The sequence below is a fragment of the Lissotriton vulgaris genome, chromosome 6 (genome assembly GCF_964263255.1).
Source record: "Lissotriton vulgaris chromosome 6, aLisVul1.2, whole genome shotgun sequence".
NCBI lineage: Eukaryota > Metazoa > Chordata > Amphibia > Caudata > Salamandridae > Lissotriton > Lissotriton vulgaris.
The window spans coordinates 840,143,855-840,215,943 of NC_141694.1; positions in this window are offsets into that span (position 1 = coordinate 840,143,855).

Below are 72,089 nucleotides of genomic sequence, written 5' to 3' on the forward strand. Positions count from 1 at the left end.
TCCGGGCAACTTTCCAGCTTTCTCCTTCTTGCTATAACTGTCCAGAGCAGCATCCAGGGAGGCTTGTGTTCTTTCTGGCACTACAGTAGCATAATTTCCTACTAGCCATCCTATTTGTTCATACTTCATAGGTGTGAGAGCTATTATTCTGATCTATAGGTTTTCTAAGCCTTGCAGGTGTTTACCAGCAACACACGCTCCCAGAAGTCAGTGGACATTATGCATCGCAAGCTACGATTTTTGCTTTGTCCGCCTATGTTCGAAGTTTGTGTGGTTGCTGGACACTATACACCCTCTGAGCTAGCTTGTATGATGATCAGAACACCTATGCTTTACATACAGGCAATCCACGAAGCTTTGAGGAAGTAAAATGTCAACCGGAGAGGGAGGGTGACCACTTTATATGCAAAACTATGGAAAATAAATTATGGGGATGGAGGAATAGGAAGGGGCCATGTGAAATGTTCCACCTGTCAGAGCTGATATCTGTTGTGCGAGCCTGTAAAGGAGCTGGGGACATATTATCAAGAACTGCGATGACATTATCGCTGCTTTAGCGGCAGGAAACTGCAGCTAAAACAGTGATAATGGGCTTGATAATATGTCCTTGTGAATTCCCATAGCAGCCCAGGTTAACATCAGAACCTGCATTTAAGACTCCTTAGCACACGTTTTGTATTTTTAGTTTAAGCAGCATACATGTGTTTCCACCATACATCAATCATTCATTCATAAATAATTCAGATCCTTTTAGTCAGGATTGTCGTTGATGTTGTTTAATTTCCGGAGACTTCACAGCCAACACTTGTTTCGTCGTTAAGGGAATGTAACCCACGACTTTCTCAAGGCTGTTAGGTAAAGAAAAAGGACTATGTAACGTACTATTTTTGATCATTACATGGTGTTTTGTACAATAAAATACATTTAGTGTATCAATTATGCTGACGTGAATTGGTGGTGTTTATAATTATACAGTCTTAGCATAGGTACATTGGTTATTGCATATATATGTGCATAGTTTGCTGATATTCCATTGTTAGGTATACATAGTATACTTCTGATAATACAGAAGGTTTATGGACCCGTTAAGAGGATATGGAGAAACCAGTGGTTCCTTTTATCACCGTGCATCATGGCTATTTGTGTGCAGAGTGGTCTTTTAAAACAGATAGTGCCATTGTGATTTGCCTATTCCCGTGATAGCATGCATAACGTAAGAAATGTTTAGGATACCTATTCACCAAATTGTCGCTCTTTATGTGTGGAAGAAAACGGAGGGAAATTTTTATCAAGACCTGACCTGAATATGCTACAGGCGTCTTAACATTTTAAATTCTCTTGTCTGTGTTGGCGTAGGGCATACTTACATTTGTTGAGGAGATAATTCCAACCCTCAAAGGGGTTCTGTTTAGGGACTTTGTTCGCTGCGTATATTTCCTTTAGTTGTAACCAGTGTGTTAGTTTTCAGTTGGTCAGCTGTAATTTAATGTGTAATATTATTATTTGTCTGCTACTATTGGGTTATAAACGCTTTTACACTGCGGTTCTAGCGCTTTAATTAAGAGTCTGAGAGTTCTTGATATGCGTGAGAAAACTTGGAGTATATATTTACTTTGTTATTTGTATATAAATAAAAGAATGCCAGTTAAGTTTTATTGTGAGTGTGGTAACAATGCTTGCCGCTTTTATAGCTTTAATTATTGCCCGTTCCAACATCAGCAATACTGTTTTCTGTTTACCTGGTCTCAAAAACGGGTATTTTGTTTTTTACAAGACAAAAATTGCAGTGATACGCTAAACGTATATGTTCAGCGTTAGTCAATAAATATTTCCAAGTAGTATGACCTCGGTTTATTTGGTAACCGTTGTCATAGTTAGCTAGCTATCAAGGAAATGTATATCTCGATGTTTAATTTTAGCGCTTAGCCCACCATGGCCCTACGATCTGAGTTAAAAGGATTCTAATTAGCGGTGGCGCGTTTAACTACGGGCGACTCGCGCAGAACCTGGGCTGCTATGGGAATTCACAAGGACATATTATCAAGCCCATTATCACGTTTTAGCGGCAGTTTCCTGCCACTAAAGCAGTGATAATTTTATCGCAGTTCTTGATAATATGCCCCTCGCTAACTGAACTCTGCTACTCTAGCGATGGTCCTTGAAAACAACAATATGGCATCCTCACACCACTGCAAAGGGTCCACCTGCATAAGATACCAGCATGACATCTGTACAGTAACGCTCAGGACTATAACCTGCCCCTACAATACTTCTGTCTATGCAGTGCTGCTTAAGAACAAAACCTTGAACTTTGCTCATGCTCATTGCTAAAAAAGGAAACAGCCCTGAATATGCCTACTGTATCTTCACAGTAGTGCTTAGGACATGAACATAGTATCTAGACTTCATGCCTTGCAAACTGCTGTCCTTGCACTAACCTGAAAGGGAGCACATGCAAAGAGAACCTTAACAGTGTGTAAGCTTCCCAATACCGATCTGAGAAAATCTGAGAGCACTCATTTCAAATAATCGTAGATGAAGAAGAGTTTACAATTAAATGGAAATTAAATGTGTAGAGTGCGCTACTACCCACAGGTGTCAAGGTGCTATTACTCTGGAGATAGAACTCACTGCAGCGGACATCTTTATGGTAGCTCTGCAATACATGCTCTAACTTTTGAAAAGCCATGTTTTAAGAGCATTCCGGACGAGAATAATTCTGTTTTTTCTTTGAGATGAAGGGGCATTGAGTTCCAAAGCTTAGTGGTACAAGTGATGAAGCTACGACCACCCCAGTTAGAACTTTTAAACTTAGGTACCAATAAGTTGTGAGCTGACGATGATCTAAGTGACCTACTGGAAGTATACCATTGCAAGCGATGTTTCAGACATTTAGGCCCCAAATTCTGCAGTGCCTTAAAGACAGTGCAGAGGGCCTTAAAGTCAATACGTTTTTTTATGGGCAGTCACTGTAACTGCACAAGACGCTGGGAGGCGGATTGAAATGTAGGAATTCCCAGGGGAAGTCGAGTGGCAGAGTTCTGTATAATTTGCATTTTTTGTAGACATCTTTTCTTGCTATTGATGAACAATGCTTTGCAGTAATTTATTCTTGAGATGATGAGAGTGGAGACTACGCTTTTCCGCCGCTCGTACGAAATAGGCAGAATTACTTTCCTTAGTGTCTTAAGCATATAAAAAGACAAGGAATTGATAGTGTTAATGTGCCCCTCAAAGAAAAGATTACTGTCAAAGACAACAGCTACGTTTTTAGCCTTGGAGACAGGAATGGGAGGTGTTCCAAAATCCTGTGGACACCATCTGGGAGACCAAAAAGATGTAATCCTAATGAACAGAAAGAAATACCTCGGTTTTTCCTGTGCTTAGTGTAAGGTAATTTTGAGTCATCCATTACCCAGTCTGCAGCATGCAGTCATGGAATCTTGAGGCAGTGCCATTTGGGTTACTGACCACAGACGCCATGATATAGGGGGCATATTTACAAGCCCCATTCCCTACCAAAACATCACTTTCAGAGACGTTGTGATGGCGATAGGGGCCTCGCCTTATTTACAAGGCAGTGTTAAGCCGCTCAATGTGGCTTAACACTGCCTTGTAAATAAGGCATCCTTTCATACTGTATTGGTGTGAAAGGGGAGGGCACTGGGTGTTGCGGTGTGCGTTCCACTGCAAAACCCATAGATTTTGACGCTGCCTCTTATTTACAAGAACAGCGTAAATAGGTGGCAGCCCCAAAATTAAGACCTGGGAAAACCTGGTCTTAAACAGGCGAAACAAGAACAAATGCCTTTTTGCTGTGTCCATTTGTCTGCTTTGTGCACAACACATAGAAACAGCAAATTGCCTATGATTGTTTATTTGCAGGAAGGTCCCCCTTCCAGCACATAAACAATCATTTAAAAAAAATGCAGTTTTGCAACTTCTATGTGTGCAGCATTAAGCAGTACACATTGAAGTTACAAAACGTCATTTAAAGATTGTTTATGTGCTGGAAGGGTGACTCTTCCCCTCAACACAAGCACCCTTGCACTATGGTGCAAGGCTGCCTGCATTGGCGCTAGGCAGCTAAAGCTGGCGCCAGCATAGGGGGAAATGCAGGGCTGCACCATATTCTAGTAAATATGGTGCAGCCCTGCATTTCTAAAGTGACGATGCGCGTCGTCAGCCTTCTTGGCTTAATGACACGCTTCGTAACTTTATTGTAAATAGGCCCGTGGGTGTCATCAGCATAGGACACTCATCCATCACCCACCAATATGATCATGCTGATGGCTCCACTTCGTCCCCTGTGTCCACATCAGCCCAAGAGAAAGGAGAGCCACAATACATTCCTGCTGCCAGCACTAGTATTGCCAGCCTGCCTGCACTTTATAACATGCTACTGGAAAGGTATGTGTACCACACTCCTGCTCGGCCCTACAGTTCCAGTGTATTTTAACTTCTCTCTGAGCCTGTCTCATCCCACTCTTGGCACTACTTTGTTTAGCCTTCCCTGCATCTATCCCTCTTCGCTCTACTCCCTGTCTCTATCCCATTCTCATCTTGAGAAACAAGGAAAAAAGTAAAGTGCATCTGAATCTTACTGCATAGCATTGGCATGCAATCATGCAAAGGACCCTAGTGCAAGCTAGGAAAACGGAGACACCTACTTTCATTCAAATAATACAAGACAGTCATAATTGGGGTTCAATGGTGCTTCAAACTCCTGGGCCTTGGTACCACTGCGTCTTATCCACTATTGTTGCACCCAGAAACATGCATATATAATGTATCCTGTGCAGTGACAGCCATATTTATAATACTTTTTCCCAATCTTCTCTCGCTACTTTGTCTCCCACCTTTGATCCCTGATGGTGTGAGAGGCGAGGATGGTTTTTGCACCATCATAACATGGCGCAAGCTTGAATATCCTTTATTTACATAGAGATGGTTCTTTATCTGGAACCGAGGCTAAAATCATATATTCAGCAATATATTTATGACAGTGAAGCAGAATTCCCCCATAGAAATGTCAAAGAAGGGTAACTCTGTAAACCATGAAGGTTTATTAACAAATTAGTAAGGTTGCAATACAAATGGAATCAATGAAACATAAATGAATATTCACCTGAATACAGCATGTATGACTATAATCCAGGCAATTCAAATCGGCAACTGCAAGTACACATTATTAAAGACTGGATTGTAAAGTAAGAAAAACTCCCTTCCCATGAAGGCAAACTCCCTAATGCTAAGCTAGGTTTGCGGGTTAGTCGAAAGAGTGTAAGTTTTAAATACATCAAACTCAAGGTTCCAATAAAGAAAAGGAGAAATATACTTGCTCTGGAAAGTTAGTGGCCCATTATGATGTCGGGCGGATTGCCCCCGCCAGGCTGGCGGTAGCCACCGCCAGGCTGGCGGGGACAATCCGCCCGACATCTGCACTCATTTTCCCCCCGCCATATTAGTATGGTGGGGGGGACCTTGGCAGATGGAAATACCGTCTGCCGCTTTTCCGCCCCGGTCGCCATGCAGCCGGGACGGAAAAGGAATAATATGGTGGCGGTGTCTATCAGACACCACCAGCCATATTATGATGGGCGTCTGTAAGTGCCTTTCCGCGGCGGCGATGCCGCCACGGAAAGGCATGTGGTCTTCACTCTGGGGGCCCCCTGCAGGCCCCCAGAGTGAAGGAGAGGTGGGGGTGCACACTGAGCATGGGCGAAATTTGCGAATTCGCGTTCCGTGAATTAGCGGATTTACCAGAGAAATCGCCAAAAAAATCTGCGAATTCGTGAATTTTCCTGCGAATCCAGTAAGTGCTCCCTCATTGGGTAAATGTATAGTGCTTTTACTACACTGCAGCTGCGTAAAGGGCCAGAAGATGTGTCTCCAGTGACCATGTGTGCCTGTAACACAGGCACAGGCACACATGGTCACACATGGTCACATCTTCTGGCCCTTTACGCAGCTACAGTGTAGTAAAAGCACTATGGGGCAGATTTACAAGCCGATTGCGCCTCTTTTGCGCCGCAGTTGCATCACTTTTGTGACGCAGCGGCAGCACAAAAGATGCGCCATGGTGCTGGGTATTAACAACATGACGCATCTGAGAGATGCGACACGTTGTAAAGCCCTGCGCCATCAGGATCCGTTCCGGCACAGGGGAGGGCGTTCCTGCGCAGGAACGCCTCCTAAAACTGGCTGAGTGAAATCTACAAGATTTCACTCAGTCACTTTTAGGCCAACGCTGCGTCAAAACCCTGCGCCTGCTTGAAGCAGGTGCAAGGCTTGACGCAGCATTGGGGAGATAGGGCCCCCCAGAGCATTGCTGGAGCTGTGTCGCGCTTGCGACGCAGCTCCAGCAATGCGCTGCTTTTACAGCACAGATGCGTGACGCATCTGTGCTGTTTTTGCCACATGGTGCACCACATTGTAAATGCGGCGCACCATGGGTGGTGGAGCTGCAGCGCACAATAACTGGCGCATCCCTGGGGATGTGCCAGTTAATGTAAATCTGCCCCTATACATATAGCCAACGAGGGAGCACTTACTGATTAGACAGTAGAAAGTACTCCAGTTGCGTAGATTTATTGCACAAAAAGGTGGCATCTTCGTGGACAAACACGCAGGGCGGGATTCATTCTGCCCCCTGTTAGACTCGTTTTTTTGTGCCCTTCTGCCCTCTGTTAGACTCGTTTTTTGTGCCCTTCTGCCCTCTGTTAGACTCGTTTTTCCCTTGTTTTTCTGCCCTCTGTTAGACTCGTTTTTCCCTTGTTTTTCTGCCCTTCTGCCCCCTGTTAGACTCGTTTTTTGTGCCTTCTACCCTCTGTCAGACTCATTTTTCCCTTGTTTTTCTGCCCTTCTGCCCCCTGTTAGACTCGTTTTTTGTGCCCTTCTGCCCTCTTTTATTCCCTTGTTTTTGTGCCCTTCTGCCCTCTGTTAGACTAGTTTTTGTGCCCTTCTGCCCTCTGTTAGACTCGTTTTTGTGCCTTTCTGCCCCCTGTTAGACTCTTTTTTTGTGCCATTCTGCCCTCTGTTAGCCTCATTTTTCCCTTGTTTTTCTTCTCTTCTGTCCTCTGTTAGACTGTTTTTTTGTGCCCTTCTGCCCTCTGTTAGACTTGTTTTTCCCTTGTTTTTCTGCCCTTTGTTAGACTGCTTTTTGTGCCTTTCTGCCCTCTGCATCACCACATCATCACTAAGGGCTACCCCAGCATCACTCAGCACCACCACATTATCACTCAGCACCATCACATTATCACTCAGCACCATCACAGCACCACTCAGCACCACCACAGCATCACTCAGCACCACCACAGCATCACTCAGCACCACCACATTATCACTCAGCACCACCACAGCACCACTCAGCACCACCACAGCATCACTCAGCACCACCACAGCATCACTCAGCACCACCACATTATCACTCAGCACCACCACAGCACCACTCAGCACCACCACAGCATCACTCAGCACCACCACAGCATCACTCAGCACCACCACAGCACCACTCAGCACCACCAAAGCATCATTCAGCACCACCACAGCACCACTCAGCACCACCACAGCACCACTCAGCGCCACAACAGCATCACTCAGCGCCACCACAGCATCACTCAGCATCACCACATTATCACTCAGCACCACCACAGCACCACTCGGTACCACCACAGCATCACTCAGCACCACCACAGCATCACTCAGCACCACCACAGCACCAATCAGCCCCACCACAGCACCACTCAGCACCACCACAGCATCAATCAGCACAACCACATTATCACTCAGCACCACCACAGCACCACTCAGCACCACCACAGCATCACTCAACACCACCACAGCATCACTCAACACCACCAAAGCTCCACTCAGCACCACCCCAGCATCACTCAGCACCATCCCAGTATCACTCAGAACCACCACAGCACCACTCAGCACCACCACAGCACCACTCAGCGCCACCCCAGCATCAATCTGCGCAAACATTCAACAACAACTGGTTCAAATATGTTCTCTCAATGTTTCAAGCTTTATTACAAATGTCACAAAAAGATGCTAATATTTCACTTCTATTCTTGGATTTTCGTCACAATAAAATACACTGAACATAATCTTCACAAAAGTTATTTACAAAAGTTTAAGCTATTGCTATTATAAATTAAAATCTCTTTTATTTAAGTATTAATTATTTAAAAAAATTAAAAGCCATTGTAATTTGTAATATCAATACATCTAAGTCACGTAAATACAAAACATGTTGCATTACAAATGCTATAGGTTTCACATTTGCGAAAGTTATAACTATTGGCATTGTAAATGACAAAGCCATTAATTTAGCTATTTTCAAAACCAACACATAAATAAATAAAATTGTCATTTACAAGACCAATAGCTCAAACTTTCCTAATGCGAGACCTATTGCATTGCATATGCTTGTTTTTATATCTGTCAGTGCTTTCAGTTGAGGTTTAATTTTCGTGACAGGCGCCTCATTGCCTACTTGTCACTATTCTCTGACCCTGCTTCAAGAGTCAGAGCAGGGTCAGAGAATAGTTGCAAGTAGGCAACAGGCGCCTGGAAGCACTTACAGGCTTACAGCAGCAGGTGCCCAAGTTGAAGTTAATTTCTTTGTAACCCTTTTGTAAAAGGTTACAAAAAATTAGTTTCAACTTAAGTGCTTGGCTGAAAGTTCGTCCCCGCTGATTCACGGATTTTACCGCGATTTCGCGAGATTCGCGGATCGCGAAATCGCAGAAAATCCGCAAATTCCGCGAGCGGAACAAATTTTCAGCCCATGCTTAGTGGTGAAGAAATGAAGTACCCCCTTCATTTGCATAAACAAAGTGACAGGCACTGTGCGGTGCCTGCCGCTTTGTTTATGGAAATGCATCAATGCAAAAATGCAGGATGTGCCTGCCACTGTGGCGGGCACATCCTAACACGTCCCACGGGACCCCCACCCTTATGGCGGGCGGTCCTGAATTCCGACAGGATGGCGGGCAAACAAAGTCCACCCGTCATCCTAATGAGCCCTTAAGTCTATGAGCAGAGATTTAAAGAGCATTGGGTTTCGCCAGAAAGGGAGCGAATGGCCGCCTGCAAAGTTAGACTGGGCAAGTCTTCTAACTAGCTAACTCAGCTTCACACTGCTAAAACATGAGTAGGAACTAATCAAACATCAGTGTTCTTGATGTTCTTGATGTACTTGGTGTCGGCCTCCTTCTCATTTATAACACAATGCCATATTTTTACATCCTCACAGGCTTCAAAATATTTCAGAAAGGAGTATTCACCTCATCTACCTCCTATCTCATGCAGGACTGAAATCATCACCCAACCAATTAATTGCAACAAACATGGCCTTCAAACAGAAAGCTATTGGAAAATAATACATTTTGGAAGGGGTGGGAGCACACTGCTGACCTCCCAGCACAGTTCACCCCTTAGCATTATGGTAAATGCAGTTTGTAGTGCATGCTTACTTGGTATTTTGCTGGAGTGTTCCACCAAAGTTGGTGCAGGTTAGTGCTGTACATCTCTAGACACATGTGTTTCTGGATTATATCCTTCATCAGTAAAGATAAACAAAAAAATGATTTTCATCTGGGGTGGCTAAGCAGGCTGCCACAATTCATACAGGTCTCAGTACCTCTCAAAGCGCACAGGTGCATCTCCACAAGCTCGTCAGCTCAATGGCTAAAGGGAGCCTTTTCAAATAGGAAGGGGTGGGAGCACACTGCTGACCTCCCAGCACAGTTCGCCCCTTAGCATTATGGTAAATGCAGTTTGTTGTGCATGCTTACTTGGTATTTTGCTGGAGTGTTTCACTAAATTTGGTGCAGGTTAGTGCTGTACATCTCTAGACACATGTGTTTCTGGATTATATCCTTCATCAGTAGAGATAAACAAAAAAACGATTTTCATCTGGGGTGGCTCTCAAAGTGCACAGGTGACGTCGGGAAAGAAACAGGGAGTGGGTAAAAAAAACTACAACTCCCAGAGTCCTCTTCTTCAGAAGAAGTGGCAACAGCAGAGCCCTCTACTTCTGTTACCTCAGACTCAGTGAATGCTAGGCTCAATCAGAAATCTTTATCCAAGGGGAAAAAAAGTAAAAAAAATAGCAAAGGAGGCCCTCAAATGGGGTCTAAAATCCTAAATTTGACTAACAGCACTGGGAGGATTACCCCCTCTCTGCGCTCATATTTCAAAGTTTTGCCTCAGGTATTGGATTTGATACCAGCTAACAAGCCAGACAAGGGTGATAGTATAATTACACCTTCTCGTCTCTTGTCCACAACCACAAATTCGGATAATCACAACAGTAACAGTGAGCTTAAGACTCCTATCCTAGTATCAGATATGGCGGAGTTTCCACCTCTTCCACTACCAAGTGTAGTAGAAAATATCTTAGAAAACGAAGGATGTGCGCAAGTCGCAATACCCCAAGAAAACATACACAATTCAGTGGTGGGAGATGAGGAAGAAGGAGATAAAAGTGAGAGGCCCTCCCACACTGAGAGCGCATTGGAAGCCCTGGCAGCTTCAATGGCTTCAATGAGAGAAGAGATTCGAAATGATTTTCAGATTTCTTAGGCAAATCAGAATGATATCCGGACGTTCTGTGAGGCATTGGAGAGGAAGGTGGATGGGCTGGGTGAAAGATCCGAATTATTGGAGTGCTCTGTTGGGGTGATGAAAGCAAATCTGGAAGCAGCCGAGTCAAAAATCAAAAACTTACGGAAGGAAAGGGATGCTATGAAAGAAAGAGTGGAATCTCTAGAGAATTATTCGCGACGAAACAACCTGCGACTCCTGAAGATACCTGCGGGAAAGGAAGGCGGAGACCTTAAGACTTACATAATTAAACTGTTGAAGGATTCCCCAAATTTCGAGGAGTCAGCAGAGGAGCTCGATAAAGATATACAGAGAATCCATTGTGATCCCTTCCGGCTGAATCCCGGTAGATCTAAGCCTAGGAAAATCTTGATTAATTTCCTGACGGATTCCTTGAAAGTAAAAATTCTTAATCTTGCACTTAAACTAAAATCAATAAAAGGCCCTGATTTTCCCTTTGAAATACGCTCTGATCTCTCTAAACCCACGCTAGATAGGCAATGGGAATTGGGTCAGAGGATGGACAAATTTAGAGCTGCCGGCGCAACTGTCCAGATGAGGTTCCCTGCATTTTTGCGGATTATGTACAATAATAAAATGCATAACGTCAGATCTCCTTTTGAGGCCAATGAATTATTGGAATCCATCTGTAATCATTCCCAGGGTAAAGTTTAACCTTAAACTCATTAGAACATTGAGTTCTTGTTCATATACCATACCGCTCACCTATACCCTCTGATACACATTGTGGATAGAGGTTAGTATCATCGAAACCTTCTTAAACTCTGTTAGGTTAGAATTAGATTCTGACTAAGTTTAATGACAAGAAGGAGATATAAAAGGAAAATAAAAAAAAATAAAAAATACACAAGGGTTCAAAGGATTTATAGGATGGAAAAAAAAATGTAAAAATACAGAAGAAAAAGTAAGGTCCCTAAAATGTAAAAAAAAAAATGAGAAGAATGGGTAAAATTTTCACATGCGTCTATGTCTCTCAGGGGAGGTAGGGGTGGCACTTTGCGGTGTGGGAGGAGAAGGCATTGCACGACGCGAATCCGGCCTCACATCAAGTCGGAGTAAGTATGGGAGGGTTCTCCAAGGGTGGGGTGGAGGGTGGGGGGGGAGGGTGGGGAAGCATAAAAAGTCAAAGAAATCCTCAGGAGTCAGGTCTTCCAAAACAAGCTCTTAGTCCAAGTAGAGAAAACTGTCATCTTCGGGATAATAAAATAATCACGAGATGCAGGGGAGTGCAAATGGAGATGAATGTTGGAAGATGACCTCTGTCCAGTTCTTATCTTGGAATATCAATGGTCTGCGCATGCGTGGTAGAAGAGAATGTATTCTACAATATTTACGAGACTCCCCAGCGCAGATCATAGTCATCCAAGAACCACATCTTTTAAAAAGTGAGGCCAACATAATATTAAAAAAGCAGAGATGGATAGACAAATTTATCAGTACTGATCATAATGCCAACATAAGAGGAATTCTCCTATTATGTAAAAAGTCTGCAAAGGTTCAGATCCTTCATTATAACGAAGATCAAAGTGGTAGATGGCTCTTGGTGAACATGTCTATTAATGGTTGGGTGTGTAATCTAGTTGGGTATTATGGTCCTCATACAGATGACTTGTCCTATTTAGAAATAATAAGGAACCATTTGACGACCTCTTTGGATCCAATAATATGGACAGGGGACTTTAATGTTGTATTAAATCCAAAATCGAACAAATCAACCCACCATAGAGGTCATAGAGGTCATTTTCCTTCTAAATCCAGACAGTCCCTTAAGGGGATAATGGAACAATTAGGCCTGGCAGATTTATGGAGAGAAAAAGTGGGTAATAAACAAGGGATATCCTATAGAAACTTAAAATACAAACACACGTCACAAATCGATTTTGCGTTATTCAGTTATTGCCTCCAAAATTCCCTAACCAGTATTAACTATATCCCCTCTCATTCATCGGACCACTCAGCTCTCTTATTTTTTTTTAAACTCCCAGCTCAAACCAAACATCCTTCCTGGTCATTCGACCGCACTATCCTGTTAGATCAAGAGGAAGTGACATATTTGATGAATGAAACAAGTTAATTCTTGGACATAAATTTGAGCTCAGCTTCCCTTGACACAGTTTGGGAGACTCTAAAAGCATTTTTGAGAGGTTGTATAACAAACAGATCCTCCCACCGGCACAAAATATATCGATTGAAGCTTAAAAACCTTGAACAAGAACTAGGAAAGATTGAGCAGAGGCTCGGAGCGTCAATCGGTTCACCTCAAGATCAAAAAAATATATGTGACCTGAAAAATCAACTACAAAACATACTACAAGAGAGAGTGACGAAGAGATGGGAGGCGAGTAAAATCTCTCATTTTGAATTTGGAGAAGCAGCGGGTAAGATTTTGGCTTGGAAGGTCAAGGCTGATCAAGCCAAAAATTATATTAGAGAAATCAATGTTGACGGTGAGAGCGCCGCTAGGACCTCTAATCAAGAGATAAGTACTGCCTTTAGGGAGTTCTTCGAGGAAATATACAGGGAAGATACCCCAGACGAACAGCAGACAAGGAACCTATGGTTAAACCAGATCTCTCTACCGTGCCTTTCGTCCTTACAGAGCGAAGGGATCGAGATGGAAATCTCCGAGACGGAAGTGAGAAATGTCATTAGGTTACTCAAGCATGGTAAGGCAGCAGGTCCTGACGGACTTCCAGGTGAATTATATTGTGCCCTGGCAGATGCTATTGCCCCTATTCTAACGGCCCTCTTCAATGAAATCTTGAGGGAGGGACAAGACCCCCCTAAATCTTGGGGTGAGGCCACTATAGTATTGATCCCTAAACCAGGTAAAGACCCAACTTTATGTGGGTCTTACCGCCCGATATCATTACTAAACAGCGATTATAAGATCTTTGCATCCATCATGTCATCTAGATTGGGTTCAGTAGTGGGGGAAATCATACACCAGGATCAGAAGGGATTCATCAAAGGTCGCCAGCTATCCGATCTGACGTATGATCTGGTGGGGGCAATCAATATTGCCTCATCTTTTCCCCTCCGTTGGCAACACTCACTTTAGATGCGACTAAAGCCTTTGATAGGGTCAATTGGCCCTATCTTGGTGCTGTCCTGAAGAAGTTTAACTTCGGTGAGAAGTTCTGTCGTACTGTATTACTTACGTACAATGCACCATCTGCACGGCTATTAATTAATGGCACACTGTCTGACTCTTTTAAAATCTTGAGAGGTACAAGACAGGGCTTCCCGCTCTCCCCTCTCCTCTTCAATATGTACATTGAACCATTTGCAGAAGTTTTAAGGGGAGATGTTAATATTCCACCATTCAGATTTGGGGAGTGGGAAAGAGGGGTAGCTCTTTATGCAGCCGACATTTTAATTCTGACCTCCGATCCGGAGACTTCATTATCAGAGGTTATCAAGAGAGCCGAGGAGTTTGGCCGTATCTCGGGGTATGAGATAAATGCCAGTAAAACTGACATCATGGCATGGAATATCCCCAACTTACAGCTGGATGTAACCAACTCAATGCGATATCTGGGTATCTGAGTGGTACAAGATGTCTGTAAAATTGCTCAAGTCAATCTAGAGAAAGTGTTTAATGAGTGTAGGAAATTGTTAAAATCATGATCCAATCTTCCATTGACTATTCTAGGCAGAGTACGTCTGATAAAGATGACTATCCTCCCTAAATTTACTTTTATTTTTAATACCATCCCCCTGGCATTCGATAACAAAATCTTGGAGAAGTATCAGAGAGAGCTAAATTCCTTTGTCTGAAATTATAGATCGGCAAGAGTGGCATGGAAAAAACTGAGGAGGAGGAGGGAAAAGGGGGGACTGTCCTTGCCTGACTTGCAGTATTATGCATGGGTATTTCAGTTGTCCCATTCCAGAATGCTTTTAAAAATACCATCTAATACATCTACTGGCGTAATGTTTAAAGCCATGTTGGTTGGAGCTGCAATACCAACTAACGGTTTCATGTTTAAATTCGGGAATCAAAAATATTTCAAAAAAGTAAAGTCAAAAATTCTTATGTCCCAGGCGAAGGTCTGGTCACAAATAAGGAAAAAACTAGGTTTGCCGTATTTCTCAAATTATGCACCTATCTGGGAATCTCCCGGGTTACCGCTGTGTTTGAAAGATAGACTGGCAATCCCGGTGAGAGATGGAGGAATAACAACATGGGGAGATCTGCTTGTTGGAGAGTCACTGAGGTCCTGGGAGGAGCTACGGGAACAACTGGGTCCAGAGTTTTCGAGATTCAAGTTTATACAACTAGCTAGTTGGATGAAAGCACTGGCTAAGTCAGGGGTAACACTTGGGAATAACAGCACCATAGAACATAAGTTGGTAGAACGACAAGGGGGGGGGTAAAGAAGTTTCGCAGTGGTACTGGAACCTGCTGGAGGAAATAGATGGTGAATTCACCCTCCCGGAGGAATTATGGGGAACAGAGCTCGGGGCCCAAAGTATAGACATCTGGCAGAAATCTGGCACCTTGCTATATAAGTGTTAAACCTGCATGGCTGAGGCGTAATCATTTTTTTACGATACATCAAGCCTATTTCTCCCCCCTAAAACTGTCTAAACTCATTCCAGGAAAGAAATGTAATAAGTGCAACTACATAGCGGCCTCGGACATCCATATGTTCAAAGACTGTCCCTGTATAGCTCAGTTTTGGAATGAAGTGAAAGAGACCCTGGACTCCATTCTTAATATCTCGGTGTCCATCACATTACCACTTATTATATTTGGATGGGACAATAGTATAAAGGGTCATGCAAGGACATTCTTGTTCTATGCAGTATTACTTGCTAGAAGACAGATATGTAAAGTTTGGATAGAAAATACGGCACCAACACACACAAACTGGTTGTCATCCCTGTATGAAACATCCAAGACAGACATGTTGAGATCTTGTAGCACACGTAATCTGGCTTTTTGGGATTTCTTGGTTCAATGGAAACAGTAGCCGGGTTTTTTTTTTGTTTTTTCCCCGGCCCAATGAATATGCCATAATACTCCAAGAACTAGGCCCCCCCTTTCGGACTCATGGCTGGTTCTACAGGTTTTAACACCAAGTCTGGAGTCATCCCCTGTACCTCTTTGTGTCACCTCCTGCCGACTCTCTCAGAAATCGTGTTCTCGGGTGCAGTAAAATCTATGCACTTTGACTTAAGACGCGTATGGCAGTTGGAGGCTAATCAAGAGGAGGGCAAGGCAAATGAGGATTAAAAAAAAAAAAGCATAACTTCCCTTCCTTTTTATAACCAGACTCAATCTAGGATGCATTCCTGTATCTTTTAATTCCTGTTCTTCCCTTTACCAACTAGTAGCCATACCATATGTTGAATCCTTTGCAATCTGTTCCCTTTTTTTCTCCAATTGCTTCATAAAATCCTTTTCCTCCCAATTCATCTTAGAAGTAAGATTTCCTTTGTAATAGGACAGAGGTGCATCATCGCCCAGACATACCCTATTTCCTTTACTGCTGTAACTGTAGAGTAAGGATTTAGCTCTTTAAACATAGGTACCCTATGTATGGGTCTGTCAACATTCGAAAAATGATACCCTAAACGATGGTGGCTATAAAACAAACTAGCGATAATGCTACAAGTTAGGATATACGTTCATGGAATGTGGTGATAGTTCATACCACCAGCAACAGACTTTGGTAAATAAGTACAAACATAAAACACTTTAGTATCTATTAGTTGTGAATAACCATGCAACAGTTTGAAGAAAACGTTATTTGAAAAATTACCCTCAGACCCTCTCCCATGCAGAATCTCTTAATTAAACCTTTACTGCTTCTAGATTGTTTAAATAATGCTCTAGTATATATTTAAAAAAATAATCTTTTTATTGCATAAAAACCAGCTCCAAAACATAGCACATCAGTGAGCAGCAGAAATTCATTAACCATTATTGATAATTGCAAGTACAGTCACAGTAAGGTAATCAACCTACCCGCCCTGGCCCACCCTCCCTCCTGACCTTGACCCTGCCACTAAACTACCCCAATGAACCCCTCAAGGCATATCTGCAAGTACCGGGCCCCCCCTCCCCACAGCCCACTCCCAACCTGCAGGTGACGCCCTGGCCTCTAGGGCTTCCAAAGCCCACGGGGAAGCCAGAGCAGGGCTGGAGCCGCCAGTCCACAGAGTTATCAAGTCACATCCCTCAGCTAAAAGGCTCCACCCCATGCCCCTCTCACATCGGTTCCGCAGTCGGCTGCGAGTCCAGCCACTCCCCTCTATAGCGCCTCCAGGCCGCCCACACACTTTCCCATTTCTTAGGGCAACCTCGACTTTTGTAAATGACCTTCTCCGCCCGCTGGCACCAATCCAGATCTCTTTCCAATTCTTCCACCGCTGGCGTTAGATCACTGCCCCACAACCGGGCGATATTTCTTTTAGCTACCATGCTCACCAGGGCTAACCATACCTTGTCCCACTTTGGCCAGGTGATATCACTGGTAACTCCCAACACATGCCATCTAGCCTCCAGCGGCACCTCTGCTCCCACCACTTTGGCCATGATGCCCGTCACACTCGACCAGCATGCCTTGATCTTTGCGCAATCCCACAGGGTATGGAAGAAGGTCCCTTCCTCCCCGCACCCCCTGAGACAGAAGCGGGAGTCCACATAGCCTATTCGGTACTGTGTTGTGCGTGGAGTGTACGATCTGTGCAGGATACGAAGTTGAACCAGCCGGAACCTCGCGCGAATCGCTACCTCTCAGGGGCACTGCAGAGCCTCCCCCCAGTCATCGTCCTCCAGCAGCCCCAGGTCTGACTCCCACCGTTCCTGCAGGGGCCGCAGCATGTCCGGACGTTGTTACTGAGTTTTTTATATCGATCATGGGCTCCAATAACAATCTGTCCTCCAGTGGTGCATGTTCCGGCAGCTTCTCCCCTGGGGTCAGATGCCTGTGCAGAGTGAACTTGAGCTGCTGGTAGCGAAGGAATTCTCCACTCTCCATCTGATATTCTGCCTGAAGATCGGTAAATTTCACCATCTCTCCCCATTTTCAAACGTCCCCCAGCACGTCTATACCTATTAGGCCCCATCTACGCAAGTCTCTCAGTTTCACCACTGCCGACAGGAAGGATCCAGCTCACAAAGGAGTCTGCTCCGTGAGCCGTTCCCTCCACCCGAGCACTTTTGCTACTCGTTTTCAGACAGCGACCACCGCTGCCGTCTGGGGGGGAAGAATACGGCCCGCCCACCTCTAGTATATAGCGCTGCTAGGTAAATGTCGCTGCCAAAAGCCAGTCTGTCCACCATGTGGGCTGGTTCGTCCAGAGGGGAGAACACCCATCCATTCACAATGATTAGCTGTGTCACCCAATAATAGAGGCGGATATCTGGTACAGCCAGCCTTCCCTCATATGGGCCCCTTTGCAGTTTCTTGAGGGCTATCCGAGGACGTCCGCTACTCCATAGCAAGGAAAGCTGTTCAGATTCAATCGCCCTAAAAATCTGGTCTGGGACCAGGAAAGAAGCGCATTGTAAAGCATAAAGCAAGTGAGGGAGGGCCCTCATTTTAAATAGGACGGCTCGCCCCATCAGCAAAAGCGGGAGAGACCTCCAATGCTCCACGTCTCCGCGCAGCCGATCCAGCTGTGCCAAAACATTCAGACGCAGGAATTCCGAATCAGAGCGCGTGATCCAAATCCCCAAGTATTTGAAAACATCCTTCCAGGCGACCACTCCACAATCCGCCGGTAGCTGGGGTTGGGGCCCCTTCATCACATGCCCCAGGGACTTACTCCAATTTATGCGGTATCCAGAGTACATACCGAACTCTCCTAATATGTCCATCAGCCTCTGAATGAAAGCCGCCGGCCTCTGCACATACAGGAGGATGTCGTCAGCGTATAAAGAAATACACTCCTCCCAGCCCCCTCCCAGGTCAATGCCCCACAACAGCGGATCCGTTCGGATCCAGTGCTCCAGTGGTTCCAGCGCCAGTGCGAACAGGGTGGATGAGAGGGGGCAGCCCTGACGCGTGCCCCGACCAAGGCGGAATTCTCGCGACAGCACTCCATTCGCCCGGACTCTTGCCAGCGGCGCACTGTACAACAACTGCACCCATGCTCGGAAGTATTCGCAAAAGCCCAATTTCTCCAAAACTGCGTAGAGATACTGCCACTCTATACTATCAAACGCCATATGAGCGTCGAGAGACAGCAGGGCTGCCGGCACCTCTGGTCTCACAGAGACCTCCTGTAAGACCCCAAACAAATGCCGGAGATTGAGATGAGTGCTTCTGTGAGGCATAAAGCCCGACTGGTCCGGGTGTATCAGGGGCTGTATAACCGCCCCCAGTCTCGTGGCCAGAATCTTACAGAGGACCTTGGTCTTGAAGTTCAGCAATGAGATGGGCCTGTAGGAGCTACACAGCTCTTGCGGTTTACCTGCCTTATGTATCACATTGATCGTTGCCGACCGTAAGTATTTGGGAAGTACCCCCACCTGCTTGGCTTCATTGAACATACTCAGCATGTGAGGTGCCAAGTGGCTGGACACGCAACAAAACGCTTCTGCCGGGAACCCATTGGGCCCCGGCGCCTTCCCCACCTGCAAGTCTCCCATGGCGTTCTCCACCTCCTGGACCGTTATGGGAGAATCTAGGATATCTCTATCAGCTTGTTTCAAGGTAGGCAGCTGCAAGGGAGCCAGGAAGTCGTGGTAATCTTGTTCCTGTCGAACAGCATGAGACCGGTAAACCGCCTCGTAGTATTGTGCGAATTCCGCCGCTATCTCCTGCCCTGCTACTCGCACGGACCCATCCGGTCTTTGAAATTCTGGGATCCAGTTACGGTCTTGGTCCCGTCTCTCCAGCCGGGCTATTATTATGTTAGCCTTGTCTCCCAGGTCGTACACTCGTCTCTGGATTGCCAGGGCATGAGATCTCGACTGGTCTGTGAGAACATCTCTAATCTCCTTTGCGAGGAGTCGCTGCCTATGCATCCTATCTTGCACCTGCTCCGGGGACTCATCCGATGCAGTCTCCAGGGCCTGGAGATCCCGCTCTAGCGTATCATTTTGTGCAGATTTCTCCTTACGGCGTTTCCCCACCTCCGCCTGTACAAAGTCCCTAGCCACCGTTTTGTACGCCTCCCACACTACCCCAGAAGAGCTAACAGAGGCCACATTTTCTGCAAAATAGAGGTCTACCCTCTCCCTAAAGGCTTCCTAAAACTCCTGGTCTTTAAATAGAAAGGAGTCCAGACGGGGGGGACCAGTGCGGTCCCTGTCCGGGCCGCGCAGACAGACTTCCACCGGTGAGTGGTCAGATATCCCTCTCGCTCTGTGGCACCCATTCTGGCAAGAGCCATGCTTCCAACCTGCGTGAAAATGTGGTCAATCCTGGACCCAGAGCCATGAGCAGCCGAAATGTGGGTGTATTGTTGAATCGTGGGGCTATGCGCCCGCCAGAGATTGACCAGTCCCATGGCTCGCACAAAGTCCCGGAAGTAGTTAGTCCCACCCCTAGCAGGGAGTGTTCGCGACCTGTCCAGATCCCTCTCCATGACCGCATTCATGTCCCCCCCAGGACCAGTATCCCAGGGGGCATGTCTAACAGCAACTTCCCAATGTTGGGGAGGGTGGTACCGTGTAGCCCAGGCGGGATATACAAGGAGCAGATACTAATTGCCCTACCCTCCCATTGAGCAGTGAGCGCTGTATACCTCCCTAGGGGGTCCAGCCATTGTTGTCCGATCACCAGAGGTAAGGTATTCCTGATGAGGATTCCCGCCCCCCTCGAGTCACTGGTGAAGCCAGCATGTGCCGGCATCGTAGAGCCAAATCTATTGAGGGCCTTGCAGTGGTTCCCCAGCAGGTGCGTCTCCTGAAGCAGGACTATATCTGGAGCATGTCTATGTAAATACTGGAGTACCATGGTGCGCTTAATCTTGTTTTGTAGGCCATTAATATTCCAGGAGAGTATACTAATGTGACTGGTATGTGGTGAATGCATTGTTGGTAATTACCACTAACAGCCGGGGAGGCAAGCGCCTACCCTCCCCACCCCCCTCTTCCTGCCCGCTCGCCATTAGTGCCAAAGGAGCCAAGTCAAAAACAGTAAAAACACAGCAAAACAAAATGAACATTCCCATACCCGACATCCCCCAACCCTTAGAACAATCCCCCCTCCCTGATTCCCTGCCACGCCCGCCAACCTGATCAGGCATCCCCCAACAAGCAGAGCGCCTGTAGCCCTTGTAAACCAAAACTACGGGGTGAGAGCTGCTACCTAAACCTGCAACCTGAGGATTACCCCCGACCCCTCTTCGTAACCTGTAACCTGCCTCGTCCTGCCCAGTTGAGTCCTGAGTACCATAGATGTGGGCAAGTCAGTCCCGGGCCTGACTTCTCACCCCAAACCGCCACCCTTACCAAGCAACCCAGAATTAGGCGAATATATATAAAAAAAACCCCGGCTCACCAGGTCCTCCTCCTCCAACAGGCCCCTTCATTCAGTTATTCATCGTTCATTAAGCAAACCCCTGGGCATTTTCCAGGACCCCCTCCGATGTCAGGGCAAAACAGAAAAACAGGAAATGTCAGTATACATCACCTGCACCCCAGCAGTCCTTCGTAGTGCAACTTAGTCCTGGCCCCTTCAACCCATGTCCGGCGATGCCGACAGGCTCCGGGCCCCATTCTCACGATGGAGCAAAGATGTCCGCCGGCGCCGACTTCCACCGCTCGGAGAGCCAGCCGATGATGCAGGCGACCGAGGCGCCGTGTTCCTCCAGTTGCCCCCCCTGCCCAGAGCTCGCCTCGCCCACACGCGCTTCCAACCAGGAATGAACATCTTCCGGAGAGGTGAAGAACCAGGATTTACCATCTACCAGGAGCTTGAGTTTTTCCGGGAAGAACATCATGTACTTGATGCCCTTTTCTCGAAGCACTTTTTTGACCCCGTCGAATGACCGGCGCTCCTATTGCACCAACAGCGTAAAGTCGGGGAAGAACCTAATGACTGCATCGCCAGATGAAGATCCCCATGTTGGCGGGCTGCCTGCAGAATGGCGTCACGGTCTCTGTAATTGAGGATCCTTGTGATTATCATTTGCGGCGGGGCCCCTGGGCGCGGCGGGGGGACCGGAGCCCTATGAGATCGCTCGACGGCGAAAAACTTCGAGAGGCGTCAGGGCTGCAGATGCTTGAGGATGAGGTCCACAGTCGGCCCCTCCATCTTCTCCGGCAACCCCACCACGCGTATATTATTGCAGCTGGCCTTTCCTTCCTGGTCCTCCAGTCGGGCCACCCCCACCTTCTGCTGGTGCGAGAGCCGTTGAACCTGTTGCTGCAGTTGTTTCGTGGTGTTCTGGAGTTCCGCAAGGTCCGCCGCATTTTGGGTGGCCTTCTCAGACATTTTATTTAAGTCCGCCCTCAGCAGTGTCATTTCTATGGAGACCTTGTCTATCTTTGACTCCAGCGTGGTAGCCAGCGATTGTATGTCCTGCAGTATCGATTGCAACGACGGTTCTTGCGTACCTGTCAGGGAGCCGGCCTGCGCCTCGGTTCCACCGCCTGTCGTGGCAGTGTAGTGGTCCATGGTATTAGTCTGAGTCGTCGTGGATTTTTTGGGTCTCATGGCAGCGTTCACCGGCACCGGATCCACCCGCTGACACAGGGGAGAGGGTGCCCTTAAATCCACAGCGTCGTCCAGCCGTCCAGTTCCACCCGATGGGGGGTAGTATTACCCGCACCAGCTGCTCCCCTGGCCCGCGCTCCCTGAGGGTACCTCACCCTCGAGTCAGTGGCTCCGAAGTCGCGCTTTTCAACCCACTGGAAGGGGGCACCGCCCCCACACACCCCTATCCGAGGAGCTGCGCCACACCAATTTTCACCTTGCAAAGTCCACGGGGTCTCTTGGTCCCCTGTGTGGTCTGCACTCCGGCCCGGCACCTGCAGCCCCACTGACCAGCTGCGTGCCACTTGCACAGCACCCCCCCTGCCACCGGACAGCCACCGCACCCACAGTCTCACCAAGGTCCAGGACCAGGACGCCTGCCGGGCGGTCTCTGAAGGGGTCTGCTTTCTCACAAGCGCAGAGGGACAACCCTGTGTTCCTGGTGCTTTATCTGCCAAGGGCCCTGGGTCCCGGGTTTTGCCGGCTCCTCCGATTTTCCCCGCTTCACCCGTCTCAGCCTGCGGGAGGGTGGGGGGGGGACACGTCCCCGCCTGTGGTGGTCGCGCTGCACCAGGCGCCCAAGAAGTAGCGCAGGACCCGGCTCCTGACCGGCGATCCACGCCGGCACCACGCCCCCTAGTCCGGCGTGCAGAAGTACTCAAGGCCGCGGCTTGTGCCCGTGATATAGGCCGTGGACAGGCCCAAAGCTGTCGCCACAAGCGGTACAAAAAGGGGTGGTGATGGACGGAGCATCTGAATCAATCAAACACTCACACCCAGTCAAAAGATCTGGGTTTAATCCATCACCGTTCTTTAGCCCACTCTGCCACCCCAGTTCAGACATGGCTATATGCAAATCAGTCTGACCCTGTGCCACATGGGAACAGTCCAGCCCGAACTGCCAAGCTATGTCTTCCCTGGACCAGAAACAAGCTTCCGAGGACCAGTTTCTGCCATTCCAGCCGTCTTCAGGGTATGCTCAGACGTGAGTCCCTTGCTCACTTTGCCACTGGATTCAAGCAAGCCGGGCTGAAGATGGCTGGAATGCCAGAAACCGGTCCTCGGAAGCTTGTTTCCGGTCCAGGCGAGACATGGCTTGGCAGTTCGGGCTGGACTGTTCCCATGAGGCACAGGGTCAGACTGATTTGCATATAGCCATGTCTGAACTGGGGTGGCAGAGTGGGCTAAAGAACAGTGATGGATTAAACCCAGATCTTTTGACTGGGTGTGAGTGTTTGATTGATTCAGATGCTCTGTCCATCACCACCCCCTTTTGTACCGCTTTTGGCCGCCATAAGTGTGGCAGGGTGTGCTCAGACGTGAGTCCCTTGCTCACTTTGACACTGGATTCAAGCAAGCCGGGCTGAAGACGGCTGGAGTGCCAGAAACCGGTCCTCGGAAGCTTGTTTCCGGTCCAGGCGAGACATGGCTTGGCAGTTCGGGCTGGACTGTTCCCATGAGGCACAGGGTCAGACTGATTTGCATATAGCCATGTCTGAACTGGGGTGGCAGAGTGGGCTAAAGAACAGTGATGGATTAAACCCAGATCTTTTGACTGGGTGTGAGTGTTTGATTGATTCAGATGCTCCGTCCATCACCACCCCCTTTTGTACCGCTTTTGGCCGCCATAAGTGTGACAGGGTAGGCTCAGACGTGATTCCCTTGCTCACTTTGCCACTGGATTCAAGCAAGCCGGGCTGAAGATGGCTGGAATGCCAGAAACCGGTCCTCGGAAGCTTGTTTCCGGTCCAGTGAAGACATGGCTTGGCAGTTGTGGCTGGACTGTTCCCATGAGGCACAGGGTCAGACTGATTTGCATATAGCCATGTCTGAACTGGGGTGGCAGAGTGGGCTAAAGAACGGTGATGGATTAAACCCAGATCTTTTGACTGGGTGTGAGTGTTTGATTGATTCAGATGCTCCTTCCATCACCACCCCCTTTTGTACTGCTTTTGGCCGCCATAAGTGTGGCAGGGTATGCTGAGGTGTGAGTCCCTTGCTCACTTTGCCACTGGATTCAAGCAAGCCGGGCTAAAGACGGCTGGAATGCCAGAAACCGGTCCTCAGAAGCTTGTTTCCGGTCCAGGGAAGACATGGCTTGGCAGTTCGGGCTGGACTGTTCCCATGAGGCACAGGGTCAGACTGATTTGCATATAGCCATGTCTGAACTGGGGTGGCAGAGTGGGCTAAAGAACGGTGATGGATTAAACCCAGATCTTTTGACTGGGTGTGAGTGTTTGATTGATTCAGATGCTCTGTCCATCACCACCCCCTTTTGTACCGCTTTTGGCTGCCATAAGTGTGGCAGGGTATGCTCAGACGTGAGTCCCTTGCTCACATTGCCACTTGATTCAAGCAAGCCGGGCTGAAGGCGGCTGGAGTGCCAGAAACTGGTCCTCGGAAGCTTGTTTCCGGTCCAGGGAAGACATGGCTTGGCAGTTTGGGCTGGACTGTTACCATGAGGCACAGGGTCAGACTGATTTGCATATAGCCATGTCTGAACTGGGGTGGCAGAGTGGGCCAAAGAACGGTGATGGATTAAACCCAGATCTTTTGACTGGGTGTGAGTGTTTGATTGATTCAGATGCTCCGTCCATCACCACCCCCTTTTGTACCACAAAGCAGTCACCAGGCAGCGCGGGGCACCCGCGCCGAGCAGAGAGCCCGTGAAACCACCCCAGAGCACCAGAGCTCTCGGTGCCTCCAAATCTGAACCCCAGGGCAGTGAGTCTGCAGGATTACGGCCGGATTTTGGGGACCTCAGGCAGTTCCCTTCAGGAGCCGCGTTAGAGTGCGGCCATCTTCGGTGCTGCTCGGCCACGCCCCCCATAATGTTCTAGTATTAAGTTTACTTTAGAACTATTTCTATGTAAAATCAACAAATCAAAACTATAGAGCTCTACTATAGAGGGCAAGGGTAGACTTAGTTTCAGGAATAACTGGTTCTGTGGATGACTCAAATTAAAATAATAAGCAAACCATCAAAATTATAGAGATTATTGATAGTATGGCCACTATTCCTCAACATAGGTTTTGTGAAATGGTTACTATGATTTCTCGTCAATCAGCCATGAAAAGGCAGTACTCAAAAGATAGCATAAGATGAACACTTCTTCATGTCTCTGCTTGTGTAAATGTGCAAACTATTGAGTAATCCTTGATAAATATCAAGTTTAGCTGCTTCAAAGTCAATCTATATCCCTACGTCAATCTTTTAGTAAAATGATGTCCCTACTCGTTCACTGTGACCTTGACCCTAAAAGTAATCACAAAGTTCAATATAAAAATGAAATCATTCAGAAGTGTCAGTTGACTTTATTTCAATCAAAATTCAAAATGCAGTCAAAGTTAAAATGTGGTCGCTTTGATCATGGAGATTTCACAAAAACAGTATTGATAATCAATCTCATGATTTCTTAAATCTGCTTCACTTTCAGCAAAGCATGTCCATTCAAGAGCTGAGTGAGTACCTTTGATTAGGCACTAGCCAATAGACCTTCTGAACACTGACTGTTCGCTGTAACTGTTACTTTGGAGTGGTCGTTTTTTCCTCATTTATGACTTCTGGAATTCTCTGTCTTTTTCCACTCTTTGGCAACCTTTTGTTTTCTGGCCCCCCTCTGGTAACAATTCTTGTCCATGGCTTAAAGTCGGTCTAAACAAAAGGAGAGGCAGGGAGAGTCGAATGACACTCTTATTCCCCGGTAATAGTCAATAAACAAGAAAAGAGTGTCCTATGGTTGTATTCGACCACAGTAAGGAGCAAGTAAACGGCTTCACTTAGGATGTTAAAGAAAGCCCTCACTCACCACCTAGTGATGACATGCTTCATCATCGGGCCCCACCAAAGGGACCGAGTGTCTCTTTGGTGTGCTACAACGCCAGATTTTACTGCGGAGCGGGTTGGTGAGTTCAGGCGGTGTTGTGCAAAGAAAATAAACTAGTGAATGGTGGATGGTTAAAAAACAGTCCGTAGTGTATCAAGATTAACTTTATTCTAATGATCACTAAGGAATGGTTGATAAAAACGTATGTGTTGGAAATTCGTCCACAATTAGTTGAGTGGTAGTTTCCGAAATATCAGTTGACATGTTTCAGCCATGAAACGGTATGATTTTACCTGGCATTCATCAGGACTCTGCGTGTGCTAAACCCTGGTAGTATGGACTCGCTAAGGCCCACCCTTACCTAGGGACGTGGAAGTGAAAATTAACAAAAAAGTGTAAAGTGCAAAAAAATTAGGAAGAAAAGATTGTCTTCCTAATTACTCCTGGTTTAGGAGGCTTCCAGCTTTAAGGTTTCTGCACTTTTGTGGTGTTAAGGATTCACACCATGGGTCACAGGAGGGGGTGGGACCGTAATTGACACACCGCCCTCGATGCTCGGCACCCACTGTGCACCTGCATCTACCCTCGACCGGACCCCGAAGAAAGGCTCAGAGTCTGCACTCACAGCTTTATCAGTTTGGGTCACTATGGCTTCTGGATCACTCACCACATGCCCTACACTTTGTCATGTGCTTCTTCACCAAGACCCAGTCTCCAAGTCTGAAGTGCTGACAGTGTTCTTACCTTGGGAGGGGAGTAGCCAATTAAACCTGGTGAGAGACAGAATGCACCACATTAGCCAGGCCTTGCACTATTCAAGAACCATATCATCTTCATATATTCACAAGATTAGTTTCAGGCAAAGCAGAAAGTGTCATAGCTTTGCCCATGAGAATTGAATGTGGGGACAGGTCTGTAATGCTTCTCAGACTCATCAGTATTAATGAAGGGGTATCAGGCCATTTCAGAGACGTGGATGAACACAACTTAGTAAGGCGAGACTTTAGTGTCCCATTAATCTGCTCCATGATGCCTGAAGCCTCAGGTTTGTACCTACAGTGGAACCTCTGAACTTCCTGCAATGCTTCACACGAAAGTTTCATCGCCTGATTCTTGAAGTGACTGCCACAATATGATTCTAGAGAAACTGGGATCCCAAAGATCAACTCCCTTAAAAATTGTTTGGCAACAGTAAAACTGTAATTTCTCCTAATGTGGATCGCCTCCACCTATCAGGAGAAGAGACAAACCATCCCCAATATGTAACAGAGCCCATTACAAATGCACGTCTCAATAAAGTGAAGCAGAATGTGATTAAAGGGATCACCTAAACTCCCAATATAAATGGTAAGAAGTGGAGTTCTTCTGCATGCATTTAGCTTTTGGCAAATGGCACACCTGTGACTTAATTCCACTGCAACCTCTCTGAACCTAGCATTGAACTAATATTTACAAAATGGAGGAACCATAGCATCTTGGTCTATGTGATTATGCACAAGGTTATCAACGTGCCATGCAAGGGAGCATTGAGTCTGGCAGCACAGGACAACCATCTAGAAAAACCCAAACCTCATCTTCATTGTTGGTTCTCCCTGCTTTGACCCACCTCTCCTTCTTATGTTCTGTCGCCTCTTCCTGAAACCTCTTCACCTTTTCCCACATATCAGCAACGGTCATCAAAAGGATCAGAGACATGTCATACTCAGGTTATTTTGAAAAATCTCTATTGAATGTGCAAGACCGAAGAGTCCAATATCTGTCTATCTCATCCATGCAGCGATTGATGGCAGTAACAACATCATTTCCGCTCTAGTGCTACACACTTTACAATGGCATCTGCAATAAATAAAGAAGTTCCATAACATAGTGCTCATTTGTGATAGGGGAGCCATACGAGGTCATGAAACCCTGCTGGGACTACAAGTGTCTGAAATTGTGGACCATGCCAAGCCCATACTGGCTATTATTATAGATGGTGAATATTAAATTGTCAGAGACACAGATCGCTCTAGTAAAAGTGACCAGTTCAGCCTCCTGTGCAGAGGTTACATTACACAAACAAAGTCCCTCATATATCTTTTAAACAAGAGTTGTTCACTAACAACATATAATCAGGCTGTTCCATAGGGATATCTCGAAAATTATTTCTTGGTACACATTTGGTCAAATCGAGGCAGTCATGGTCTACCCCATCGTTATCTTTATCAAGAACAGGCAATAGTGTGAATGGATTGAGGCAAGAACACATCCGCAAAGTGATGTTCTCCTCTGCAAGTATAACCTGCTCATACTTTGTAAGTTGGCTATTGATCATATGTTGAGTTTGAGTAATGGTCAGTAGGATCTCAACTGAATGGGGTAAAATGACTATGAGAGGGTACCCCCTAATGATCCCCTCACATTGATGAATGCGGATACCAACTGCAGCCACTGCCTTTAGGCAATCCAGTAATCGGGTGGGTACTACGTCAAGAGTGACTTAAAACATAAGCATCAGGGCATTTGGGGTTTCTATGGGTATGAGTTAGCAATGATAGGGAGCACCCTTCCCTCTCAAATCAACCAGAATGAAAGGCTTCTCATATTCTGGCATTCCTAGAGCTGGGGCATGGCAGAGACTTTTTATCAGATCAAGGAAGGCTTTCTCATAATCGTTGTCCCATGATAGCAGATCTTGACACATCTTTGTGTTTTAACGTTTGGTTTATAGTTGGGTGCAATGAAGAAAACGTTTGTTTCCTTGCAAACAAGCCACTAGGCGTGTTTGTGTGACACATACAGCTTTTGAAGGGGTAGCCACAAAATTTGGGATTGAACTTTCCAAAAGTGCGACCCTAAGACATTTTTTAGGATGTTCATAACTGAAGATGCACTTAGGAACAAGCGACCCCCTTGGTTAAAACTGCAAGTAAGTGAACTAATCAGTATCATTCAATCTTGGAGCAAGACCGTAAGTTTAGCGAAATATGGGCTCATAAAAAGAAAAGTTACAAAAAGGGATTCTATAGGTGGCACAATCACAAGTAGTTGCTCCTGTTCAGGGTCTTGTTCCCATCTCTGCAAAGGTATCTAGTCCAGAAACAATAGTGGTTGAGGTAACTGTAGGTGTGGCAGGTGTTGCAACAGATATACCATTATTTGTGACCACTGTTAATGGGGCTTGCATAGGAATCAGTGGCATTAACTGTGTAACTGGAAGTGGGATCAACTAGTATTGCAGATTTGGGAGTAGAAGAGGTGTACATTTTCTAGGTGGTAGGGTACCATGCACTCCCCCATTGAGGAGGCTCTGATTGACAGATGCACTAGTACCTGCATCTGTACTAGTATCTGCAGGTGGTAGAAGTCCCATAGATGGCTGATTTTCCACAGCTTGTTAAACTATATTGTATAGGGGAGGTTGAGAAGTAAATAAATCTTCTAAAAAGCCATCACTTGAGTCATTATCACTCCCTTCATCATTCTTTACTTCTGTCTCAGCCACCCTTGTGTTTTCATTCTCCTAGTTTTTCTGCTAGTTAAGACAGGATACATCCTAACTCCTCAATCAAATTTAACCTGCATGCTTGCTATTCTGCATCCCACTTCACTCCCATCCAACTCTTAACTGCCCACTTCACTCCCATCCAACTCTTAACTGCACTTTAGGTCTTATTCTGATACTTGTCCTTCTCTTTCGCCTGTGGTGCACCCTCCAATATATTCAGATCTTCATTTTGGGCTGCTCTAGGTGAGAGCTTCATTTCATACAACATCCGGCTCAAATTTTCAATTATTCTCAGGTTGAAATTACCATGTTGAGGAAACTGCAAGGAACTTTTTGCATGGTGATCTTATTCAGTTGTTTAAGCCAAATATGCATGTGTAACTGTGTTATTGTTTGTTAATGAGCAAATGTACCCTCAAGACGAGTCTTCTCACCTTTACAGGCAGGTATTCTCACATCATCACTAAATAATCCCTTACTTTCTTTAGAAATATCTTCTTTTCTCTGTCAAAAACATAGTATAAAATATATGAATGTGAATCATAATATGTGTGAGTTCTCAGCAAATGACAAATCTGCACGCAACAACGCAGACTTCATAACTCAGCACAACAACACAAAACAGTCCATACACAGTGCACATTCTCTGATGTAACGACCAATACCAGCACGGCATACACACTGACCGAACAATACCAGCGATACAAAGTATAACACACCTTGCAGCAGTTCTCACTCAACACCAGTCAGCTTCTCAATAGCATATTATTCAAAAACAAAATAAAACCAAAAACTCTTGCCTGTTGCTCTAAAAGAAAGTTCAAAGTACACAATCACTCTAGGGAATCCGCAAATAATACCTTCCAAGTGCTATCACACACAAATAGTGAAATCACAACCAGTGGGAAAACACCCTCACTGTTCCTCAGCGCAAAGTACTAAGCAAAAAACTATCTAAATTAATACACCCTCATCATAGATGTTAATAAGGATGTGTGGCCGGCAGCGCCTCATGGTCCAACACGACAAACCTTAACAGACAAGCTGCAAACTAATATACTCAGGGCCAGATGTAGGTTAATATGATTTACCGATTCTAAAATACCGATTTTTACCGATTCAGTATTTTAGAATCGGCAAATGGTATGTAGCAAAAAATTCGGTAAGTATTTATCGAATCGGTATTTACCGATTCGGTAATTCCTATTCATTCCTATGGGCCTGGAGGCCCATAGGAATGAATGTGAATTACTGAATCGGTAAATACAGATTCGGTAAAATAGGGAAACATTCAAGGGTGGCAGGGTGTCACATTGACACCCTGTTGCACCCCTGAATAGTGCTTGTGTGCACATGTGGCACACATACATGCCCTAAGGGCATTTATGTCTGCTACATGGCACTCTTGAAAATGCACAGATTTGCATTTTCAAAGGTATTCGGTATTAACCACCAACTAATAGTTGGTGGTAAATAACGAATCCTTACAGCACATAGCACTCTTAAAAGTGCTTCCTACATGCCATTTACCGATTCGGTAAATAATGATTCGGTAAATACCGATTCGGTATTTACCGAATCATCCCCTACATCAGAAATGGCTCAATACCGGGCGGTAAGCCTGAAATGTACCGAATTTCGGGTTTACCGACCGGTAATGGGCCACCTACATCAAGCCCTCAGTGTTTATCCCAGGATCTTAGAGTTTGACGGGTCTGATAACCAAAACTTCAACACTTGCAGCAAGTGCTTTTCCCTTCATAAGCACCAGTAAAATACATAAGCAGCATTGCAAATTGCTCTACAACACAGAGCCCTTCTGGACTCAAAATAGACACCACACTATGCAACACACTAACTAATCAAAATCCACAAACAACTCACTGCTTGACAACACAATCAAAGACACATAATCTTACTAGGGTCACATTCCTGGGGCACTGCAACCAATCATGAATGGCAGAACACTGATATTCTCCAAACTGGACAGTAGGACTTTCGGCAACGTGGACAGATCAGGGACAGATTCGGATGTACTTTGTGGTAATTTCTAATTATCTATACCACAATGAAAACCATCCTGTACTACCATCTGATGGCGTGAGAAATTTGGATGGTGTTTGTACTTTATCGTGCATTATAGGTGTCATCATTGCACCATAATACACTGAGAACCAAGACACCAGGAATTCTTTGAAATAGTTCACAGTTGTGTCTTTAGCCATGTCAGTAAAATAATGGCTTTTAGATCAGTTTGCTAAATAAGTTGTGCCGGAAAAATGTACCATTTGTACCCTATGTTTTTTAAGATGTATTGGAATCTAAAGATTTTCTTTTTGGTACTTCTCAACCACTGCAAGCATACTCCAGCATCATCTGCCTATGACTCATTTGCAAGGACATCCAGGCAAGCAATACAACCGATGAGGCACTCCATCTTCAGCAAACTTTCGTCACAAGAGGATATTACAGAGTATACATCATTCCACTTCTTGCTTCTGTTTCAGTTCCAGTATCAGTCTTTTTTCTTGTGCTCCTTCTCCCAGTAAACTAACAAAGCCCTCTGCTAGCCCTAATTCAAATACCAAGTTTTATTGTTGGTCTGAACCCCCTAAAAATATGAGACTCAGTCTTCTACATTCCTTTATTTATTTGAGAAATTTTGAACCTTTTCCCACTTCAAGCAGATGTATTTCTGACCCAGTTTGCCTTATGTTTTCCCACATGTCAGCACTGTTTTTTTCATGAAGCAGGACCCCCAAAAGGAGAGGGGTTTTCTTTTGAAAAAAATAATGTGTTTGATGCACTGGAAGTCTTTTTTTTTGCAACCTTTATTTATAGCACTGGAAGTATTTCTGCTACAATTTTGCAATTCTGTTTTTTTCCAGCTGAGGGCAGCCATGTTGAACTTGCAACTGCTTTCTTGTAATCTCTATGGATTTTAACTACCTCTCCTGTATGATTCACGACTTTTTGATCTATAAAGAAAATAACCCAGATTTGGCACTTAGCAACATTTAACATTTTGTCATAAATGCTGATCCTTTACCAGGGATTATTCCTCTCAGCTCCTTTTCTCTAAAGGATTTCATGGTTCTATGCCATTTCATCTGCCAGTAGCCTCAGGTGCTCTTTAGTGTACTGTTTTCATGAGACTTCACTGACAATACCTCCAAATGGGACTCCACCACCCACAGTTATATGTTTCTTACTGGCCCTACATTAACTACACTGTTATGTGGACAGGGGCCACGGCTGGCAGCACATCATGGCCCCTGCCCATTTACTGCAGCACCACAGGGGAATCAGACTCTGCTCACACCAGACAGGTTAAATCCTTCCCTAACCCCCCTGAACTGCATCCCACTCAATCAGCTGTCCCACCATGGATGCACTGTATTTACAATACAAGTCTCCATGGCGCAGAATAACAGATGCATCAGAAATTCTGACATATCTGTTGGTGCAAAAGTGACGCATTGCTGGAGTTGGGCGTAAAACTGATGCAACTCCAGAAATGTGTCAGAACACCTGGGTGAGTCCCATTGTAAAAGCTCTGCATCATTCATTATGCCTGGTCTGAACAGGCATAAGGATTTTGATGCGTGAAGTCATAGAGTGACGCAGTGAAATGTAAAATGTCACTGCCCTAATTCTACGTGGCTTTTCTTGCGTGGGATTCCCTACCCTGCATACAATATACCTGGTGCCTGTATAATGTGACACAGGGCTCTACAAACTGATGCATTGGAACCAATGCATCAGTTTGTAGATATGGGGCAGTGTGGCGCACTGATTGCACTGCCTCTGCTTCAAACAAAAGTGATGCAGCGGCAGCGCAAGGGGCTTGTAAACGAGGCCCCAAGCTGTTAAGGATGGTGCAAAATCTTGTAACAGTCAACCCCACGTGCACAGGTTGCGGTCCCTCTGGCTGCATCTCAAATGGATTCCCTGGTCAGGATCCAGGCAGTGCAGACAGAAGGGTGCAGCTGCCCCAGCCACAGAGAACCCTGCATCAGGGCTGTTTGAGGGGGCTCTGGGGAGTGGATGGATTTTAGGACTGCACTTACCACCTGTCACTCTCAGATCCCTTCTGTGCACCACAGGTCTATTACAATGCTTGGCGTTCACCGTAGCACTGCCTCAAGTGTTGCTGCATTGCAGGCATGGACGTCATTTAGAGGTCACCAGGGGTCATAGCTGTGACCCGTGGCTTGCCTTTTGCTACCCCTGGCACTGTCTTTGAGCCCCCTTACCTCAGAGGTGGCAAAATCATTGCCAGAAACACAGTGGCAGCTCATCCTTATGGACAGCAGTTGGAGCTGCACTCTCTTTGTATTGTGTCAGTTATGCTATTACACTAATAGTGGATTATATATATTACCTACTACTGGAGGTCAGTAGGTAGTTATAGTTAGGACCTAGTTTCATAAGAAAAGCGTTTCTTTGATTTGCCAATATCTTGGTGTTGATAAATTCTCAAAACTAATGGGGTGGTCAGGTCAGCTGCTGTGTTTAAAGTTTTGAGGTCATTTGTCAAACAGGGGCAAAGAAAAAGGGGGTCCCAAAATGCGTTTTCAGTTTTCACCATGTTACGTTTCATAGGAAACTTTAGACACTGCAACAGCCCGAACTGCTGAACGGAATTACACCAAATTTGGCATAAAGGTAGCTCTTGGTTCAGAACGCATTATTGTTGTTAAATGGTGCAAATCCATTCAGTAGTTCCTGAGAAATGTTAATATTTCTCAGATATCCAAGTGGGGACGCAGAGGATCCACAAACCCTCCCAATCTTGTGCCTGCAATCAGATTGATTGCCAACACTTCAAACCAGCAAGTGTTGGCATCCATCTTGTGACTTGGTTAAACCGAGTTACAAGAAAAAAGGTAAAAAAACAGTAAAAATCAAGAAATGGGGTCAGGGTAGAAACACCCTGACCCCCTAGGCCTGCTTAGGGTGGTCCCACAGGGGGACGAAATTTGTGCTAGATCCACGAATCTGGCCAAAAAAAGAAAAAAACAAAGCATGGGTTCCTGCGCTTCATTTTCTTTAAGTCCCCTGGTGGGCCAGGTCCCGAGAAAAGCAGCTCCCGGGGCTTATACATCCAATGCGGAGGGCTTCAGGGCACCCCTGCAGCGCTGGGGGCCACCACCTCCCCAGGGCTGTATTTAAGAAAATGAATTCATAAGGGGCCTCTGCTCCTTGGCACAGCCCTGGGGACCGGCACCTCCCTGAGGCTATGTTTGTCCTATGCCGGGCTACGAGGATCCCCCCACAGCCAAGGACTGCCAACTCCCTGGGGCTATGTTTGTCAAATGTGGGGGGTCACGTGACCCCCCCAAAGCCTGGGGTACCACCACCTCCCTAGGGCTGAGTATATAATTAGGCATGGGGGCTCCTGCCCCCCATGCAGCCCCAGTGACCACCACCTCCCCGGGTCTATGTTTAAAATAATGTGTGGGGGTGGGTCAAACCCTCCCACAAAGCTCAGAGGACCACCACCTCCCCGAGGCTACTTACAAATGAGATGGGTGCTGTATGCCCCCCACCCCCCGTAGCCATAAATGGCCCTGGGGACCGCCACCATCCAGGCCAGCTCCAGCAATGTCTCAGGGTGCCCAACCCATGACATTGTAGTTTGCTAAGGGATGGCAGGAGCACTGTTCCCACCATCCCATAGAAAACAGTGTGCTCGTTTTGAACAAACGAGAACAGTTTGCTCCCGCTTGTTCAAAGTGAACACACTTTGCTTTTTACCCCGAGGGAGCTGCATGTCAGCAGTTCCCTGAGGGTAAAAAGCAATGCTGGCTCCCATGGACCTTGGTCACAGGCCTGCACTTCCCCCAGCAGCTCCTACGCTCCGTCACCACCGCCGAGTCCCCTACCTAGGTGTTCTAGGCTGCTGTATCCCTGCCTGCCGAGTATTGTTCATTGTTTTCATTTTTGTCATGATATTGTTTTAATTATTGTCATTCATTTCCTTAATGTTGTGTATTTGTGCCCCGTTCACTGCGCTTTTTCTGCTCTTTTGTTTAGCTGTGTTAACTGCCCCTCTCTCGTCCCGTCGCCATTCCCATCTCCCTGTTTCCTGCCGCTGCTGACCCGCGGCCCCCCGCCCTCATCCGTTTCCCACCTCCCAGCTAAGCGCCCATCTCCTCACCTACATAATGCCGACCGCTGCGGGGGAGCGCTTGTAAGACCTTGACCTCGGTCACAGGCCTACACTCTCCCTGCTAGCTCCTTCGCTCCTGCGCTGAGCACCCTGCCTGGGTGTTCTAGGTTGCTGTATCACCTACCTGCTGCAAAGCGGTAATTGCTGACCTCTGAGTATTGTTCATTGTTCTCATTTTTTTCATTATAATTTCCTCATTTTTGTCATTCATTTCCTTATTGTTGTGTATTCGTGCCCCGTTCACTGTGCTTTTTCTGCTCTTTTGTTTCACTGTGTTCACTGCCCCTCTCTCGACCCCTCACCACTCCCATCTCCCTGTTTCCCACCGCTGCTGACCGGTCGCCCTTTACCCCTTCCCTTGTCCGTTTCCCACCTCCCAGCTGAGCATTCCTCCCCTCCCCTACATAATGCCGACCCCAGCGCAGTCTCACAGCCGACCCTCGCAGCGGGCGCACCAAAGGCAATACCGTCTATGCCAGTCTGTGACCAGACCATGGCCAGCACCAGGAACCCTGGCTCCCTAGGGTCCCACTGATATGATGCCGCTCCCTTCCTCGCTCTAAACCACGGAAGACACCCTGACTGCCAGAACTCCTCATCGAACACCACCCACGGACCATTCTCCTGCAGACAGTGCCAATGTTTCTGCACCACCTACAGCGCCCCACATCGACCACAGATTCACGGGATGCCCGCGCCACCAAAGTCCTGACGTGCATCCTCCTCAATGAGCGTTCTCTCCACAGACAAGCCATAGAGATCTGGGACCTGATCGACACCCTTGCGCCTGCCGTTGCTTTCTTCACGGAAACCTGGACCAGCGCCACTGCATTCCCCGAAGGTTACAAGATCCAGAGGAAGGACCACCCGCACAACCCAGGAGGAGGACATGCCATCGCACCCAAGACCTCTCTTCGACTCTCCACCTCCAGCACAAGTGACCTCCACTTCAACATAGAACACCTCCACTTCCAGATCCAGACCTCCCCCAGGACCATGCTAAGCGGCACCCTCGCCTACTGACCCCCAGGACCCAATTCCCCAGCCACAACAGCATTCACTGACCTCGTTGAACCCCATACCATCACCTCCACGAACCACATCCTACTCAGAGACCTGAATTTCCATCTCGACAACCGCAGCGGCCCCAACTCCGCTGCCCTCCTCTCCAACCTCGGACTGAAGTAGTAGTCACCACCTCCAAGCACAGAGCAGGACACACTCTCGACCCCATCTTCGCAGGAGGGCCAAACGTCCACTTCAGCCACGCCTCGCAACCCCCTGGACCGACCACCACTGCGTACATTTCACCTTCAACACCACCACCACACCCAAACCAGCCCTCCGCCCACCATGAAGGAACTGGAGAAAAATCACAGAGGAACTCCTCAACTGCACCCTCCTCCTAGACCCCCCCATCACCACGATCAACGCCAACTCCGCAGCCAAAGAACTTCACCAATGTATCTCCAGATACGCTGACAAGAGTATGCCCCTCCACCACCCTGCCAAGCATTGCCCCCTGAAGGTCACCAGGTTCACCAATGAACTCTGAGCAGCCAGGCGCACCTGCAGACGTCTCGAGAAAAAATGGCGAAGCCAGAAAACCACAGAAGACCTAAACAACCATAGGAGCGCCCTGAAGGAGTACCACCATCTCATAAGGGAAACCAAACAGAACTTCATCAAGAGCAAAATTGACACCAACACAACCAATGCTAACAAACTCTTCAACGTCATACAGCAATTCACCAAATCCCCCAGCAACACCACGGACATCACACCATCCCAGGAACTTTGTACTAAGCTCAGCTCATACTTCCAGCAGAGAATCAGGCCCTCTACGACCACTTCAGCGACCAGATGCTGTTCACTACCCGTTTCTACCCGCTGACCACCAGCCTACCATCACCACCAGGACTCTCGCCACGGTGGAACTCATTACCATGATCAGGATGAAAACCCGGTCTGAAGCCCCCACGGACCCCTGCCCACCACACATCTACCAGAGGAACACCACCACCATTGCCCCCGAACTAGGACAGGCCATCAATGCCTCCCTCTAATCCGGCATCTTCCCCGATGACTGGAAGCGGGCGGAAGTCAAGCCCCTCCTTAAGAAACCAACAGCTGGCCCAACGGACCTAAAAAACTACCGGCCCATTTCCATTCTCCCTTTCACTGCCAAAGTCACTGAAAGACTCGTAAATGCCCAGCTGACCGCATTCATTGAAGACAACTCCATCCTAGACCCCTCCGCTCTGGATTCTGCAGCAACCACAGCATGAGACGGCCCTCCTCGCAACCACTGATGACATCTACATGCTACTCGACCATGGACCCACCACAGCCCTCATCCTACCAGACCTCTCCGCGGCTTTCATCACCGTTTCACACCATACCCTGGCAGCCAGACTGCATAACGCCAGGATACAAGGAACTGCCCTCAACTGGATCCAATCCTTTCTCTCCGGTAGAACCCAGAGGACCAGACTTCCCCCTTTTACCTCCGAACACACATAGATCAACTGCGGCATACCACAGGGATCATCGCTCAGCCCCACACTGTTCAATATCTCCATGGCCCCCCTCGCCGCCATCGTCAGACAGCATGGGCTCAACATAGTATCTTACGCCGATGACACCCAGCTCATCCTCTCCCTCATGAAGGACCTTGTACACACCAGGGTCAGCTTCCAGAAAGGAATGAGGGACGTCGTGGTCTGGATGAAGGACAGCTGACTGAAGCTCAACACTGAGAAAACAGAGATCCTCATCCTGGGACCCTCTGCCTGGGACAACACATGATGGCTCTCCAGTCTCTGAAGCCCTCCCACCCCAACAGACCACATTCGGAACCTCGGCATCATCCTTGACTCCTCCCTCACCATGACCCGCCAGATCAACACCGTCACCTCCACCAGCTACAACTGCCTCTGCATCCTCCGAAAGACCTTCAAATGGATCCCACTGTGATGTTCTCTCTTTTTCCTTGTTATTCTCTCCCTTCCCCTTTAAGACACATCAGTCTTCCCTTCATTCTTAACTCTCAGAATGTATTCTCCTCAAGTATTCTGTATTTGTCAGTTACTTTTGGCTGTTCATGGATGAGGTTTAATAAACCCACTCTGCTTATCCTGATGATTTCTATCCTCGTTTTATTACTCTTCATACAACATTATACTGGCGACGATCGGAAACGACCTCAACAGAACAACATAACAAGATTCCTGACCTGCTCTCTCTCCTCCGGCGGCTGTTCATTCGCAGTTCGAGTGAAGCGTAGACTTCCCAGCGGCAGCCTTAAGACTATCATGGTGGTGAGGAGAGCGGGAGGCATTTATTTAAAAAAATGAAGGATACTGGGAATATAAAATATAAAAGACTTTGCGCGTAGAAATAAGATTCGTTTGGTGCTCGTGCTCCGCTGTTAGATTCCTGACGTCACTTTGCGTTTCAAGTGTATGCGTTCCAGATAGTGGAAAGAACGTACTGCGCGCTGACGATCTGCGCAAGCTGAGAAACAAGCGTACTACGCGCTGACGTTTTGCTTTGATAACGCTGCGCTCCAGGCTGACATTCTGTTTAAAAAACGCTGCGCTTCAGGAAACCTGTGCTGCGTTCCATTAGAACGTTCTTTGTTTACGGCATTGAAAGAAATGTGGAACGTTCTACTTGCATGCATTTCTTCAACATAGAACGTATCCATTCTTCAATTGTTCTGCGCTGAGACTGTTCTTTGGAACCTTGAACAAACGTCATTTGTTTTCACCATTCTAACACATTACTAAGGTGGTTCAGGGAAAGACAATGCACAATTGGTAAATAAACATTGCAGACTTTGTGAATAAAATAAGCATTTTTTTAAGAGGAGATCCATTACAGAATACAAGTTTATTTTAAATATACAAATAAAAGGAAAAGGATATATTTTCATATAAATAGAAAATTTACTTACCCATATAAAATGCAAAATGTAACGCAACCTGCATTTTTCCTTACGAGTTCAAGAGAGCCAAACGTAAAATGGAAAAAATGGAAAAAAATATTTGCAAATTACACTAGAGTCTGCGGAACTAACTTGAGTGCGGAAAGAAAACACTCACTTCTACTACATTGTCTTGGAGGTTAAGGACAAGATGTTCTCGAACATTTACCAGATTTGTCAGCTGCTGAACAAAGAAACCTAAATGAATACGAAATAGCCATTCTACAACTTGACAGGCATTATTTACCTAGACTTAGCACCATCATGGAAAGATATCATTTTGGCTTGCGTGAACAAAAAAAAGATGAAACAGTAGAAGAATACGTATCTTCTTTGAGGAAACTTGCTTCGTCCTGTAACTTTGGACAAACACTTGATGAAAGGATACGTGATCAGTTCGTTTTGAGATGCGCACATGATGATATAAGAAAAGAACTGTGGCTGAAGGATGAGCCTCCTCTAGAAGAAGTTTTAACAATAGCAAAACAAGTTGAACACATGACAACATGTGTCGGTGAACTAAAAAAAGAGAAAGAGAAGCCATCTACTTCTGAGTCAAAGGAGGAAGTAAAAGTAGATGAGACTGTTTATCAATTAAAGAAAGTAGAAAATGTTAGCTCCGAAGAGAAACATGTTAGGTCACCTAATTCTTCTTTCTCTTCCACTAATAACACATTTTCCTGTTTTAGATGTGGTCAAGTTAATCATTTGGCTAATTCGCCTGTGTGTCCTGCTTTAAAAGTTACATGTAATTTATGTAATAAGAAGGGTCATTATGCAAAATAGTGCAGGAGCAAAACATACAATGGTGATAACTCAAGGAGAAGATGGTCTCAACCTCAAGTAAGATCGATTTGTTTTGAGGTGAATGATGACAAATCAGACCATCCTTCTCATTTAGTTAGTGTAGAAGGCTCAATGGTAAATTTAAAATTTGATTCTTGCTCAAAGATAACTATAATTGATGAAAAGTTGTATAACGAACTATTTAAAGGAAAAGTGAAGTTGTTAAAATGTGATATTTTTCCTTTGGGCTATAGTGAAAAACCTATTGTGATGCTGGGATATTTCATGGCTGAGATAGAACTTGGTTCTCGGATCACTGTTGGTAAAGTCTATGTGTCAAAGAAAGGTGATGCACTATTGGGATGGTTGCATCAACGCTATTTAGGTGTAACACTTGATCCCAGCGCTTCTCCTCAAGTCCAGATTCATGAAGTGTCTAACTCAGTACGTAACAACAAAAGTGATGATAGTTTGTCTTTGTCTTTAGCAAAACAATTTCCAGATGTTTTTAAAGAAGAATTGGGGTGTTTGCGTGGTTACAGACATCACATTAAGTTAAAAGTTAATGCTCTTCCTGTTGTGGCAAAAGTTAGGAGGATTCCCCTTATAGAGCAAGCGAAAGTTCAGGAAGAACTAGACAAACTGGTGAGAAATGATATTATCGAACCGGTGGAGGCAACAGAGTGGCTTGCTCCAGTGGTTATTGCAAAGAAACCCACAGGTGAGATTCGTCTTTGCATTGACCTAAGGGCTCTAAATAAGGAAGTGGTTGTTGACAGGTTTCCCCTTCCCAACATAGATGAGATAGTTAGCACTTTAGAAGGTGCAAAGTATTTTACCACTCTTCATTTAGCTTCCGCGTACCATCAGGTAGAACTAGATAGTTATTCTCAAGATCTGACTGCCTTCATTACACCTATGGGCACGTTTAAATTTAAGAGAATGCCTTTTGGTCTTGTGTCAGCGGCCTCCGTCTTTCAACGAATCATGTCAAAGATCTTAAGAGGCTTAACAGATGTTAAGTGCTATCAGGATGATTTATTAATCTATGGGAGCAATATTCTTGAGCATGATTGCCGTGTGTCTGATGTTTTAAAACGATTAGATGGAACTGGTATGACTTTAAAAAGGTCTAAATGCAAATTCAGAGTTCAGGAAGTTAACTATTTAGGTCATTGCATCACAGGTGATGGGGTTTTTCCTAAGAAAGAACTAGTAGAATCCATTGACAAAGTTAAAGATTCAACTTGTAAAGATGAACTTCTCTCATTCTTGGGTATGGTTGAATTTTATGGTAAATTCATCCCTAATTTTGCAGACAAAACCCACAATTTAAGAAAATTAACTTCTAAAAATGTTGTGTTTGACTGGTCTAGTGAATGTAAGGCTGAATTTGTGTGCATCAAGAAGGAGTTAAATAAAGCTCCTTCTCTTCATGCATTTGTTCCTGGATTACCCACTGTTATGTTTACAGACGCAAGTGATAAAAGCCTGGGTGCCGTTTTGGTTCAGAAGAAGAATGGAAAGGATTGTTTAATTTGTTGTTCTTCTCGTTGCCTTAGAGGATCAGAGTTTAATTACTCTGTAATAGAGAAGGAATCACTTGCTATTTTCTGGGCTTTAAGAAAGTTCAAAAATCTCATTTGGGGAACGAAAGTGTGTGTGTTGTCTGATCATAAGCCTTTGAGAGAAGTTTTTTCAAAAAAAGGTCTTGATGCCATTTCCTCAAGAATTAGGAAATGGATTGTTTCCTTACAGGAATTTGAGTTCGAAGTACAGTATATTCCTGGTATAGCTAACAGGTCAGCTGATTGTTTATCTAGATTGGTTGACAGTGAGAATGCTGATCTGGATGATTCAAGTGAACTTGATGAGTATACAAATGTGTGTGAAATTACTGATGGTGCAATTGATTAATCTGAGTGGAGGTTGGAGTTGGACAAGGATGAAGAATTTTCTGAAGTAATTCTTTCCTTAAAGAGTAAATCTCGTCTGTCTAAGCCTTGGTCTTTGGTTTCAGATGAACTCTCTGTTAATAATGGTCTTTTAACTCGTGGTACAAAACTTGTTCCTCCCTGTACTCTAAGGGGAAAGTTGTTGACTCATGCCCATTGTGGTCATTTGGGCATTGTGAAAACTAAAGAGTTTCTGCGAATGCAATTTTGGTGGCCAGGTATGGATCTTGAAATTGAAAGGATGGTCAGAGAATGTCCAGAGTGTTGCTCTAGCGATAAGATCTTGAAAACGAAACAAATGCCAATGGTCAAGAGGGCTTTACCTGGTCATCCATGGGATGAGGTTGCCATTGACATTCTGGGTCCTTTATCTGGAGTTTCTGATACTCCTTATCTTATTGTACTAATTGATCTCTACTCAGGATGGATTGAAGTTTCTGCTGTCAGAGAAATTACCTCTGATTCCATCATTAAGTTTTTGGAGCCACTGTTTTATAAGGAAGGTTTTCCAAATAGTTTGTTATCTGACAATGGTCCTCAGTTCTGTTCCTCTGTTTTTGTTGATTTTCTAAAAAAGTGTGGTGTTACACATAAAAGGTGTTCCCTATACCACCCTGAAACCAATGGTGCCGTAGAAAGGGTCAATAAAACGCTGAAAGAGTCAATTCCACTCTCCAGGACAGGATAAATACCTATTGTTTTGTCCCTCATTCCTCTACTGGCAGGTCCCCGTTTGAACTGTTCAAAGGGAGGGTTCCTAACACCTTGTTGTGTCCTGGGTGGATGTGCTTGAACAAAGGTCTTGTAGATAATCACATAGGTGATTGGAGGGCTAGAGAATTGCTCAAGCAGAATGCACGCAAGACATACTTTGACAAAAAAAAGTGTACATTTTCAAGAGGTCAAAGTGGGTGATTTTGTAAAAATAAAGACTCCGGTTGGACGAAAACCGTGGTCCAAGTATACTGATGTTAGAGCTGTTATTAAGATTTTCAGGAATGCTGTTAAGACTGAAGATGGAATAATCTGGAATAAGAGTCGTGTGGTTGTCGTTAATCCTAATTTGTCAAGTGACTCCATTTATAAAGATGTTGGTTTGTGCAATAATTTTTATCTTCCTTCCAACTCTACCTTTGTCAGGTCATCGTCTCCTTTTAAAAGAAGTCAAAGAATTCGTAGGGCTCCGTGCTACTTAAAAGACTATGTTTAGCTTGTTTTATTTTTTTATGTTTATATGCTGTTTAACTTGTTCTCAATCTCTTATTTGAAAAGAAAGGGAGATGTGTGATGTTTTTCATTTTGTAAAGGAAGGGAGATGTGTGATGTTCTCTCCTTTTCCTTGTTATTCTCTCCCTTCCCCTTTAAGACACATCAGTCTTCCCTTCATTCTTAATTCTCAGAATGTATTTTCCTCAAGTATTCTGTATTTGTCAGTTTTTTTTTGGCTGTTCATGGATGAGGTTTAATAAACCCACTCTGCTTATCCTGATGATTTCTATCCTCGTTTTATTACTCTTCATACAACATTATACCCACGAGCACAGAAAAACCATCACCCATGCACTCATCACCAGCAGACTGGACTACAGAAATGCCCTCTAAGCCGGTATCAACAGGACCCTTCAACACAATCTCCAAACCAAATGGAATGCCGTGGCCTGACTCGTCCTCGGGACCCCTCGGCATGAACACATGACTCAACTTCTTTGCAACCTACACTGGCTCCCTGTTGAGAAGAGAATAACCTTCAAGCTTCTCACCCACAACTACAAATCCCTCCACAACATCTGACCCAAATATCTCAAAGAGAGAGTCTGCTTCCACACACCCAAAAGACATCTTCGATTGGCCGACCTCGCCCTAGCAGAGATTCCCCACATCCACAGAAGCAGAGCAGGAGGAAGGGCCTTCTTCTAGATTGCAGCCAAGACCTGAAACGAGCTCCCAGTCAGCATCAGATGCTCCGGAACCTGCACTACTTCAGGAGAGACCTCAAGACCTTGTAATTTGACTGAGCCGGAGCTGCCTACCCCCCACACCTTGAGACCCTCACGGGTGAGTGGCACGCTCTATAAACCCTCTGATTAATTGATGGGAGCTGGCCAGACCTACGGGGGGCTTCAGGCTCCCCCGTTGTCCCCAATTAGCTGTTCATGCCCCGGGGATGGGGTCCCCGGGGCCAAAAATTATTTGGGAGAGGGGCCACTTGGCCCCATTCCCTTTTTTTATATAAAAAAAAAATGGGCCCAGGGAATGGGATCCCGGGGGGCAAAATTGGCCTGGGGAGGGGATAGGGGGCGTGCAGCCCCCTCCTTAAGAAAGTAAAAATAAAATTGACATTGCCTGGCCCCAGGTGATGGGGTCCCTGGGGCCAAAAATGGCCCAGGACGGGAGCCACTTGGCCCCCTCCCTTTAAAATCAAAAAAATGGCCATGACCCTGAGAATGGGGTCCCCAGTGCCAAAATTAGCCTCAGGAGGGGGGCCACATGGCACTTATCCTTTTTTATTTGAAAATAAATATATATATTTATATAACCTACTGGCGGTCACCAGTAAGTAGTTATAGTTAGGACCTAGTTACCATGGGAAAATGGCAACATTCTATTCCCAATAACTTTGGCGCCTATTGATGAATCTTTGCTAAATTTTCAAAACTAATTATTTGTTGAGATCAGCTCATATGGTAAAAGTTTGGGCGTGATTTGTCAAGGAGGGCTGAGAAAAAAGGGGGGACCCAAAACGTGTTTTTTCAATGTTAAATTCCATAGGAAACTTTAGACAAGGCTACAGGTCAAACGGGTGAACGGAATTACCCCATATTTGGCAGGGAGGAGGGTCTTGGTCTAGAAAGCACGCTTTTGTTTATTTGGTGCAAATCCGTTCAGTAGTTTTGGAGAAATATCAAAATTTACAGATATCGATATTTGGGAATTCTGCCATCTGATTGGCTGAGGTGTTAGGAGCACAAGCTTGCTACTGATTGACTGTGAGCGGTTGCAACTAGGAAGTGTTGGCCACCATTTTGTGATTCAGGTGAAACGAGTAAGGGGAAAAAAAAGGAGACAAAAGTGGGAAAGAGGAGGGTAGGAGCGATGTGAGGTTTGTAGGGTGGTTAAGGTGTGCTATAGAGGGAGTGTGAACCGAAGTATTAACCCCTACTGGTGTGAAAGTGCTGTTTTGCCCACTGTGAGATGGTGCTGAGGTGAGGTGCCGGTACACTCTGGGATGAAACCATGCGCCTAAACTGTGAGCGGAGTGCTGTAAACTGATGTGCTCTGGGTGGTGTAGCATACTGGCTAAAGTGAAGTATTTACCCCTACCGGTGTGAAAGTGCTGTTTTGCCCACTGTGAGATGGTGCGGAGGTGAGGTGCTGGTACACTCGGGGATGAAAGCGTGTGACCAAATTGTGAGTTGAGTGCTCTGTAGTATGCTGGCAGAAGTGAAGTACTTACCCTTACCGGTGTGAAAGTGTTGTTTTGTCTAGAGTGAGATGGTGCAGAAGTGAGGTACTTCTAAACTCGGGGATGAAACCGTGCGTCTAAACTGTGAGCTGAGTGACTGATGTGCTCTGGGCGCTGTAGCAGAAGTGGGTGCTGTAGCATATATGTGCAGGTGGTGTTAGTAGGCGTTTAAAGTATAGCAGGAGTGGGAAGCAAAGTACTTAGTGGTACCGGTATGGAGAGTCGGGATGAAACTGTGAGTTTAAGTTGTGAGTTTATTGCTGTGAAGTGATGTTCTTTGGGCGCTGTAGGATACTGGCCGCTGTAGCATACCTGTGTAAGTACTGTTAGTGTGTGTTTATTCTATACAGGGAGTGGGAAATGAACTCCTCATCCCTATTTGTCTAAAGAGCTGAATGTAGTGTTTTAGGAAGCAGGAATAAAGGAATGATTCTGAAGAATATAATGCAGAATGCTGCAATGCCAGAGAAGGAAAATGGTAATATGAGTTGTGTCTAAGAAAGTTGTTGTGTGTAATAAAGGGATGGAGTTTGAAAATTATATAGAAAGTGTCTTTGTTTAAGTGCCATAATTGGACCCACTGGTGCAAGAGCTAGGGTATCCAGCTGATGCAAAGTTGAATCACTTCTGCTGTATTTAAACGTAAGCTCTGGCATCGGTGAATTGTATATTACATGTTACAGTTGCATGTGAAATAAACAATAGCTATTACACTTGAATGACTCTACTTTCTTGAAGGAAAATAAAGGTAGGATACGATTACCACTTGTATTGTTTCAGAAAAGAAATAAATAAAAAAGAAATTGCAAAATATAGTAATCAACCTTTTTAGGTACCTTGGTAGTGCTTTTTTGTATCAGAAAATTATCAACAGTAGAATAGTTAGCAATCTGTTATACAGTAGATTCAATGTGGTGCGTGTCAGAATTGGTACTAGTTCTACCCACATTGGAACTTTGAGGATGAATACAAACATTCCGCTTCTGAGAAGAACATTCGGTACCTTTGTAGTCAAACCGTACATTATTGTCGTCAGCTGTTTCAAACAAAACATTCTTGTGTAGAGAGCTAAGGCATCGAGCTTTGACAAACTCCAACTGTTTCTGCTGTAGTCAAATCGAAGCTCCTGCATCAGTGAATTGCACATTATGGGGTCGATTCCGATTCGGGAAAAAACGCTCCGAATAGCTGTTCGGAGCGTTTTTGCCATACGAATCGTACCCTGCAACGTCCCCCGTTAGTACGGCGAAGTACGATTCGTACCAGGAGCTGTACACCGTACGAATCGTACAGAGACCGTACAAATGAAATCCCCATACGATTCTCCCTCGGAACCCACTGTACGCAACATCCGTATGGTTCGCAGCTGGTTTTTCCGACCCAGCAAGTTTGATTTGTGTCGGGTAAGCACCGTACAACCCTTTTCCTATGAGAGCCAAAAACAGCCGTAAAAGCAGAGTTCGCCTCGAAACAGGTACGGAACGCCCCCCGGTACGGTGTGTACTCCCCATGATCGCAGGGGTACAGTGCGTACCCCTGCGATCCTGGGGGGTACGCACTGTACCCCTCGAGCATGGGTTGCATGGACCATACCCCATGTTCGCAGGGTGTACGGTGCGTACCCCTGCGATCATAGGGGGCACACACCATACCCCGCGATCATGGGGGGTACGCACTGTACCCCACGATCATGGGGGTACCGACCATACAGTGTGTATGTGATTGTGTGCTTTTCCGTATGAATCGCCCTTACCTGATGTGGGCCGTAAGAATCGCGTCCTCATACCCCGTTCCGGATCGTACTCGTCGGGTCGTACGGCATGTGTACGTGTCGTACGGTTCACTATTTCAGCCTTGCAATACGTACGGATCGCGACGATTCGGACAGATTCACGAAATACGGATCATACTGCGCGACTCGGACGGACAGTTACGATTCGTACGGAGAGGGCTCCGGATACGAATCGTACGGATGTTTTTTTACCAGGATCGGAATCGACCCCAAAATTTTAAAGTTCTATGTGACCTACACAATAGCTATTAGATATGAATAAATAAATTGTATAATGAAAATAAAGGTAGTTTACGATTACCACACTGTGCCAAACAGTTCCAAAAACAAAGTCATCTTTTTAAATTTTTATCGTGAGGTTCTGAGCAGAGGCTGACTTTGAGTAAAATTGTGTGAAAGGCCTTTGTGAATAACAGGCAGGCAGAGAGGTGTGTGCACAAAGAATAAACGTGGTTTCTAAATGGGTGTCGGGTTTAGGTTAATTTTGGAAGTAAATAGCGTGTTTGCATAGGCCATACATCACCGATTCATGGTTAGAGTGGAGACGTAAGGGACAATATGAAGATAGAGTTCAAATGTCTGAGTATACTTAGAAAGTTATTATATCAAAGTAGAAGGATCGAAGTGTATTATAAAAAATGTAAAGCTTGAGATGAGTAATGTTCCAAAAGGCTATTGTTGCCATCGTTTGAGAAAAGAAATAAGCTCCAATTCATATAATCAAAGGGACAGTAATGTTCCTCGAATGTTGGAGTGGTAATTTGAATGGGCAGGCAATCTGCGATGTTGTGAAAGGTTGCACATTGCAGGAGATCTTTTGCGGCTGCGCAGAAATCCCATTCCCTTGCGATTCTTTTTTTCATTACATTCGCCATTACTCCCCTGCCAGAACAATCAAGTTCATGGTTTTCAAGATACCCCATTACCTGCTGGATATAGGGAGCGATTGTTGAGATGTTTGCAAGGCATATATCAATTTGCCAGATGAATGGGCAAGTTTTGCAATCAAACGATGGTTGTACGCATATTGCATAAGTGTAGATAAATGTTATGTTGTAGCTAGCTCCGAGAATAGACAGATGCAGGTAGCCGAAAAGTTTTTCAGTTTTTTTACACTATTGATGTCGCTTGGTGTACAGGGGTATTCTGTTGGACATAGTTGTTACCATAGAGAGTGTAGCCATTTCTAGAAGTAGAATTAGTAGTAGGATGGCCGCAAAGAGGGCGAGAATTATGGGCACTGTTCCTGTTATTCCAGAGATGATCGAATGAATGTCTGAATATTAAAAGAAGAACAGTTTGAAAGCGTGTTAGAAGGCTGTAGGGTGACATGTGTTGAAAATTGTGTAACAATTCACAAGTGTAAATGGCGGTTCCTATTTAAAAGGGAGTGTATTTTTTTTTAAATTCATGATATCTGCAGTTGATACATTTATTTTGCAGAAGTGAGGGAGACTTCTGTTCCGAACAAAAGTGCTTTTAGTTTGGTTTGTTTCTTGAAATGCGTTTTCAAACTAGGAATTGAAGGCCAAGTTGAAGCTTGGGAGTTAGTTTGTGTGGGTGGGAATAGATATTGCCACCGGAAGTTACTGTGTTTGACAGTTAGCACATGCGGTGTGTCAGCTCACATTCTATAAGGGGTGCATGTTAGTGAGAAGCAGATAACTGTCGTTAGAAAGCTGTGTGAATGGTGGTGTGATTGTGGGAGTTACCGTCCTCTTAAGAAAGGATGCAAGTTTGGGGGCTGTAAGCTTAGAAGCGCCATGTAGTTGGACATTCTTGGATAGTAATGAATGACTGCCATTATGGTCGCACTATTCACCTGTGAGAAAAACTTCTGTATGCTCTTTAAGGCAGCGATATGTAAATGGGATAAACCACTGCTCGTAAATAAACGCGCTACCTTATATAATGACATTCGACATGACAAACAACATGTGCATGTAGCAGACACAATGACACTACATACTGTGGAAACCGTGGCTAGCCATGTATACAAACAAAACATGGCAAGGCACATCTGCCTCACAATGCAGAATGCGGGGAGAGATGGGAGCAAAGTATGTGAGAAGGTGGCAAGTAATTTTCGATTATAAAAGTATACAATGCAAAGTCGTGAGGGGATGTGCCAGACAGACTTGAGTATGCAGAGCACAGACATGTACATGTCAATATACACTGATGGTCCATTGAGTGAAGTGAGCAGTGGACACAACCATGAGAGTACAGTCAGTAGGGAAGATTACGGAATGGCAGCGCCTACGTGCCTCCCCCCCTCCAAATGTTTAGGGAAGTGGGCTGGCTCTGCATATGCAAGGCTATGGTAGGGGTATGAATAAAAGGCACGTTTCTTGGGTGTGGTTCTCTTCCGGATTGGCGAACGTGTCTGCCAGGTCTGTGCAGCTTACACCGCCACGAGGCTGACTCTGTGAGTGAAGGTGGGTTTGTGAATTATGCTCTCAGCCTGCTGGTACTCAGAAACCGTCATGTCATCTGTGACGCATATATGCCCCACAAGGAGGTTAAAACTGTGGTGGAAGTCCATGAACTAAATACTTCTTTTAGTTCTGATGCTACTTTGCATTGACTTGCTAATAGTTCTACGAATGTTGTTGCCCCAAAACCAGTTGTATGGTGTGTCAACAACTCCCCATGAAGTTACCATTACCTCTGATATCTTAGAAGCAGATTCACCCCCGCAAAAAAAGTAAACAAAGCAAGGCACCAAGGAGGGAAAGTCCATAAAAAATAGCCCAAAAAAAGGGAAAGCCGAGCAAAACTGGGGGGGGCTGGCTTAGGAACGAAGCATGTGGACTTAATGAATGATAAACAGACTATAAATAACCAGTTTAAGAAAATGCATGGGAAGATCGATTGTATTGAGAGGCGGGCTTTATTAGAAATAAAGACAGTGCAAAAGGATATTGCAAAGTTATTGGATATGGTAAATGCTCTCCAATTGTCAAATATGCTATTGAATGCAAACTATCAAAATAGACGTGATACACAAGCTGGGTCTAAATACACGATTAATATGGAGAATCAGGAAAGGGCCTGTCGTGTACCACGTACTGATTCATGTGTTGAGGAAGCACAGGTTTTGCATACATCAACATTAGGGGACAATAGGAAGATAAATAGTCAAATCCAATTGGGATCGGAACAGGATGTGTTTTTAGACTTACCCCCTCAGGCTACCCCATACGTGATCATCCTGAAGAATGTACCCAAACTACCCAGTAACACAATTGAAACATGGGATTCTTTAAAAAACAGGCTGGTTCACTAGTTTGAGGTAAATACTTCCTGTAGCACTAGGTGCCTAGCGTTTGATATCATTATGGTCATACGAGTGAGCTGGGTGGTTAGTTAGCAAAAATGGGCGATGGGGATTGTGTAATTGTGAATTTCCGCCGCCCTCGAGTGGTAGGTTTATTACTAGAGGAACTCACTGCTAACCAAGTTTGGCAACCTGAACACAAAGTAGATTATATTGTTGCCCTACCATTGGGATATTTTTATAAACCCCGTACGGACTCATTCTTTGGGCGGGCTCAAGCCTGACCTATTATCCAATTGTACTTTAACATACCAACCATGACAAATAGGTTTGATCCACTTAGGAGGAGCAGTGAGGGGATTGACTGCGCCCATAGATAGGGGATCGGAAATGTTTTGCGGAGGACGAATTGGCTGTTAATATCTTTATCAAAAGTAATAGTTGGTATGGATCAGGTTAAAACCAACTTTGGTAGTGTTCATAATATTATTAATAATAGCAGCGAGAATGAAATCTCTTTAGATATGGATATATGTAGCCCTATATGCAAAAAAAAGCCTATCCTGGTGGCTTATTCAAATCTTTCTAGCCATTCACTGCAGGAACTCCTACATATAATGACATGAAATGTAGCTGGGGCAAGGGGAAAATTGTGCGACGTTAACTGGTTCAAAGGTATTCAACAATGTGATGTGGTTTTAATACAAGAGACTTGGCTCACAGATAATTTCTTCGTAAACGGGTTCAAGACAATTTCAACAAATGCTATCCCCTCAAAGGCAGGTAGATCTAGTGGGGGGCTTAGCAACACTTATATCATTATCTTCTAGGCTGATTTTAAAAAAATCCTACACTAAGGTGCCAAATTTCTAGTTTTTATTTTCTTCAGCAAAAGGATTACAGGACAACGTAATGATGCATGTTTATAATAATATTTTTAATGCTTCAAGATATGAGGTTGTCACACTCTTAGATGAGGAGCTGACGGACTTCATGAAGAGTGTAGGCCCGGATAGTTCCTTAATTTGGGCGGGAGACTTTAATATTGAACCATGTAATCTTATACCGGGGATTCAATGCGGTTATGAAGAGGAATTAGGTACCGCCTCCTCACATTTTCCACATAACAATTATGGGGAAAGCATAAACTTTGTTATGTCTAAGTTAAACTTGGAAGCTACAGAGAAGAACATACAGGGGCATGGCTGTGAGGATAGGGGAACTATTTACACCTTTGAAGGAGCTAGATCATCTTCATGTATTGATCATTTTATCACTTCAATAAATCTTAGGCCCCTTATATCCGAATGTTCTGTTTACCCGAGTTTATTGAGTGATGATCATCATCCCCTGTTAATAACCTTAAACTCTCCCCTTTTTAAAAACTCTGTACCATGCACTCACACTGTGGATATAAAAACACAGGGTGAAAATGGGATTTCCATCAAATGGGCAGGAGTTGATCCAGAAGCCTTTACAAATAGGATTTAACAAAACATTAATCATCATATTTTAACCAGCTTAGATGAATTCTCAAATAGCATGAACATAGTTATGGCCTTCCTAAGCATCACCACTGTAATTTCTTGTAGAAGGAATCCTAAGTCAAGTGTGTCATATTCCCCAAGATGGTTCGATAACCAATGCTGTAGATAAACAGAGACTTAAAGTCTGCATTAAAAACTATCCCACATATTAGGGAGGAGATTAGTATTCTTCGGAAATCCTATAAAGAAGCTCTTACCAAAAGAAAATTAGGAGATTAGGGATAACGCCTGGGAGAACTTGATCAAAGCTGCCGAGACTAAAGACCCGACACTTTTTTGGAAAACCCTGGATCAACCATTCTTCAAAGATGTCCAATCAGTAAAAATTGGAATCAGTAGTGACCCCAGCAGACTGGTTAACCCACTTTGAAGCAATTTTTAATGAAACACATCAGTGTATTATAAATAGCTAGGACAACACTACTAGTATTTTAGAAAACACTAAACTAGGAAGCATAAGCCAAGAGGAAATTAGAACAACCCTCAAGAATAGTGCTTGTGGCAAAGCGGCCGGCACCAATGAGGTCCCAATTGATGTATTCAAATACAATATGGATTTTTGGGTACCTGTTTTGCACAAATTCTTTAACACAACAAATGATGGGGTGATACCTGCTACTTGTGCGCAGAGCCTGATAGTCCCCATTTTTAAAAGGGGGAATAGAAGTAGTGCTAGTTGCTATCGCCCAATATCTTTGCTTGACTCAACATCTAAGGTCATGGGCAGAAAGTTGTTGGCCAGGCTGGAGCAATGGGTAGAAGAAAAAAACATCTTATCTGCAGCTCAGTATGGCTTCAGACGAGGCGTTGGAACAATTTAACAGTGTCTGAACTTAGAACTAATAATAGGAAAATACACTGTTGCAAAGGAGGGCTCCCTTCACCTTTGCTATGTAGATTTGTCAAGTGCATTTGACTTGGTGAATCATTCAAAGCTATGGGACACGTTGGGAGGGATGGGTGCCCCCAAGGACATTATTAGTTTCTTATCTCAAATCTACGCATGTCTGTCTGCAAAGATACGCTATGGAAACATGGGTAATGCACGAAGCACTTTAATATCACATTTGGGATAAGACAGGGCAGCACTCTTGCGCCTCTTTTGTTTTCACTTTATATAAATGGTGTTGACTTTTTATTACAGAATTTGGGGGTAGATGTTCCTAAGGTCGGCAAGTGGCCTACACCCCTATTATTGTACACCGATGATGCTGTCCTGATTTTAAGGACAGCAAACGTCTTACAAATCCTGATGGACAACTTTACCAGTTTTATGGCGGAACAACATTTAAAAATGAACCTGAGTAAAACCTTGGTTATGTCCTGTGGTAAAAGAAATATTAAGACAAAATTACACAATATTAATGGGGGTATACAGACGAAATATCGAGTACAAAATATCGAATTACACAAATATCGACTTCAAAATATAGAATGGACAAAATATCTAATGGATAGAATATAGTCATCAAAAATATTGTTTTAAGGTAAGTAATGTAATATCGATTTTTATAAACATAGAAAGTCAAAATATCGAAGTATGTAATATAGGTTATTAAAATTATCGATTTTTTAATAATATCGATTTTTTAAAAGTGTTTTGTATGTTAGTATATGTGTGCAAAGTGTAATTTGTTTTGTAATTTATTTTAAGTAATTAATTTCATGTTATTCCATTTTTGCATAATTTAATTCTGTAGCGGGTTGTGGGTTTATAGGGGAATAGGGTGGGAAGTAATTTCATTATAATTAATTAAATATATTAATTTATTTATTGGTATTTATTTTGAATAAATTGTTAAATAATTTTTAATTGGCAATTAATTAACTCTTAATTGGTAATTAATTTGTATTAATTGATTAATTGATAATTATGTGAATTTTATTAATTTCTTTTCCGTAGAGGGTTGTGGGGTTATAGGGGAATAGGGTGGGAAGTAATTTAATTGTAATTAATTAAAAGTTTTAATTTATTTATTGGTATTTATTTTGAATTGGGAATAAAATTTTATTTTTTAATTAATTAATTGTAAATTGGTAAATAATTTGTATTAATAGTTAATGAATTTTAATAATTATTATATTTTTTAATTGATAAATTATTATACTGTATTAAATTGGTATTTACTTTTAATACATTTTTATTGGTATTGATATTTAATTTATATTTAATAATATATTAAATATTTACTTTCTCTACTGTGTAATTTTTACCCCTACGCTATCCAACGCTTTCCCTGCTGTTGCACTCTCTGGAGTGGGAATAGTAATTTTTACCCCTACGCTATCCAGCGCTTTCCCTACTGTTGCACTCTCTGGAGTGAAAATGGTAAATTTTACCCCTACGCTATCCAACGCTTTCCCTACTGTTGCACTCACTGGAGTGGGGATAGTAATTTTTATCCCTATGCTATCCAACGCTTTCCCTACTGTTGCACTCACTGGAGTGGGATTAGTAATTTTTACCCCTATGCTATCCAACGCTTTCCCTACTGTTGCACTCACTGGAGTGGGAAAAGTAATTTTTACCCCTACGCTATCCAACTCTTTCCCTACTGTTGCACTCTCTGGAGTGGGAATAGTCATTTTTACCCCTACGCTATCCAACGCTTTCCCCACTGTTGCACTCTCTGGAGTGGGAATAGTAATTTTTACCCCTATGCTATCCAACGCTTTCCCTACTGCTGCACCCTCTGGAGTGGGAATAGTAATTTGTACTCCTTCGCTATCCAACGCATTCCCTACTGTTGCACCCTTTGGAGTGGGAATAGTATTTTTTTTACCCCTACGCTATCCAAAGCTTTCCCTACTGTTGCACCCTCTGGAGTGGGAATAGTAATTTTTACCCCTACGCTATCCAACACTTTCCCTACTGTTGCACCCTCTGGAGTGGGAATAGTAATTTTTACCCGTACGCTATCCAACGCTTTCCCTACTGTTGCACTTCCTGGAGTGGGAATAGTAATTATTACCCCTACGCTATCCAACACTTTCCCTACTGTTGCACTCTCTGGAGTGGGAATAGTAATTTTCACCCCTACGCTATCCAATGTTTAACCTACTGTAGCAGTTGCTGGAGTGGTAATAGTACATTTTAACCTCTTGCTATGCTACAATAAACATATTGTATATTTTTATTAATATTATGTTAATATATATATATATGTGTTACAAAATCAAGTTGTATTTTTATTTTTTTAACTTAAATTAAATATTTAATTGTGTTCAAGGTATTTAAGTATTTTTAAGTATGTTTTAATTAATTATATTTATTATTTTATTAATTTAAATTATTTTTAAGTTATTTTAAAAAATTGGATATTTTTATTAAGTATATATATATTTATTTGATATTTTTGATTCAATATTTTTGTACTTACATGTTTGTAGATAGGAATTCGATATTTTGTCTTTCTATATTTTTACTTCGATATTTTTTTCGTCTATATTTTTTTATTCAATATTTTTTTCAGTGATCCATTAATGGGACATTAATAGAGAGAACTTTTTCACGTTCCTTTTTAGGGATTCTTTTTAACAGCAAGGGTACTTGGAATTCACATATAACCCTATGCAAGTTGAAATTTGTGAAATTAGTGGAGGCCATTTTTAGATTCTCTCAAAAAATTGGTAAAAAAACCTGTACGGGAGTTTCTAGAGTTATGCGGAGCTAAGTGTATCACAGGGAGTTGTTACAGGGGAACCCTTTGGGGCTTGGCAGATACTTTGCCGTTACAAACCCTTGAAAATAACTTTTTAAGAAACTTGCTAGCTGTACCTGCCTCCACTCCTTCTATCATTTTGCAAAGAGAAACTGTAATATCATACATACATGATTTCATTAGTATGGCCGCTTTAAATCTGTGGCACCGTGTCTGGACTAGGGAAGAGACTCATTTTACGAGGGATATTATATTAGACTGTCTGTCCCAAGACCAATGTAAGAAAATACCCTGGTTAAGTTATATTAGTAACCTTTCAGAAAAATGCAATTTGGCCCTGAACCTGAATCAACCTGAAGATATACATAAAATTAGTAAGGTTGAACTGAAAAGGAGTCTCTTGAATGTCAGGACAGCATCAAGAGACGAGGTTTCGAGTACTAAGATAACCGTTTCATTTTATCTTGAGGGGTCAATTGCTATGGGTATACAGCCATAGCTCGTTTTTATAACTAACGTCCAGCATAGATTCTACCTAACCAGATTACGGATGACCACATTACACAATCTCTTTGCTTTCCCTAAAAGGGGCAAGTGGTATGCTAATCTTCCAAATTGCCCTTGTGATGGTAGGTCCACACAAAGCACCCTTCACTTTTTACTTTTTTGTAGATTTTATATGGAAACAAGAAACATTTTTCTCCGTCCAATTTTTAAAGATGATTACCTGTACTCCTATAAAGCTGGTTTTAACTTTCCACGAAATTGGGAAAAAAATACTAGTCTGTAACACACTTATTTGTTATATAATGTCGGCAATTAAACAAAGGAATGAACTTGTTTACTTAGAAAAATTGAATTACGAAATAACTTAAAGTGTATATTCTTCTAATTTGTTAAAATGTTGACTATTGAAATTCTTGTTTATAAATGGATTTTATTGTATTTTTATAGTGTGCTTTTATGGACATCTTGTGTGATCCGAATAAAGCTTGATTTGATTTGATTTGATTTGAATGATGCTCTCAGTCTGCTGGTACTCAGAAACCGTAATGACGGGCTGAGATGCATATATGCCCCACAGTTCACCTTTTGACACCGCTGTATGTGAAAGAGGTTCCACCACGTGCCGGCGGAAGCTCCTGGGCCGAGGTCTGCGAGCTCAGAAGGCTCCTGAGATTAACGCTGGCTACCGCGACACAGGCTCACAGCACCCAGCCTGAGGCCCAGCACTGTGGAGTGCTCTGTTGACTACTAACACAGTAGTCAAACTGGTACCAACTATAGAACTGTGTTTTTGATACGATAATTGGTGGTGCTAGAACTGTTTCTGAGAGTGGAGATGAAGGTACTTCCTTCAACCAACTCTGGTTCCCAACAGTGGAACGGTGTCTTGATCCCATAATGGATGATGTCCGATATTACCTGCTGCTTGCTTTTTTCAGAACTCCCTCTGTTGAGGTGCATCACACTCTGTGCTTCCGTAGCTAACTGCTGTACAGGATTATTGGGCTTTGTTGACTGTAGTTGCTGGACTATAGCGCGGTACAGAAGGTCTGAACAATGAAACAGGGTCTTGATTCTATGATTGAGGATGTCAGAAGTTAAAGTCTGTGATGATTTTGGTGTACCCCCTCTGATCAGGTCCAACCAACTCTAAGTCTGAACAGTGGAACCAAGTATTGATCCCACAGTTGACTATGTTAGAACTGCATCTGAGAGTGGAGATGGAGTTACTCCCTTTGACCAACTGCAACCAACTTTGGATCCCAACAGTGGAACGATGTCTTGATCCCATAATGGATGATGTTAGAACTGGATCTGAGAGTGGAGATGAAGGTACTCCCTTTGACCTGGTGGAACCAACTCTTGGTTTCAACAGTAGAACAGTGTCTTGATTTCACAATGGAAGATGTCTGATATTACATTCTGCTTGATTTTTACAGAACTCCTTCCGTTGAGGTGGATTAGACTCTGTGCTTCTGTAGTTAACTTCTGCACATGATTATTAGGCATGGTTTACTGCAGTTGCTGGAGTACACAGGGGGACAGCAGGTTCGAACAGTGAAACGAGGTCCTAATTCTATGATTGAAGATGTCAGAAGTTAAAGTGTGTGATGATTTTTGTGTATAGCTTCTGATGAGGCGTATCCAACTCTAGGTACCAACAGTGGCTTGGTGTCTTGATCCCTCAATGGACAATGTTAGAAGTGGATCTGAAGGTACTCTCTTCGAGTAGGTGTAAGAAACTCTAGGTCCCAACAGTGGAATGGTGTCTTGATCACACAATGGACGAAGTCCGATATTACCTGTTGCTGGTTTTTCACAGAACTCCCTCTGTTGCGGTGCATCAGATTCTGTGCTTCTGTAGTTAAGTGCTGCTCATGGTTATTGGGCTTAGTTGGCCGGTATCGCTGGAATACAACACGGTACAGCAGGTCCAAACAGTGAATGGGGTCTTAATTACATGATTGAGGATGTTAGAAGTTAAAGTTTTTGATGATTTCTGTGTACCTCCTCCAATGAGGTGCAAACAACTCTAGGTCCCAACAGTGGAATGGTGTCTTGATCCCAAAATGGACGATATTAGAACTGTACTTGAGAGTGGAGATGGAGGTATTCCCTTCTACCAGCTGCAACCACCTCTAGGTTCGAAAAGTAGAACGGTGTGTTGACTCCACAATGGACGATGTTAGAACTGCATTTGAGAGTGGAGATGAAGGTACTCTCTTTGATTAGGTGCATCCAACTCTAGATCCCAACTGTGGAACGGTGTCTTGATCCCACAATGGATGATGTCTGATATTACCTGCTGCTTGCTTTCCTCAGAAGTTCATGTGTTGAGGTGCATCACAGTCTGTGCTTCCATAGGTAACTGCTGCACATGATTATTGGGCTTGGTTGACACTAGTCGGTGGAGTATACTGTGGTACAGCAGGTGCAAACAGTGAAATGGGGTCTTGATTCTATGATTGAGGATGTCATAAGTTAAAGTCTGTGATGATTTCTGTGTACCCCCTCTGATCAGGTGCAACCAACTCCGTGTTTTCGAATCAAACAGTATGGGGTCGATTTCGATCCTGGTAAATAACCGTCCGTACGATTGGTATCCGGAGCCCTCTCCGTACGAATCGTACCCGTCCGTCTGAGTCACGTAGTAGGATCCGTATTTTGTGAATCCCTCCGAATCGTCGCGATCCGTACGTATTGCAAGGCTGAAACCGTGAACCGTACGACTCGTACACATGCCGTACGACCCGACGAGTACGATCCAGACCGGGGAATCAGGACGCGATTCGTACGGTCCACGTCAGGTAAGGGCGATTCGTATGGAAAAGCGCACAATCACATACAAGAAAAGAAAACCCTATGCACACACATCTAAAATCAGATAATTCGTACATCGTAGGATATGCAATAAGTAACACAAGTAAGGTTGCAGAGAGACGATGATTTCTTGTGTAGAATGAAAATCTTCAGTTATTGGAAAGAGGGAGGTCGAGCGGATAACCCAAGCCTACCACCAAAATCCGTGAGTCATAATGTGACAGTCGTCAAATGGGTATAACATTTCGAAATTCTCGTTTTGGAATGAGTGATAGCGCGTTGTGCGCAGCGTCAGTCGAGCTCCCGGGTCACCGTGTTCCTGGTATTGGACCAATACCAGGAACACGGTGACCCGGGAATTTCAAAATGTTATACCCATTTGACGACTGTCAAATTATGACTCACGGATTTTGATGGTAGGCTTGGGTTATCCGCTCGACCTCCCTCTTTCCAATATCTCAGAGCTCCTGGAATTCCTGTCCGATTTTACACAGTCGGCAGTGACCTTCTCCACTCCCTTGTTCTCATCCGAATTGGTCAAGGGCCCTAACGGGTCAGAAATATCACCGGCAGAGCGACCTTCAAAGTTTATACAGTAGTGTTTGAGCCCTGAAGATTCGCGCAAGCGATGAAACACGTGTCGGCTCGCTGCTGTTAAATGTTTGAGAAATTAAAGAACTGAAGATTTTCATTCTACACAAGAAATCATCGTCTCTCTGGAACCTTACTTGTGTTACTTATTGCATATCCTACGATATACGAATTATCTGATTTTAGATGTGTGTGCATAGGGTTTTCTTTTCTTGAATTTGTGGGTTTTACCAGCTCACGGGTTTAACTATTGAGTGGTTATTAAGGTTTTCCATTCACCCAGTTGCACCACTAATACTTTTTCTGCTCGAGACATACACTCTTGTGCTTCTATCATTGGCTGTGCGCCCATTGCTCACTGACACTAAAAACCTTGTTGCAACAGTGCACAATCACATTCACACTGTACGGCGTGTACCCCCTTTGATCGCAGGGGTACGGCGCGTACCCCTGCGATCATGGGGGATACGCGCCATACCCCGTGATCGCACGGTGTACGCACCGTACACCCAGCGAACATGGGGTACGGTGCGTACGCCCCAAGATCGTGGGGTACGGCGCCTATCCCCCATGATCGCAGGGGTATGCGCTGTACCCCTGCGATCATGGGGGGCACGCACCATACCCGGGGGGAGCGTTCCGTACCTGTTTCGTGACAAACTCTGCTTTTACGGCTGTTTTCAGCTCCCGTAGGAAAAGGGTCGTACGGTGCGTACCCGACACGAATCTTACTTGCCAGGTCGGAAAAAGCAGCCTCGATCCGTACAGATGTTGCATGCAGCGGGTTCCGAGGGAGATTCGGGCGGAGATTCGAGTCGTACGGTTCTTTGTACGATTCATACGGAATCCTGGTACGAATCGTAATTCGTCGTACGTACGGGGGACGTTGCAGGGTACGATTCGTATGGGAAAAACGCTCCGTACGGCTATTTGGAGCAGTTTTCCAGAATCGGAATCAACCCCTATGTGACTGTGAGTTGTGAATGACCACTGGATTAGGTCTAGACTGCGGATCGCAGGGCTAACAATTCATATTGAGTGGTGATTGTTTAATTACAGTATCCCATAGTTAAGAAATTAGAATGTCTATTGAAACATTCACAATATTGTTTTAATATACTTGCTTCAATAAGTTTTTTTATCTAAGTTATAGGTTTAGTAAAATGACCAAATTCATCTTGCAAGTCCAAAGGAACAGTGAATGGTGCTTCTCAGAAACCACAACTTGTTTACTTGCCAGGGTGGGCAAGCTTATCCATCAAGTTAGAATTGCACTTGATTTCCATCAAAAGGTCACAGAACTCAGGGGTCCTGTCATTCTGCAATGACAATTATCTGGTGCCCTAACCCTGTTAGTTGTCACCTGATTTAGGGATTTCTTGCAAAGCCACTGGATTCAGAAATCCAACATGGGTCCGGACAGGGGGCTCGTTAAGAATTTATCGTATTGACAATTAGCATTATGGAGAGAACAACCCTGTCGGACTCTTATACAACTATTTTGATCCTTGGAGGTGCAAAGATGCGAAACGGTGCTAACTCATCATTTTAATTTAAAAAAAAATCTTTTAATTGAAGTTTTAACAGACACAAAGTATTAAATAGAGCCTGCACAGCCACGGTTCTATTTTAAAGCTGAACATTGGGTTTTTACTGGGGGAAGGGTACTTTGGGTAGGGGGTGTTGTTTATGTGTTTTATACTGTAAAGATTTTAAGTAATTGCACAGTTAATAAAGTTACTTACTCAGTGAATGGTGTAGACTGTGGAGAGATGAAATCCCAATTTGAATTGTTTTGATTTATTCATTGTAGAGTTCTCTGTAATTTATGTTGTTCATTTTGTAAAGAGGGAGTGAGAAAAAGTATTGATGGTTGTGTGTGTGAGTACTGCCTTCAATTAACAATGCAGACAGTAGTGTTCACAATTCAGATCAAGTTGCTATTGTAGAAGATGCAGTCTTGTAAGAGAAGAGATTGCTGTAGTGTGCTCTGTCTGCAATTGCAAAGTAAAAGGGGCCCGTGGTGCTTATACGCATCATTGCAGGCTCCGCACACGTTTTATTTGCTTCGCGTATTGCAAAATGTAAAGCTCAAGTCAATGCCACATGGCTGTTGTCCCTTGCTGAACGCTCTCTCTGGCCTATACTGCAGACTTCAGTGTCTATATTTGAAATTGAGTCGGGATTGTAGATGATGCAGTCCTGTAGGAAAAGGCATTGCTCCAGTGTGGTCTGTCTGCACCACACATATGCATCATTGCAGGCTCTGCATACGTTTTTTTTGCTTCGTGTATTGCAAACTGTAGAGCTCAAGTGAATGCCAGGTGGCTGTGGGCTCTTGCTGACTGCTCTCTCTGGCCTACACTGCAGACAGCAGTGTTCACAATTGAGATCGAGTCGCTATTGTAGTTGAAGTAGTCCTGTAGTAAAAGACATTCCTCCAGTGCGTACTGTCTGCACCACTTACGTATCATTGCAGGCTACGCACACGTTTTATTTGCTTCGTGTATTGCAAACTGTAGAGCTCAAATGAATGCCAGGTGGCTGTGGGCTCTTGCTGACTGCTCTCTCTGGCCTACACTGCAGACAGCAGTGTTTACAATTGAGATCAAGTCGCTATTGTAGTTGAAGTAGTCCTGTAGGAAAAGACATTCCTCCAGTGCGTACTGTCTGCACCACTCACGTATCATTGCAGGCTACGCACACGTTTTATTTGCTTTGCGTAATGCAAACTGTAGAGCTCAAGTCAATGCCACGTGGCTGTGGGCTCTTTCTGACCACTCTCTCTGGCCTACACTGCAAACAGCAGTGTTCACAATTGAGATCTAGTCGCTATTGTCGATGAGGTAGTCCTGTGTACTGTCTGCACCACTTATTTGCATCATTGCAGGCTCTGCACATGTTTTTTTGGGTTTGCGCATTGCAAACTGTAGAGCTCAAGTGAATGCCATGTGGCTGTGGGCCCTTGCTGACTGCTCACTCTGGCCTACACTGCAGACAGCAGTGTTCACAATTGAGATTGAGTTGCTATTGTAGATGAGGTAGTCCTGTAGGAAAAGACATTGCTCCAGTGTGTACTGCCTGCACCATACAAATATATCATTGCAGGCTTTGCACACGCTTTTTTGTTGCTTCGCTGACGTCTAACTGGGTAGGTGAAGTCATCTTACATACCTGAGGGGGCCTTGCTGACCGCTCTCTGTGGCCTACACTGCAGACAGCAGTGTTCATAATTCAGATTGAGTCACTATTGCTGATGATGCAGTGTTGATGGCAACAGATATTGTTCCTAGTACGGCCTATCTACAGCACGTATTATCGGTAGATGTACTCATGCTGAATGCTTTTGATGTGGTTATGTGAGTGCACTAGAACTGATGGAGCGTTTATGATATAATCTTTTTGTGTATTATTTCAGATCTATTGATTGTGTGTCAGTATACCACAAGTTGTTGTTCTTTACGATGGAATTATTTCTGTATTATTTTATATCTACTGTCCCTACCTCACTGCAGCATAAATTATTGATTCTTTTAATATTGAATCTCTGTGTGTGATCCAAGGATTACTGCTGTAGTTGATGCTAGCAGCAACCATTCCCTGAAGGCTGGTTTACACTTACCGCACACACATCCAACACAGACGTCACTGGATATGTCACCAGGGTAATAAAAAGGAGTCGAGTGCCCCTATCCACTTCCACTATCTATCTGTGTCCGTGTGTTCATTATCTTTGCATGATACTGTCTCTGGGTCGCACTATATTTTGATGTGTTGTGGACAGCGTTCGCAACCATGTTACCTGTGGTATTGGAGAAAATTTCGGTAATGTAACTTTTAGGTGTATGGCTATCATAGGTGGAAGGTTACTTGACAGAGCACGAATATTGATGAAAATGATGGTTGCATTTTGGTGTAGTGTAAGATATGTGTATATTGCAAAAAGTTTAGAACCAAGCTCTCTAAGCAGAAGAGGTGTATCTCATGAAATGCAGTACAGATATTGACTAAAATGGGTGGCATTTTCAAACTGTTACAATGGGAAATGTTATGAACTAATGAAATGTTTTTTTTATGGTCACATGGCAATCGCGCAGCCAGTGTGCAATGAGACCGCACCCGATGTGATTTTGAGAAAATATATTTACTATAATATAAGTTTATTAGAGTTAGAAAAATATAACTGTTTAAATTTTTATTAATTATCGCTTGCTCTCATATACACTTTAAAGTTTTTTAGATATAGTTTTGAGACAAAAAAAATGAGGGAATGGTGTAGGCGGGGTGACATCATACGTCTATGACATAACACAGGGCATGGCAGCGCGCATTTGTTGCATTTGGAACGCTCAGTGGGTGCCACCCGATATGTACATGACGTAACGTGCCGCCTGGTAGTGCGTACCGGCAGAATACCACAGTAGCAGCTGGAGCGACCTCTCATACGTACACGTTGCTAAATGGGACGCGGTGTCACAAAGCCGTCGGATACGAAGTGTACATCATTTAAATGTGGTGGATAGAATTTGCCTGTTGATCGAGCTTGGTAGACTACTGGTAAGAGACTGTCGTTTTCTCCCCCCAAAAATATATATACATATTTTGTGGGGAAGATATTAAGGATTACATCATTTGTAAAGTTTTAAAAAAGGATGATAGAGTTGCAAAATATTAAAAAACAATTTAACAAAATATAGGTTTTATAAATATTAAAATATGAAAATAACATTTAAAAAACCTTCGAAATTCACTGAAAAAACCATAGGTTTTACAGATATTATAGTTAGAAATTAGCATTTGAAAAACCTTAGTAATTCACTGAAATAAACATAGGTTTCAGGGACATTATAGTTAGTTGGAGATTTGACTCAAATAAAACCAGAGAAATTCAGCTGTTATAGTTAGTTGAGCAAACTATAACTTGTGCACCTGCAATGCACTGCTGATGATGTCACATATTACATCACTCATGACATAGTCAGTGGCATCACTCATGACATCACTGATGACATCTCAAATCACGACAGTTTTAAATATAGAGTCAATGAGGTTAATTTTAACACTCTAGATCTAAAAATTATTGTACAAAAGTATATAAAACAAGGTATTACACCAACATATCAAATTACAATTAATGGATCTGTTATACAGTGAGTAATGCAAATGAGGAGATGTATTGCTTTTATGTCTATGATAGTTTTTTAAATCTCAAATGATTGCAGTTTTTTACGGGCACTTGTCACTTTAAATTCCTACACAAACCTCCTATCTGTGTCATGCGATCAACGCTCCTCGGAGCCGAACCTTATGGCGGCACTACAATAAACTATTGAAGAAATCTACAAACCTGGGTCTGTGTCGGTTTTTGGAGCGAATGCCTGGAGAACGCAGACTAAAGTTTATATATATATATATATATATATATATATATATATATATATATATATATATATATATATATCAGCGACGGCTCGTGGGGGGAGTTACGGTGGGGCAGGAGGGTGGGGAGGGGGAGGGGCAGGGTGGAGGTTGCTAAAAACCGGCATATGGATAATTGCAGGTAAGTAAACAATTTAATTAATAAAACGAATTTCGTAGTGCGCCTTGCATCGCAAAATGCAATGCAGTGCGAGCTACGAAATTCGTTTTATTAATTAAATTGTTTACTTACCTGCAATTATCCATATGCCGGTTTTTAGCAACCTCCACCCTGCCCCTCCCCCTCCCCACCCTCCTGCCCCACCGTAACTCCCTCCACGAGCCGTCGCTGATATATATATATATATATATATATATATATATATATATATATATATATATCACTGTTAATGTTGTAAAAACGAGTTCAATTAGCTGAGATATGCCCCTCACTGGCAGCTGAGGTGTGTAAAAAAATGTTTGTAAAATGTGTAAGCATGTGTCTGAATAAAAGTGAAGGTCAAAAGGTGTGTGATGGCACTTCTACTACCCCAGGCATTTTGATGAATTCACGTGCATGGTTGCAGGTCTTCTATAATCTCGCACATCTTGGACAACTATAAAGGTAACAGTAACAGGGGGTAGCGCAGGCCCCTGAGCCCCTGCAAAGCAGGGAGTGGGCAAATGTCAGGGGACACCCATTCAGCCAAAGGTCCTTACATTTATGTGAGACATGGAAGTATCCGGGTCCTCACCTTATTCTGCAAGAGAGCCTCATCAATTTGCAATACGCCACTGAGCAGTACATAATACACCTCGCTCTCGGCATCCAATTGCTAGCTTTGCTCAAGCTAAAAGAGCTGGTAAAAAGACCAATACCAATATGATGCAGTATGGCTAATGAATATGGAAATGCGGGTCTCCGTTAAGTTCGCGGTCGTCAGGCACTGTCCATCCTTTTCTCCCTCACCCATTCCCTGAACTGTTTTGCGCTGCTTTTAAATCAGGGACTTGTGTATTGTATGGCTGAATTAATGAGCACAATTATATTATGGCGAATAATGACTATCCACTTATGCAATATAGCATAGAAAATAGCTTTTCTATCGCAATTGTATATTGCAATTACCGCCCTTGTGTTGGAAAGCAGAACAATAGAGAAGAACTTCTTTATTAATGTCTAAGAGCATGGCAATTTAAAATGTTCAAGTTCCTTTAATAAGGTACGGCACGAGATGTTGCTTAATTTGACAAGATTAATTATACAATTAATGTAAAAAGACTCTCAATTAAATTTGTACAAATTCCTGTGCTAACTGCTTTTATAAAGAATACCCGAATGTAATATGAATTGAGGCACCCATTAACCGTCGTATTAATTAGACTGCAATAAAATAATGAAGGTTTTGTTCCTATAAAGGGCACTGGTGAAGAGCAGGTAAAAGATGTGTTCTTTCATTCCTTAAACAAAAGACTAGACTGGTCACAAAACACTCGGAAACATTCGATGATATTTCAGATAAAGCAATGCTGAGCAAAAGCGCTTTTTTCTCTTCTTTTAAGCCTTGCACTTAACTGCAAGTTGCAACATTGTTTTAAAGGACAACAAAGAGATGCTGATTCTGTATTCAGATTATTCACAAAAAGCAGTGCTGGTGACGCACTTGAGTTTGCTATTTTTTTTTTAATTTAAGGTATTTTAACCACCCCCGCGCCGCACGGCCACCAGCTGCTGCGTGTGCCCCTTAGCCTTGTCCCTGCCGCGCTGCCTGCCTCGCCGCCGGCTGACTCTGTTGTCGTTTGTTTTTAATTTGTTTTGTCCGACATTTGTGCTTGTCATACTGTTTTGTATTATACTGCTTTTCTTGCCCGTGTTAGCGTTTCTTTTCCATTAGTGCCTGTTTATTTTTTCACCTTTTTCAGCTTGTGTCCTTCCTGTTTGGCCGCCTACCTCGCCGCCCTCCGTCTTCCCTCCCCGCTCCCCGCTTCCCGCCACCACCGCAGACCCCGCCCCTTTTTTCCTTCTGTTCCCTCCCCGCTCCCGCCTCCCAGCTGCTCCGCCCACCCGCGCACTTCGCCTTTAAATGGCGACCGTGCGAACGCGCAGCGGTCACGCGCAGCGGGCGCGCCGATTGTGCGCCAAAGGCGCGCCACAGGTAAGCCCGTCCGCGACCGGATCGCGACCAGCGCCAGGACCCCTGGCCCACGAAGACCCCGACCGACCCGCCTGACGTACTCCGCCGCCACCCTCATCGCTCTCAACTCCGGCCGACTCCCAGATTGCCATCAAGCCACACCATGACGCACCCACGGACCTTTCAGCTGCCACGCCTGCAAATTCACCTGCATCCGGACCTGCCTCACAACAGCACCCGCCAAGCCGAACACCAGCAGCACCCACCTCAAGTGCATCCTGCTCAACACCCGCTCCGTCCACAGACATGCCATCGAACTCTGGAACCTCCTAGACGCCACAGCCCCTGTCGTTGCCTTCCTCACGGAGACCTGGATGAACGCCACATCAGCTCCCGACATCGCCATCGCTATCCCAGAGGGCTACAAGATCGTCCGGAGGGACCGCAACGCCAACCAGATGGGAGGAGGCATCGCCATCATCCACAAGAACACCATCCGTCTCACGACCAGCACCGACAACACCCTGACCACCGCCGAACACCTGCATTTCCAGATCCACACCAACCCGAACCCCACCCTCAGAGGCACCCTGATCTACCGACCCCCTGGACCACGCACACAATTCAGCGAGGACATCGCCGACTTCGTCAGCCCGCATGCCCTCCCCTCCGCTGACTACATCCTCCTGGGGGACCTCAACTTCCACCTGGAGAACAACAACGACCGCAACACCACCACCCTGCTGGACAACCTCGCTAACCTGGGACTCAAGCAACTGGTGTCCACCCCCACCCACCTCGCCGGACACACACTCGACGCAGTCTTCTCTTCCAGCACAGACATTGACTTCAGCCACGCCACAGAGCTTCAATGGACGGACCACAGCTGCGTCCACTTCACCTTCAAGAGAACGACGACCCACCACCACCAGCAACAGGCCGCCCGCAGAAGCTGGAACAAGATCACAGCAGACCAGCTCGCCACCTCCCTGAGCCAGCACCCTCCTGCCAGCTCAGCGAACCCCAGCCAGGCCGCCAACAACCTCACGAAGTGGATCAGCATCTGCGCGGACGAGCTCGCCCCGCTGAGGACCCCGCCCAGCAGACCCGGAAGCAAGAAAGCCCCGTGGTTCACCGACGAACTCAAGAGCTCCAAGAAGAACTGCCGAGCCCTCGAGAAAGTCTGGAGAAGGGAACCTACACCGGACAACAGGACCTCCTTCAAACTTGCCACCCGGAAGCACCACCAGCTGATCCGCGCCGCCAAGAAAACAGCATTCAAGGAACGGTTGGACAACAACGCACACAACTGCAAGGAACTCTTCAACATCGTGAAAGAGCTTTCCAACCCCAGCGCAGGAAACAACGACATCACCCCATCGCAAGACCTCTGCAACTCCCTCGCTTCATACTTCCACAACAAGATCGCGGACATACACAACAGCTTCAACAACCAACCAACGCACACCATGACCGAACAGCCACCCCCCACCACCGCCCTCCATGCCTGGACCCCGATCAGCACCGAAGACACCATCCGCACGATGAATTCCATCCACTCCGGATCACCGACCGACCCCTGCCCTCACCACGTCTTCAACAAGGCCGACGCTGTCATCGCACCCCACCTGCGAGACATCATCAACACATCATTCGACACCGCCACCTTCCCTGAGAGCTGGAAACACGCCGAACTCAGCGCCCTACTCAAGAAACCAACAGCGGACCCCACCGAACTCAAGAACTACCGCCCCATCTCGCTCCTCCCGTTTCCTGCCAAAGTCATCGAGAAGACCGTCAACAAGCAGATGGCCGCCTTCCTCGAGACGAACGGATCCCTCGACCCCTCACAGTCCGGCTTCCGAGCCAATCACAGCACCGAGACCGCCCTCATCGCCGCCACCGATGACATCCGAGCCCTGATGGACAATGGAGAAACAGCGGCCCTCATCCTCCTAGACCTCTCCGCGGCTTTCGACACGGTCTGCCACCGCACCCTAGTACATCGCCTCAGCAACATCGGAATCCAGGACAAGGCGCTGGAATGGATCATCTCCTTCCTCGACGGGAGAACACAGAGAGTCCGCCTACCACCGTACAAGTCAGAGGCCTCCGAAGTCATCTGCGGCGTCCCTCAAGGATCATCTCTGAGCCCCACCCTCTTCAACGTCTACATGAGCCCCCTCGCGGCCATCGTACGCAAACACAACCTCAGCATAATCTCCTACGCCGACGACACCCAGCTGATCCTCTCCCTGACCAACGACCCCGCCTCCGCCAGAGCCAACCTGCACGAAGGGATGAAAGAGGTAGCCGAGTGGATGACGACCAGCCGCCTGAAACTGAACTCTGACAAGACGGAGGTCCTCATCCTGGGCTCTTCCCCCTCCGCCTGGGACGACTCCTGGTGGCCTCCCGCCCTGGGCACCGCACCCAAACCGACAGACCATGCACGCAACCTGGGCTTCATCCTGGACTCCTCCCTCTCCATGACCAGGCAAGTCAACAACGTCTCCTCGGCGTGCTTCAACATCCTACGCATGCTACGGAAGATCTTCCGGTGGATCCCCACCGAGACAAGGAAGACCGTCACCCAGGCCCTCGTCACCAGCCGACTGGACTACGGCAACGCCCTCTACGCCGGTACCACCGCCAAGCTCCAGAAGAGACTCCAGCGGATCCAGAACGCCTCAGCCAGACTCATCCTCGACATCCCACAAACCAGCCACATCACCGGACATCTGAGAGACCTTCACTGGCTCCCCGTCAACAAAAGAATCACCTTCCGCCTCCTCACCCACGCACACAAAGCCCTACACGACCAAGGCCCGAGCTACCTCAACAGCCGGATCAACTTCTACGCTCCCAAACGCCACCTCCGATCAGCCAACCACGCCCTCGCCGCCGTCCCCCGCATCCGAAGAGCGACTACAGGAGGAAGGTCCTTCTCCTACCTGGCCGCCAAGACCTGGAACTCCCTCCCGACCGACCTGCGCCTGACCCAATACCACCTCTCCTTCAGGAAGAAGCTGAAGACCTGGCTGTTCGAGCAGTAGCGGCACCCCCCCCCCCCCACCCCCCAGCGCCTTGAGACCCTACGGGTATGTAGCGCGCTCTATAAATGTCACTGATTGATTGATTGATTTTATAATGCACAATAGATTACATCAGTTTTCAAAACTATGAAATCTGATTTTTGCAGTTTTAAATGTTTATGTATTGTTTTTGTGGTAATGAGTTCGAAGCGGTTGCTTTTATATTCTCTAGCTGGACACCTTGACTCCTCAAATGAGTTTTAGCTTATTGGGCACATGATGATATCTCAGATCGTATAATGCATAATAGTAAACAAAGAATATTAGTCATATTGAGATTCAGATTTAATTTATTGCTTTTGGGTAAAAATGCATTGCAGCTCGGGGTGTCTGCGAGGAAGATAGAGGTACAAAAGGGGGTGGTAATGGACGGAGCATCTGAACCAATCAAACACTCACACCCAGTCAAAAGATCTGGGTTTAATCCATCACCGTTCTTTAGCCCACTCTGCCACCCCAGTACAGACATGGCTATATGCAAATCAGTCTGACCCTGTGCCTCATGGGAACAGTCCAGCCCGAACTGCCAAGCCATGTCTTCTCTGGACCGGAAACAAGCTTCCGAGGACCGGTTTCTGGAATTCCAGCCGTCTTCAGATCTTTTGACTGGGTGTGAGTGTTTGATTGATTCAGATGCTCCGTCCATCACCACCCCCTTTTGTACCGCTTTTGGCCGTAATAAGTGTGGAAGGGTATGCTCAGACGTGAGTCCCTTGCTCACTTTGCCACTGGATTCAAGCAAGCCGGGCTGAAGACGGCTGGAATGCCAGAAACTGGTCCTCTGAAGCTTGTTTCCGGTCCAGGGAAGACATGGCTTGGCAGTTCTGGCTGGACTGTTCCCATGAGGCACAGGGTCAGACTGATTTGCATGTAGCCATGTCTGAACTGGGGTGGCAGAGTGGGCTAAAGAACGGTGATGAATTATACCCAGATCTTTTGACTGGGTGTGAGTGTTTGATTGATTCAGATGCTCCGTCCATCACCACCCCCTTTTGTACTGCTTTTGGCCGCCATAAGTGTGGCAGGGTATGCTCAGACGTGAGTCCCTTGCTCACTTTGCCACTGGATTCAAGCAAGCCGGGCTGAAGACGGCTGGAATGCCAGAAACTGGTCCTCAGAAGCTTGTTTCCGGTCCAGGGAAGACATGGCTTGGCAGTTCGGGCTGGACTGTTCCCATGAGGCACAGGGTCAGACTGATTTGCATGTAGCCATGTCTGAACTGGGGTGGCAGAGTGGGCTAAAGAACGGTGATGAATTATA